The sequence below is a fragment of the Sinohyriopsis cumingii genome, chromosome 10 (assembly GCF_028554795.1).
Source record: "Sinohyriopsis cumingii isolate HCF-2022 chromosome 10, ASM2855479v2, whole genome shotgun sequence".
Lineage (NCBI taxonomy): Eukaryota > Metazoa > Mollusca > Bivalvia > Unionida > Unionidae > Sinohyriopsis > Sinohyriopsis cumingii.
This window is the reverse complement of record NC_142970.1, coordinates 84,958,603-85,030,691: the sequence shown is the minus strand read 5'-3', so window position 1 is coordinate 85,030,691 and position 72,089 is coordinate 84,958,603. Positions and strand designations below refer to the sequence as shown.

The following is a 72,089-nucleotide window of genomic DNA, read 5'->3' as shown; positions in this document are numbered from 1 at the left end:
ACCTTGGCAGGGACTGACATCTGTGCAGTGTTTATGCGAGGACGTCCTTTTGGTTTTGAGCGGTACATACATACACACATACATACATACACACACACATACATACATACATACATACATATATATATATACATACATATACATACATATATACATACATATACATACATACATACATATATGTGTATGTATGTATATATATATATACATACATATACACACATACACACATACATACATACACACACACATACATACATACATACATATATATATATACATACATACATACAAACATACATATACATATATACATACATATACATACATATACATACATACATACATACACATACATACATACATACATACATACATACATACATACATACATAAATGCATATACATACATACATATACATACACATACATACATACATATACATACATACATGCATGCATGCATGCATGCATACATACATACATACATACATACATACATACATACATACATACATACATACATACATACATACATGAGACTTTAAAGAATATAGTATAGTTTACACTGTGCAACTCTTTGTTTAGTCTACCTTCACGGTCACACCTATCCATAACATGGCAGTCTGTAAGGGGCCGTCCATTTAGAACCTACGCATGTAGGAGGAGGAGGGGGTAACCCAAATGCATACGCTTGCGTATGGGGGGGGGGTCTACTGATCATGTACGTACGCATAGGAAACGGGGGTGGGGGTGAGTAAAAATTCGATAATAGTTTGTCTAATACGTAGCCTGTTCGACTAGGTTCAGTCGGCGTTTGAATTTTAGCGGACACTAGACAAACTTTTGAAAGTTAGGCAGCTTATTTCTTTGCTGCAGCCAGACATTCAACGTCGATGGACTATTTGTGTTATTAAACACGTTGATATTATTAATCCTTTATCGTTTCTGCGTGGATTAAATATAGGCCGTTCTATGGCATTCGAGGGGAGGGGGGCGCGTCAAGCGTGCATACGCGGGGGGGGGGGGGTAAAAAGGTACGCATGTGTACAGGGAGAGGGGAGTGGTCAAGCTTTGCCAGATTTTTGCGTACATACTAAATGGATGACCCCTAAGCCCTCTTACGGACATATTGACAAAGCATACACAAAAGATGAATGGAATTGGTGATAGACAAATTTCAAACTTTCCAACACTCCCTTTGAATGATGATCATAGGCAACATCAACATCAAATGCACCGAATACTCATCTTGGCTGTTAGGATTCTAATGTTTAGTTCAAAAAGTACATTGTTTATGTGAGATATAAAACCTAAGTTCATCTTTTACTCGTTATAATTTAACGAACTTCCCACATATCAAGTTATGTTGCGTTATTGCTATTTGCTTTTTATTTGTTCCTATCCTATTCGAGTATTAAAGATAATTCAACCGTTCTTCTGATTAATATCAATAATGACTGATGTATACGCATGCAATATGAAATATTAATAATTTTGAACTCATTTATTGTAATTTCTTCCTGAATGAAAAATAATGTTTGTCACTTGGCACTAGCAAAATCTTCAGCGATGCTAAGAACACAAAGAATGTAACCTTTCTGTCTTCAGATCTGCATGTTGAAGGAACTCAAAGCATCTGATAGACATCACGAGTACATCATGATGTGTCAGAAAAAAGAGGTGATTCAAATCTATGTCTGTCCTATCTCTCTCAAATACGTGTATACACAGTCACACATCACATACACAAAATGATGCATACAAGCATATATATATATATATATATATATATATATATATATATATATATATATATATATATATATATCGCATACATTAAAAATAATACGGCATTTAAAGTGTTGGTATAAAGCAATTTGATATACCAATTCTAATAGTATATCAAATTCTGATCCGCCCATGGCGCAGTAATACAAATATATAAATATTCTTTCAACTGCAGGCCTATCGATCAGCGATGAATTTCAACTCAGTAATCATTAATGACGTATGAAAATAATGATAAAAAGTATTAATAGTCCACATTTTCTAAATTACTTTAACATGGCACACAATTTCATCGCAATCGTTTCTTTTTTTCCATTCACTTCTCCCATCTCATGCATAAGGGGCAACATACGCAGAAATACGGAGTAAGAGAGAAAAACAATTTGTGTTGGATGAAAACCTTAAAACTGATCTTACACGAAGTAACCTAAAATAATATGGTTAGTTGTAACATTATGTTCAGTGTTCATAATATCAATGATACATATTTGCAATAGCCTGTCGACACTATAAGTTAAATTTGTCGGTTACGAGGCACACATACTGTAACGTATTTAACGCATTATTGTTGTTGTTTCTTTCACCTATTATAATGCTCCAAAAATCGATTATTATTGTTATTATTATTATTATTAATTAAATATCAAAAGTTCATATGGCGGCTCATTTTAAAGCCTGTGTTCTATCATCAACTATCAGTCAGCAGTTACAGTTAATAACATTAACACTTTAAAACCTTAAAATTTTAAATCATCAAAGGATTGAGTTAACATGCAATTTGAGTCCAGGCTGTTATGATCTTTGAGCATTCGCAACTTGAACATTATGTTAGTTAGATAATGATATCCTGCGGACGTTTACCTGCTTCCTCTGAACCAGTAAAATATAGGCTATAAAGTGAAAGACTGAGAAAATTTATTTGATATGTTTCACTTGAATAAAGATGAGATTGATTGGAATAATGAGAAAGTGGCATTTTATTGTCATTTGCTTGACAATACAAGTATGTTGTGATTTTTTTTTTTTTTTGATCATTGATGTGGTTCTGCACTTTATTCACAATCACAATTAAGCGATGGTGGCACCTTTACCTGATGTATGTTCCTCAAACTGTCTTTCTAGATATTTCACGAAGTGTTACACATTTGAATAAGCCATACTTTGAACTGTTCGGTGCAACAGAGCTATAATTACACAAAAATCTTAATATCTAAAAGATATCATAACCCTATTATCTGGGCTCTCAACTTCCGGGAAACGTTTGCGAAACATATTATTCAAACATTATACAGTAATCATGTAGTCCCAAGGAACGTTTTTATTATGGTTTTCAATACAAATTGTAATACCACATGGAAGAATTTTAGAACCAAATAATTTTTATGTTTTGCCTTCTGCAAATAGTCCTAATTAATGCAAAATCTATTGAGATGGCACACAAATAAATCCTTAGCAAACAAGGAAGAATATCTAATCACGTTACAAACTCTGATACATTTCATAAATAGTCGGATGAACGGCACAATTAATGCAGACAAACGCAGATTTATATCAGGTTTGGATCAAACTCAGCACATTTTTTAAATTTTAGTTTATTTTAAATCAAAAGACTTTAATCATAGGAAGAACAGATGTATGTGCCTCTGTTGTCAAAGCACCGAACTGTAACTAACATTATAAAGAGTACAATGTGTGTGTGTTTGTGTGTGTGTGTTTGTGTGTGTGTGTGTTTGTGTGTGTGTGTGTGTGTGTGATACCTTCCTACGATCTCGTGGGTTATTAGGTATCATGGTAATCCACGTTTTGGTATTTTGTCTCCGGATTCCTGACGAGTGTATTATTTTTAAAATATTCCCATGAATATCACTATTTCTCAAATAGAATCTATATCTTCTTAAAATTGGTATCACTGTAACACGGTTAACCAATATGTCGTATGTTAATGTCCCATGATATTATGCAAGAGTTAGATCACATAATTACCATATTTGTCCAGAACCAAGACATCGAACCTATGGTAGCAAATAAGAGTCAAATTCAGAACTATTGCCAACACTTGATTTTTTGTGGCATTCGCAATTGACGGGTGTTGACTTTAAAGCTTTCTTGTGTATGATTTATTCGTTTTTATGATAACACTGGGAGTCGTTTAAACAGTCTGAGGTTGGCATGCACTTTCATTCTCATGTCGGTTGTCCATTCTCTGACAATCCCAGCGCGCTGCTCTCCAATCACAGGTGGTTACAGATGATTTCGCTGATTTTCTCTGATAAGTTTATCTTGGACGATACAGGTAGTAGAATTAGTGCCATTGAAGTAGCATCTATTTTTTGAGCTGATTTACAATTTGTGCAACACATTCATCAGTTTCCATCATTAGGTCAAGTGAATGTCATCGTAAAAATAGTTTTGTTCGGTCTTACAAAGATATCAGAGTAACTCTCCTTGCAAAAACTAGGACCTTCACGTCTGTTTATGGATCGTTTCCCGAAGTGATCTGATTTAAACAAGGATTTAAAAGCATTTGAAAGCAGAGCAAAGAACAAGAAATATACACAAATCATACCTTAAAGGTCAGAGTTGTATTTAGTTACAACCGATCGCAAATATATATATATAATTTTACGGCTTGCACTCGTCTTCATAGCAATCTAGTCCAGTAATAGAAAATATATTGCGCCAACTATATGCCATTCAATGGAAATCACATGGAATGTTAAATATAAAGGAAGTAATCCAACTGGAAATGCTGAAAGAGAAATAGTTCCTTTGCTACCACACTTTCGACCATTTCCTGTTACACGTATGACAGTCTTTCTTTAGAATGCAGCATGATAATATGGTAGATTTGTACTGAATTGAAAATACTTTTAAACACAACGACAAACCATTCATTTAGCAATACGTCTAGCATATTGTTTATCAATTTAAACGGTATAAAACGAAACTGCATTTAAACTGATGAAAAATATTTTTCTTTTAACCATTTAGTGGATCTTTGGAATAAACGCTCAACATTAACTATCAATCACAGTAGTTACGCATAATATTATTAACATTTTAAAGTCTACATTAAAACATCAACTATCAATCACAATAGTTACAGCTGATAACATTTACATTTCAAAGTCTACGTTAAAACATCAACTATCAGTTACAATAGTTACAGCTGATAACATTTACATTTTAAAGTCTACGTTAACATCAACTATCAGTTACAATAGTTACAGCTGATAACATTAACATTTTAAAAGTCTACGTTAAAACATCGACTATCAATCACAGTAGTTATAGCTGATAACATTTACATTTTAAAGTCTACGTTAACATCAACTATCAGTTACAATAGTTACAGCTGATAACATTTACATTTTAAAGTCTACGTTAAAACATCAACTATCAGTTACAATAGTTACAGCTGATAACATTTACATTTTAAAGTCTACGTTAACATCAACTATCAGTTACAATAGTTACAGCTGATAACATTAACATTTTAAAAGTCTACGTTAAAACATCGACTATCAATCACAGTAGTTATAGCTGAAAACATTAACATTTTAAAACCTTAAAATCATAGATCATCAAAGGATTGATTTACTGTGCAATTTGATTCCAGGCTGTTATGATCTTTGAATATTCGGAACTTGTTCATTACAATGGTTACATTAAAACGAACACAGATAAGGATATTCGGGTGAAGTTAACCAGCGTCCAGAGAATCAGTTGTATATTGGGTAGAAAGTGAAAACATGAACCGATAAGAAGAGGTCAGATATGTGACCTTTTGAATATTCACATGTCTATGATGAACTAGGAGGAAAAGATATAAACTCTAGGAATATGTACATGTCTAAATTATCTGTCTATGATGAAACAGGAGGAAAATCTTTGAGTGATGTGTCATTATTTATGCGTGGAGTTCTTGGACTATACGAAATGCGTTACTGTGCAAAATATTAAGCTGTATTTGGTATAAAAACACATAATACATTAAAATTTATTTATCTCTCAAGGTTTGCGACGGCTTAGGGTTCGGTTTTCCAGCGTTCGGCAAAAGGGATTCGGAAATATCGCTAGAGTCACGAGATATTTCTATCACGTGCTGTAAGACGGACCTGTGCAATATGCCAGTTGTGTCGACTACATCCCCAAGCACAATTACAACCACAGGTATGTACAGATAGACAAGCGAACGGTTCAAACTGAAACAGAAGAACGGACAGACAAGCGGACAAAGCGACAAACGAACAGAAAGATAGATTAGTAGACTGAGCGACGTACTGACGTATGGGTTGATGAATTGGTGGAGAGATGCATGCATATCTGATAGTGTGCATACATACATAAATACGAAAAAGAGGTAGTGAATGGGTACATATAATATAGGAAGGAAAATTGTGTGATAAATAAATATATACTTACTTGTTTTTGAATATATGCATGTATACAGTTCCATGTTAAATGGTCTCGTGCCAATAGTTTGGACTAATTAGCATTGAGCCAGGAGGAGATGTAAAAGATATCATTGTTATTTTCATAACCAATATTGAAAATGTAGCAATATGTCAGTCACATGATTAGGTGCCGCGATTCCTCTGTCCTGGATTACGTCTTGGAGGAATAGTTTTCATTTTTTCCTATCCAATACACTTTCATTGTTCGAAATATATTATCATAATCAGTGGATCGATAGAAACTTTTTTCTAATATAAAATGTTAGTGTCACTTCTGCATAGAGTTACAATAAACGTTTTGACCAGTGGAAACGATGAATGTAAGAGAACTCGTGCCGGAGTGGATATGTAAAACGTATGAGTGCAAATATCTCAAATGAAAGCTGCAGAAAATTACTGTTGCTAAAAACAGCAGAACCGTTTCAAGTACGGCAACGGTACTGAGTATTGGATTTATAGCACATATTGATGTAACGCAGTGTCATAGACATAAGTTTCTTAATGAATGTGTATAGCTTGCAAATGGAAACCAAAATGTTACGAATAAAAGTTAAAAGTCGACAAACAAACGAGATATTAATTTCTCATCATTATCGTTTTATATATTTCTTTGGAATATCTTTCATATCTCCCATAAAAATGAAGGTTGTCTGATTTTAAACCATGTCTTTGTTTGGAAATATTGATTCAAAGGCAATAAATACGTTAAATAGATTGTACTTTTAAATTATAAGATACAAATAATAAATATGAAAGAAGAGCTAGTTCGATGCATACTTATACGAACCCAAATCGTCGCACGGCATAAGTTTCATTACACTCAGATCGATGACGGATTCAAATCGTTGTACGTTGTAACTTCCAATGGCCGATTCCACTCAATTGTATACAAAAAGGCGAATTTTGGATGGTTTGAACAGCATACTTGTAAAATTAATCATTATTGAAAACTTAATTTCAAGGTCAGTTTGAATAAGACTATTATATATTCTATACGCGTTTGAGGCTGTGTTAAGTGTAAGTTTCATACCGAAGTGAAATGGATCCGCATTTCAAACTTTAGATTGCATGTCAGGGATTGGTCTTATCGCTTTGATGAATACTGTGTTTGACAGAGGAGATGTCTTATTGGCTTTTTATAATAAAACGATGAAATACAGTTTGCCACTTTTATTGGACCTTTTGAACATCACGTCCCTCTTGAACATCACGTCCCTCTCTGTGCGGTGAGCTGTTTAACATGAATACTGATGTATTACCCCTTAAGTACAGACCATTATCAATGATGTTACAAACATACAATTTTCGGTCTAGTATACTTGGGTTGCTAACATCTTGACACATATACCTATAAAAGGCTTCCAATATTTACCTTTAATTAGCAAGGCATAATGGGGCTTCCAACATTTACCTTTAATCAGCAAGGCATAATGGGGCTTCCAACATTTACCTTTAATCAGCAAGGCATAATGGGGCTTCCAACATTTACCTTTAATCAGCAAGGCATAATGGGGCTTCCAACATTTACCTTTAATCAGCAAGGCATAATGGGGCTTCCAACATTTATCTTTAATTAGCAAGGCATAATGGGGCTTCCAACATTTACCTTTAATCAGCAAGGCATAATGGGGCTTCCAACATTTACCTTTAATTAGCAAGGCATAATGGGGCTTCGAACATTTACCTTTAATCAGCAAGGCATAATGGGGCTTCCAACATTTACCTTTAATCAGCAAGGCATAATGAGGCAAGTTCAGTACATAACCTATTGATAGATGCTGAAAGCAAACCCGTTTCTGTACTATATATATATATTGACAATATTTTGTTAAGACTCAAAGAACATTTTTAACCTCCAGACACATTTACAATCAATAGCAAAATCCCTAACGTTTATTTAACCTGCACATTTCAATAGCCTTCTTATAAACATTGTATGTTGTTATGACGTTTAAATTTATTTGAGAGGGGTTATCTTCGTAAGGTTTCTGTGATTCCTCATTTTTAAAACTTTTAATTTTACCTTTAGTTGGCAGCATATAGCCACTATTGTGATGATGTGCTGGAAAATTCACCTTCGTACATACACACACTATAAATAGCTGAACAATATGGCTGCCAATCACGTTATGTGGGAAGGTCTATACCGTTTTGTGATTTTTGTTGCAGTGCATTCGGGACAGGGACTTTGTCGAAGAGATATCCTATTTATCGTGGACAGTTCTGGCAGTGTGGGGACATCGAACTTCAAGCAGATGTTGAATTTCATTGTGAGCGTGATTAGCGGGGTAAACATCGGTGTAACAGAAAACCATATAGCCATGATAACTTTCAGCACACAAACACGCTTGGATTGGAATCTTAGTAAGTACAGCGACAAACAGGCGCTTGTCAATGCTACGCTTCATATCCATTACGAATCCGGTTCGACCCATACGGCAGAGGCGCTACAGTATGCTCGCACCCAAGTCTTCACTCCATCCGCCGGAGATCGCCAAGAATTTCCAAATGTGGCGATTATTATGACAGACGGACAGTCAAATAATCCAAACCAAACCGCGATTGAGGCGGCTGCTCTGCAACACGTTGCCAAGGTGATCGCTATTGGCATTGGGTCAGGCTTTAACACCCATGAATTGAACATAATAGCCACTGATCCTGATCACCAAAACGTCTTCCTCTTGAGAGACTTTCATGAGCTCCAGACTTTGCTGACAAAGATTCGATCTGTTCTGTGCTAAGTTTGTGAGGGACTGGTAAACCTAAATGAAATGAAAATGCTAAAATCTACTATCTCCTACATTTTCTCTAACTTACCAATGTATAATTTCAAAGTAATTCACATGCCAACAAATGTGCACAAGTTATTAATTCACATAAGCTCTTGATGCGTTTCTCGTCACATCAAAACAGTCGGTGTAGTAACACGTTCATATAATAAAAATGTAACGCGCAATGGGTATATCTACCATGCGAATAAAATACATTCTGCTTGAGTCTGGCTTGAGATCCAACTTCACACTCTTTCCAAATACTTCAAGACAGTAGTGGTTGTCAGTGAAAGGGTTCTTAAATGCGGAACTATTGCAGATAATTACATATAATCACATACATGAAGGCACATCACGAAACTAATTTCACACTTGCATGGGTTTTCTTGCTTCACAATTGCATGACCGATCGGTAAACCATTCCAAGTCGAAGATTGCTACTTTACCCCAACAAGACCCAAACACTTACAACAAAGAGTTATTCCTATCTCAAATTAATAAACATTATAACATTAGAATATCACGAGAATTCATTTTGTTAAGAAATCAGAGGGTCCATTTTACGAGGCGAATCCATGCTACTGTACTGTTTTGTGAATACTGTATTTTATGGCGCTTACTCCTTGAAATTGGCTAATTACTCGATTTGAGAACTATCGTCCAATAGCAGACTTCATGTAGTCAACATTTAATCACTAAATCAATCAAAGCTATGAACGAAGACATCGATACAAATAGCATATATCCTGGATTTGTTAGAATAAGTGTTGAATTGAGAGAAAAAATTACAGTACAATAAAGGGAAGTAACACTGGTCTACAATTTTTTAGAAGTCGTCTGTTTCAGAGATAAATTTATTATTTGTTACGGATTTGGATGTGTTGAATTCAAATATAACAATTAAAACAACTGACTGGCTATAGATATTTAAGTTTTTACATATTACGTTTATGTATATTGTGTAGATAATAAAGTTTTAATCATAAATTGTAAAACCTATTTTCGTGGTTTTCTGGTTGCTTTATTTGATAAAATTTTACCTGTCCTGTTTATGTAACACTTTATAATAAAAAAAAAACATTATGTATGTATAAGTATATATTTTAGACCTTATTCAGTGTCTACTCAGCGCTTCCTGGCTTGTCTCTTGTATTCGTTAAACGGAGCATCAGTTTTCACTGTCCAGAAATAGCCTGAAAGCATTGATAGGCTCCATTTGCCCTGATAGCGTTTCTCCATTGTTGCAATTTCCTGGTGAAATCGCTGTCCGTGCTCGTCGCTCACTGCTCCGCAGTTCGGTGGAAAATAATCTAGATTGATGTGCAAACAATGTATCTTTAGTGACGTGTTGCAACCAAGGCTTATGTATGCCATGAGGAGGTTTTCCACCAACTCCCTGTAGTTGTCTGCCTTGTTGTTTCCGAGAAAATTTGTTGGCACTAACTGGAAGGCTTTCCATTCCATCTTGTCCTCGCCACGCAGTACACGGTCAAATGCATCATCTCGAAGAAGTTCACAAATCTGAAGACCAACAAGGACACCTTCCTTTATCTTAGCTTCACATAACCTTGGAAATTTTCCACGGAGGTACTTGAAAGCCGCTTGTGTTTTCTCCATGGCCTTGATAAAGTTCTTCTTCATAATCAGCTTGATGTGCAGGGTGGTAACAAAATCTGTCTTGATTCCAAAAGTGGTGAATGTTGAACACTTTTCTTCCCAGGCTCCAATGACTGTCGGAGTGGCCAATCTTTCTTGATGTAGTGGGAATCTCTCGCACGACTATCCCATTCCCACTACTATCCCATGTTTATCCAGTCTGCAGACCAAGGAAGAAAGCAAGAACCTTCAAATAGCCACAAAGCTGTCATTGATGTTGTTTATGCACCTCAAAATTTGTTTCATGTTTTCATAGCTTTCCTTCATATGGACTGCATGACCAATTGACATTGATGTCAAAACATTGCCATTATGCAGCAAAACAGATTTAAGACTCGTCTTCTATGAATCAATGAACAGTCTCCACTCATTTGGATCATGAATGTTATTGAGTGCTGCCATCACACCACTGATGTTGTTGCAGGCTACAAGATCACCTTGCATGAAGAATAATGGGACAAGATCCTTTTGTCGATCACGGAACGTAGAAACCCTAACATCACCCGCCAGGAGATTCCACTGCTGTAGTCTGGAGCCCAACAGTGCTGCCTTACTCTTTGATAGTTCCAAATCCCTGACAATGTCATTCAGTTCACCTTGTGTTATTAGGTGTGGTTCAGAGGAGGAGGATGGGAGAAAATATGGGTTTTATGACATTGATGGTTCAGGACTAGAAGTTTCATCCTCTTCCTCTTCCTCGTCTGACTCAAGTGAGACTGATAATGGTGCTTCAGGAACCTGTATTCCTTCTCTGTAGGGTACTGGGAGTTTAGTTGGAATGTTTGGATAATGCACAGTCCACTTTTTCTTTTTTGACACACTTTTCCCAATTCGAGGCATCATGCAGAAGTAACAGTTAATAACATAATCTGTTGGTTCTCTCCACATCATTGGCACTGCAAAAGGCATAGATTTTCTTTTCCTGTTCAACCACTAAACAGAAATGTGACCCTTTGCAAAATCAAGCACTGACAAATAAGAGAGCACGACACTGTGATTTCTAGAGCTTATATAGAGAATTTCTTCAGCAGAGTGATGAAAGCATAGCTATGATTGCATCCTCCATGACTTTTACGAATAACATGATGCAATTCATATCATGTATGAGGCAATACCAGCTTCAGATTGCATCATTTGTTGTTTTGCATAAAAAGCAAGTACTGTCCAAACCCAACCATATTTTTGTTCATAGATCAAGTCAAAGATGCATTTTAGTCATTTCTGGTTTAAATTGAGATCCATTCCCTTAATAACTCATTTATCCTCCGCCATTCCCAAGTCAAGGATCCTACATACTAACCCAGTATTATATCTTTAAAACTAGAGTGAATGAACAATTTTAAGCATCATTTTCGTTCCTAGTGACCCAGAATTAGTAAAGTTTGAATATATTTATTTCGGAAGCATTGTGGCTGTAGACCCGTGTAATCAGTGTCTATTGTTCTTTTTCAAACACAAATACAGAATAATTTAAATATATTAAATGAACGAAATTATTCCTATAAGCTTTGAATAAAGGCTCATTTTACTTAGAAAGGAAACATATTATGATGTCTTAACTCATGGCAAAAATTAAATTGTCCGGAGACGCATAATGTGGGTAATATGGTAAATTCTACGCAAAACTAGTACTTCAAAAGCCTTCTGTTGGACCTAAATTGCAATGCATACAAATTCTTGTTATTTCCATCGGTATTTTTAAACATGGAAGGGGTAGGTTTTATGTTCAGAATATTCACATTCAAATCTTGTCATTCCTTTGCACTCATAATCATCTGGATGGCCGTGTCATGACTGGTAGCGTGAGTTGTGAACATAGATCAAACACCAATTTTTCTAAGTATAGATACACCGCAACTACGAAAAAGACGTGATCTATCTGATATTTTTTTATTTTCAAATGCCATTGTTTGTTATATATTTAGGAAGCTTACCGTTTGCAAATACTGCTTTGTATTTTGAATTCTACCATCAACTGTTTCTACAGTTGTTAATGAAGAAGTTCTGTGGATGCCAGTTGTCAAATAATGGAATAGATTGATCCATATTCTTTATCTGTTCCAATTGGACTCGTGCTTTTTGATGTGTAGTGAATGTTGTTGTCAATAAGTCTGGTGAAATTTGAGCATCTTCTTGTTTTAGTTTGAATAAGACTTATACTAAAGCTTTCAGAAATATATGCTTTGTGTCCGAGCGAGTTGAAAAGCACGCGATATTTCCCTTTCTCGACAAATACTTGACATTCCTTTTGTAAAGCAGCAGCTGTGGTCGGGATGGATCTAACCAATAATTAGGACGTATCACGGCTCACAAAAAATCCAACTTCAATAAGTACATTTTTGTGTAAAAGGAAAACAACGCAAAAAGCAGTAACACTACTCAACGCCCTCCGCTGTTAGCGTCGATACCGGTTTTTTATTTTCTTGTGTTTTTGATCCTCTTTTCGTTTTTGGTTGATATTTATATAGAAAGTCGATAGCTGAAATTATGAAGATATATGATTGCTTTAAGCGATTAGAGAAAATCAGATTATGTGGGGATCGTTGCGTATCTTCTGGCCATCAAAATAATTGTCAAGCACGTTTAAGCTTTATATTTTAATTATCCAGTCATATACTTCGATTTTGATCAGCGATTCGAATTCGTCAGAAGTTGTCTTATCAGTTAACAACAGAAGCTATGAAACCATTGCTCTTGTTTGTGAGTGTCGCACATTTCTCGATTACAAATCCAACAATGTTGGGACGGAACTCTAGTTTTGTTTTTAAAGCAGTACGTACTTCTTTCAAGGGTGGGGGTGGGTGATGATCGTTGGTGCGTAGTTGTTGATTATCACAGGATCGTATAATTTGTAGGCCCTAAGACATGTTTGGGTTTTCGTATTGTGGCATCTTTCACTATCGCCCACTATTAGCCGAAATTCTTCACCGGAGCTCTGTCAATCCTGTAGAAGTCAACAGGACTGATTCAAGTTAGTATTTATCTGTCTGCGATAGAATGCCGATTTCGTAGTATTTTTGTTTACCTTTACCTGTAGGCACGTCCAATAAAATTCTTTGTCAACACACCATTTTCACAAGCCTGAGCCCAGCCATGATATCCACGACAACCTGGGTACCAGTAATAATAGAGATTAGATCTACACCATAGGCCCCAGTATCAAGGCCTGTTGTAGAAAAGGTGACGTCAAAGATGTTAACGACACTAACAACCTAATGCCGAGGTCTGTACAGTTTTGCCCTCAGATCACGTTCTTGATGAGGTCGGTGTTCAAGTTCGCTGATTTATTGGTGTGTCTAGTTTATATCTATGCTCGCCGTCACCGTTTGTACTTCAAACATCTTAAGGTTTGAATACATGCAGGACTTCAGAATTCAGCCTTACAGTCTGGACATCAACAGGAGCCACGACTGGGACGGCTGTAACGAGATAATCCAGTTACTTGATTTTTCTTTGCCCTCTGTACTATTGTGGCTAACGGTCTCGATAAATCTTGAGGAAGAATGTAAATTGCTGCTTGTTAGCCATCCACCGTAATTTTGTAAGAATTCTGAATTATGAATTAGCAAAACTAACTTTATAACAAGAGCTCTTCGCCTTTGTTTGAAATCATCTAAGGCGTTTCACGATGAAATGTTGTTATTTTCACCACCGATAGAGACCAACCGTGACTGAGTTACAGATATATTACGCGAGAGGATGTAGCAGTTTGATTCGTGCAGCAGTATCAGTCCAGATAATAGTGCTGAGTACTTTTGGTGTGATTCTACAATATTTGTTTGAGGACTGGACCGTTGTCCCCGTTCATCATAAACGCCATCATTTTTATGTCTGAAAGATTTCAGAGGCCTCCGTTACTGGGGACAGTATTCGTATTACTTTAAATGTTATTGAAGTTACGAAATCACTGCTTTGCGCCAGTGTTTTTATTCCAATGATACCAGTCTCTAGGCCGAAACTATTCCTTGGTTGTTCTTGTGTTCTGCACTATTTCGTGTTGTTCAGATTATTGCATGTTGGTAATATGTTAATTTGTGCATCAGTGACCAGAATCGTCAACTCTCTTATTGATTTGCCTTTCTTCGGAGGAATTATATTATCGTGGTATCGCCAAAGGTGCAGAACCACTTCTTACCTTAGCGGACGCGACACAGTTTACAACATTGTTTGTCGATGAAAGATGGTCCAAATTGATATAGAGGGCCATTTGCTTGGCAAAGACAACTGGTCTTTTCTCCAGTATAACTGGCAGCAGTGAGTATCACCCACCATCTAGTACCAGAGGGAATCGTAAGCGAGGCTCATGCCTCATTATTAACCGGGACCACCTTCATTACTAGTCCACTGGCATCGGAAATCTCGATCAAGTAATTTGAAAGTACCCTCGTTATTTTCTTCAAAAGTATGTCATGCATGTAGAGATATGTGCCAGTGAAACTAGTAGGTGTTGGATCGAAGGTCAACCATAAGATACTTTGGACGGTTGTCAATCTTTTTGTTGCAGAGGGATTGGCCTCCTTGTATTGATCGAATGTTAGTGCTATAAACGTGATGCGTGCATTTGTGCAGGGTGGTTGACCTTTAGCCTTAACAGAGCTGCTAAATGTTAAGCTTGTAATGTATGTGTGACGGTTCAGGATTGAAACAATTTTACAGCTCCGATTAGATTGGCATATTCGGTCAGAAGCTTCACCATCACCAGTAATGTGTTTCTGAACAACAGTTTAGGCATCTGAATTGGAATCCGCCTCTTACACGCACAGTCTTTTTCGTCACGTACATTATCTGGTAGAACCGACGACAAGCCCTAAAAGTCGTACCAACCATTACAGCGAACGAAAAGGCAGATTTAAGGAATCCCACTCCAACGAACGCACTGCCTTCATTGCTGATGGATTAAACTAGTGTCATAGCTGTCTTGCCGAGAACGTCCAGAAGCCAATGCCAAGTGACGATGCTTCGTGTTTAGAGTCCTTTTCTCTTCCAAACATGGAATATTATTCAATTAGATTCAATTTCAGCGAGGACCTTATCCACACGATTTACAGTTGCACTGCATTTCAGTTGCCTACAGATACTTTGATGTCGCACTTGTCAATGGAGGCCTTTGATTGTGTTTGTGTGCTGCTTCCGCAGCCACCGTCTACAGTCGTTGGACAGACATTCAGAACCAAAGTGCTAATGATAAAGCCTATTCACGAAAAGGAAGCCGCAGATACTTGAACAGAGTCGTGTACTCATTGTGGATCTGGTTGACAGTTCTCCCATATACATGTGATTTAGTGTCGAGTCTGAAAGAGCTTCTTTCTTCAAGATTTGGACAGTAGTTCAAATACTCTTTTCGCACTGAATCATCTCTCCTGACATTACGCGGTGCAGAACACGCAAAGAAAAGGCAAATACAAGGCGAAGACAAGTGAAGACGATGCTGAAACTTTACGTACTCACAATACTGGAAAGTATAAACTGTTGATGCAAAAATCATACAAATAAATACTTTAGATTGATAAATGTTTGCCATATATATGTGTGGATTGTTCTTTTCTGTAAGTAATTCAAATTTTTACACATGGATGGTTGGAATTTCGTCACCATTAATTGTTACTTCTACACCATGTTACTTTTTTTAATGATGCAAGATCCTGGCGTAAATTTGTACATTTTAAAATAAGGAGACGGACTTGCTATCATTGCTACTAAACAATAGAACCTTAAGGCGTCATCGCAACACATCCCATGTATGTAACTTTTTTACCAAATAACGTCGTGCACCTCACCTTATTAGCCTTAATTAGAACGATTCGACATATATGACTTAATCTTGGCATACACATTCCAAACCTTCTACACGCACGAAGTCACAACAGAACTTTTTTTTAATATATAAGTATTAAATTGCCATCCACATGACAAGGTATTTATTATTGCATATATCATCCAGACAACGCCTATTACGTCAAGGAATCGAATTACGGATTGCAGTTTGTTGAGATGATTATGCAGACATGACATATTTACATTATTAAGATGCCATATTGTTGAAACATGTCATTAAGGCAACAGCGATATGCCAATATATCATATCCACATACATCATGTCAACACATTGGAAAAAGGAACTGGTATTGTTGACATAAAGGATGTTTTATAATGGTTGATATAAACAATGTCTTGTCGGAATGGTTGACATAGAAGATATCTTGTCGGAATGGTTAATATCAAATAGGTCTTTCTGTAATGATTAACAAACATATGTTTTTGGAATGGTTTACATAAATTATGTCTTGTTGGAACAGTTGACATAAAGTATGTCTTATTGGAGTTGTTGATATAAAGGAATTCTTGTTGAAAGGATTGACATGAAGGACGACTTGTTTTGAGGGATGACATAAAAGATGTTGCGTGCTAGAAGCATCGCATGGCAGATTAATCTTTCCACACTTGATATTTTTAGGATAAAGATTAGGTAATTCGAAAGGAGACTGACAATGAAACAATTCTCAGTCGATGGTAAAAGATGCAGAATGCTGCTTAGCTCTCCGATACTAACATATTATCGTCTACTTTAGCCTTGCGCCTTTTCCTATGGTTTCTTATTAAAAGCAAGACATGCAAACAGGCTCTACAGGTATGAACTCATAACTACGTGTCTCAAGTACAATACGTTTACATTGGAATCAGTTGCATATTTAGAAATACAAAATTCTGTACATTATGAGAGATAGATAGTTATTGTTATTGTTATTGTTTCAGGTGTAATGCCATTTCTCAGCGCAAGATAGGCTATGCGTGGCGGTCAGAATATCTGATGGAGGAATAAACATATTGTTCTGCCGGTGATGCTATATCTTTCCAAACGATTTGCGAGAAACAAGGCTAGTTAGGTCAATTATTGACTTGTTTAAACAAGTTCCAATAGTTCAAGATGTGTCGATGTTGTGACGTCAATAAAGATACGTGACTTCGAGAGATCACGTTTGTGACCACATTATCGGTAAACATTTAGAAGGGAGAGTCGTGAAGCGCATACGGCTAGGTATTTTTGGATTTATAGATAACAATACTAAATGAGACGAAGCGTGGCTTTGTAGAACACGCAAGCAGCCATAATCATGAGAATAATGTTGATTCTCTTCCTGTTTGATAAGCTATGCTCTAGTTGTATATATGTGTGTCCGAAAAAGCATCCATTGTGGACCGAATTGCAACGCAGATCGCACCCAACTGCCCAGATTTGTAGATGTATAACAGACCCAGTGTGCTGTCCAGCATGTTGCAACAACCAGCTAATGGAGGCAGAGGCTGCCGGGGTTCAGTGGTTAGCGTGCTGGACTCTTCAACGAATGATGAGGGTTTGAATGCTACTCTTGCATCAAGAAGATTTGGCTACCTTGATGCATCCTGGGGCAAAATACTTTATTCCAATTGCCTCGGCATTAAACAACCTACATAGGTTGTTGTTCCGTCCAAACCCCAAAACCAAATAGAACCGGTTTTGTTTGAGACATTGCTGTCTCAAACTTGTTTAAGGTGGTGTCATTTTCAGGAAGCAGTTTACTATCTTATTTTTGTTGATTTTTATTTTGAGCTAATAAATACTTTTGAATAATTCTTTGTATTATTCTTTTAATGTTAGTGAGACTTGATCGTGCCGTAGGAGTTTTCAGCATAGCCCCAAACGTTTTGGCAATGACCCTCAGCGTGATTATATTTGCAAAAGTCTGTTGGACGTTTCTTGTGTTTGTCATTTAAAAATGGAGAAATACATTTTCCTAGGGAAAAAGATACACAATTATTGAATATGTTTATATGTACAAATCATCAACTCCATTTTAAGTCTGAAAGGTTTCGAAATATGGGAAGAAAATTGTATTCTCTTTTTTTAAAAAAAATCAAGTCGTCAAAGTCGATTTCTTTTCTCTACATTGTGGGGTTTTTTTCTGCTTGTATAATCATATCTTATCATACTCACATCTGATATTAGCATATCAGAAATTGTTACCAACGTATATTCAAAATAAATACTGTTCTGACAAAGAATGCATACAGAGTTTTGAAAGTAAATCTTCGTCTTCGTTCAGTAAATCGTAAACGTATGGTATCATGACATGCACGCAATTAGTAACTTTAATTTCTAGACGATAGGATGTTTTTTGGTACACAAAATGCATTTAATTGTGTCAACAATCAAATTTCTGTAAAGAGATAATATGCACGTATGCTATTACTGATACTTCTTTGACACGTTTCCTGAAATGCATGATTATTATTATTATTATTATTATTATTATTATTATTTCGAATGCTTATTTCGATTGCTCTTGCCAATATGAATATACAGAATACATGTACTAGTATTTGTTACGATCTTACAAAAAATTGATGAATGCTTCTGCCAATAATGAATTAGAACTTTAACTTTCTTATTGTATTATGTCCGATGAGAAGTACATTCGATGCGTCAGGAAGGTATCAAAATATATTTTATTATTATAATTACGTTGTCCCTTATAAACCAGGAATGCTTCCTGCGAAATTCACTCCCGGCCAGAAATGTAATGAACTAACTCAACCGCGTGTCCAAAACCTAGCTTGTGCACAGATCTGTCGGTTGCCCAGTCTACGTGTCCACGGCTTTGTGGAAAGTGCCGTAAGTATGATCCCTTATTGTAACGTTCACACCCATCATTTCCTTGTTTTCTTTTCCATGTGGCACTTTAGTTCTTAATTACAAAATGCAGTGTTACAGGGAATATAAGACGTGCATGTCTGATATAAAAAAAATTCGGGCTTCTCCATAATATTCAGTAATGACATTAATTGTCAAACTTTGCTGGTACACGATGTCAATTTGTTTTCAAGTCTATTAGAAATAACAATTGGAACAAATTTAGTTGTTTGCATAGTACAATTTCATTGAATACAAAATTTGATTGGTTGGTTTTTAAGCATATGCAGTATAATATAATGATGTAACAATCTATAAATCTACAGATTAGATTTAATTATGGTAACATTGAAATAATCCCCACCAGTCTAGATGAGAGGTTAGTTGTGAAAAGTGTAGTATGGTTTTATCTCTTCGTCTACATTAATTTTTAAAAGCATCCTGGTGACAAAAGTATTTCCATAACTTGAAAAGTTGTGAATGCTTTGTGGTATTTGTAACCTGCGTTAAAGTTCACAGTACATCTGTCATGTAATTGATTCCATTATTTACCCATTAAGTGTTGACTGTCTGGAACTTTGCATAAAGTATTTCAGCCATGCATTTTTGTGTCTAACACAGATTACACATTCTTAACGAAACTGTTACCGACTTCGTTTTTCAGTTTGTATTAAAAAGGTCATTTAGAGCTTATTTCATTATAAACATTGCATATATTGGATGCGTCTGTACAGTAGAGAACTATCTATTGCAATATTAAATATTCATTTCTATACATCATCGGTCTTGTACTTTCATTTATTACCCTTCGTTAAACTAGGTAAAATGTGAGATAAACATTCGACGGCATTATCCTTTCCACCCTCCATCCGGATTTAGCATATCGTACAAATTAAATATTTCTTTGTGGGTCTTTATATCATTTGCTTAAAACATGCCTAAGATACCTTTTTTGTAGCTGATTGTTTTGAATGCCACATTAGGCATCAGACAGGAAGTATAATTTGTATTTCCTGTTGTCTTGCAGGGTGAATACCTTCTTCATGATTAGTTAATTTATAATCACTATTATGCAATATGTCATCATGTTTCCTTCTCCAATCAAGCCAGATACAAGTTTTATCTGTGTTAACACTGTTTATACCATGTTACTAATTTAATTTTGCTTTGGTTGCTGTGACAAGCTATTGAGCTATTGCTGTCATTAAAAATATTGAAGACAGACCATATGAAGGATGTCTTTTATAGTCGCCGTGAGTTTGTATAGTGCTGTATTGCAAACTGTTTGTCGATCGCTTTTCTAATCCCTTTTTGCATAATCAAAATACCGTTTTAAATTATTCTTGGATAATAAGGTATCAGATTTGTTTCAGTTCTTATTTCTTTACGTCAGTAATTTTCTCTCCTGGAATGAAATAAATGTTATTTCCATATACGTATCATCTACCGACTATTCTTTTGATTCTTAAGCAATCTTATCATTCTGGAAGCAAGTGTTTCGTCTCTGCTAATGTATTAAATAATAAATAATGTGGAAGACCACAAGAATGCCATTTGAAATTATCTTATAGAATAGTATGGTAAGTTAAACCTTTTCATACAATGTATTATATACAGTCTCAGTGCAGCCTTTTTAGCATTGCTAAATCATAATAAGAACTATTTCTTTCATATGCGTTCATGTCCCAAATAATTGAGCAATTTTCCATAATCGGTCTTACTGAACGTTTGTATAGCAATTTCTCTGAGATTTTAAAATTTCAGTTTTTTTATTTCTTCTAGTGGCCAAAATTGCGCTTTATAAATTTTATCCGCATCGTCCCATTAGCGATTACTGGAAATGATTACGCTCAAAAACTGTGTGTTAGTGATAGAAGACGTATTGCATGCGTTTAGTGTTTTGCTGTTGTCAGTTGGAGAACTTGACGTTATCCTACATTAAAGCATATATTCCATTAATTTTCCCAAGACTGCTCCGGTTAGATCGTCGGCCTTGGATGCGAGTGGTCGCGGGTTCGAACCACAGCTGTCTCATACCAAAGACTTATAGAAATGGTGTTAACAGATGTCTTGCTATGAGCTCATCATTAAGAGGTACAGGTTGTGACATCATGCTACATGTCTACGGCATGATGTCCCATCGCTAGACATCACTATAAACTGCCACACTGCAGATATCGTAGCGATATGACTGCAAACTTGTTAAAGCTATGTTAAAAATCCAAATCACATACACACTTTTTCACATACCAGATACCTGTCTAAGTGAATATTTTGTTAAATATACTGCAGTTTTCTTCGACAAAGGATCCGACCTTTAAGTTTTAGTTTCAGGTAGGCCATATAGAGCACAGAGTGTGGACTCATATACATGTCTTTGGGAAACCCCAGACATTTCAGATGATTCTCTAAAGGAAAGAAAGCTTTTCCAGACTATCTGGAGAAGCATAATTTGGGAAATATGATAAGTTCGGACATAACCTGACAATAAAGAGGCATACTATTTGACGTAAATAGCATATAATTTCTTGTGATTTCTAGCCATATTTTTAAACTTTCGGGCGTTATTTTCAAGTTCAAAATGTTACTAGTTGTGCCTTGAATGTTCTCTTCACTCATAATCAGTCTATATCATACATTTAGGAACCTTTTGGAAGTTTACTGTTTTCAAGTATTGCTTTGTATTTTGAAATTATGTCTGTTTTCAACAGTTGTTAATTGAGAAGTTTAAAACCCACCAGCTGTCAAGTGATCTAATAGATTATTCCGTAGTTTTCATATATTCAATGTTCAACTAGACTGATGCTCCCTGATGTGTGGTCAGTATTTTTGTGTTAATCAGTCTAGACAAATGTGAACAATCGTCCGATTTTATCTTGTTTATAAAATACGTTCACATTATGGTCTTTAGGCTTCTGCTAAGCTTTCAGAAATATATGCTTTTTGTCAGAGTGAATTGAAACTTCCTATTTCGACAGTCTTCCCCTTCCTGTTGTTAAGCTGAAACTGCGTGGGGACGAGTGGATCTAATTAAAAAAAATTGAAGGTGTGTTACGGCTCTCAATCGACCTACTCAAGGTATGTATGTGTTAATCAGACACTGCAAATAACAATAGCACTAGCCAACACCCTCTGCCATCCATATCGATACAGTATTTGTTTTTTATAAACTGTCTTTTTTTCTTTTCTTTCTTAAGCTCCTCTTTTCGATTATGGCTTACTTTGACATAGAATAGCGATATCAGACATTGTGAAGATACCTGGTAGCCTTAAGAGAATCAGATTCTTTGGGTATCTTTTAAAAAATCTTTTGAACATGAATTTTAAAGGGAAGACAGATAAGATATTGTAATAATAAGTGGGGTTTTTTTGTTTGTTTTAAATATACCTTTTCCCATTGTGCATTAGTTTTGTTTAAAATAGGAGAGTATGGGAGGGTAGCAATATTAAAGATGCAGGTATAGATTATAACTCTAAGGGGGATCATAGGGTACCTTGATGGTAATTTATGAGTGCTGGTAGCAAATAAATGTGTTTTATATTAAATAAACTGAGCAAAGGATATTAAATCAGTGGCTGTTGATTGTAGATATTTGGTTGATGAATACTATATCATTGGATGTGGTAATATAGACATTTGGCTGCTGGATAGTTGATCGCTAGCCGCAGTATAGTAGATAACTAGGTACTGAGATTTAATAACTAATCTCTGGATAGTAGATTCATGTGTTGGATATTATATAACTGGTTTGTGGATTGTAAATAACTGAGTGTTGATATTAGATAATTGGCTAGTGGATAGTATATAAGTAGGTGCTGGAGAGTATGCATAAAGATCGTGGCTAGTGATAACTGGGTACTGATGTGTAAAGTTTTATGATAATGATAGTTTTGGTTTTAGCAAGGGAGGATACTGAGAATTGGGTGTATTTTGGAACTGTGTAGAGATTTTAACTTTACAATGGAGATTTTAAGGTGTTAAGGACAAATAAATACGTTTTGGTATCAAGCACAACAAAATACGTCATGTCACGCAGTGAAGACAAATTGATGTTTTCCGATTAACAAACTCAGATCAATAATATTGCCCCCACCCCAAGCCGAATCAACATGTTAAAAACAGATCCCTGATGTGAAACGTATATCCAAACACGGCTTTTCTTTGAGAGTGCAGACCGACTCACATTCCATTCCAAAATAAAACCAGCTTGTTACAAAAAGATCGATTCGGTGTTAGAATGAGTTCCCACTTAAATACCAACACTTCCTGAAAACCGGATAACGCAATACATTTTTCCTTTTTGCGTAAAGTCCGTCTCCTCAAGCCGCACTGTTATAAAAATACCTTTCAATATGTCAGTCTCATGCTAATTTCCAACTTGGGTGTATACTCATTTGACCCAATTTAACAAGAGACTCTTGTTTGGGTCGCAAAGTTCGCAATCTACTAGAACTCTTAATCGCTAAAAATGAGAAATCTAAAAACGAAAATTCTGTCTTTTACAACTACGTCACGTAAATGAGAGGGAGAGAGATGGTATCTACAAAGCAAACAGCAGTACATCCACAAATGTCACAATTACTGATCCAAGAATTTCTTTAAATATGTTTTGATCCTTGCAAAAAATGGAGAACAACGTGTTACAACTCAAAAACATTTAACTCAACGGCTGTAGTATATCTACTGATATATAGTTTACTCATTGGGTTTCCGATTGACACAACAGTGTTTTTAGACGTCACTAAGTATTTCTTTGATGAACAAGAAGAGTACATATAGAAAGGATCCCGATTGAAGCAAGCAATACAAAATGATAACACATCAAAAGAATGACATAAAATATACTACTACAGACATTATTTCGAACGCCAAAACTTTAAATTTTGTTATATATATATATATATATATATATATATATATATATATATATATATATATATATATATATATATATATATCTTTTCAAACTAAAGGTACATTAGAGAAATTAAAATTGAAACAGGTGATTTAGGTTTGAAAGTTAAACAAGTTAAAGGGAGAAAATATTATAATATTGATTGGATATTAAGAGGACTTTTGCACATTGAATTCGGAAAACGAAATCCGGCTTGAACCTAAAGTCATTTTCACTTAATCGTTATATCCGCACAGATTCTACTGTAATAACCGGAAACATTTATCATCAGACCGGATTTTTTTAAAGGGCACTTACAAGGAAATCTTTCTAGGAATTATGACAAATAATATATCATTATCATCGTTTTAAAAGGTTACTGAATAATCGTCCAAAGGATGCCAATGTGTTTTTCGGTGTTACTATGAAATTAATGTCTGCGGCTATTTAATACTGGACAAAAGCTTGTTGACAAAATTTATTAAAGGCAAAACAAATCACTACATACCAAAGAAGACACGACCTTCAGACCAAAATCGTCCACATGTACAAAATATGAAATGTATTTTCCAAAAATGTCCCAAAAGGCAAAGAAACCAAAGCTAAAGGCGGTAGATGGTTATGTGATTAAAATACAAGGTCAAAATATTTCTATACAGATGTCATTTTTGAAAAGTGAAATAACGTCTTAGCCGGGACATCATCAAAACACGAAAACCGATGTTGACAGTTTGGCTATTGGTTGCCACTGACGGCATACAGTGGGATGCATCAGGTCTGTTCATTTACGATCGTACGGAGAGACATAACTATTTGTAAAATGAACTGCAAGTATATAACTTGGACTATGCTTTCGTTCAATGATGGGAAAGAGCGCAAGGAAACGAAGGCAAAAATCATCCTTTGTTCTTCATATAATGAAATTTAAGTGGAATTCCTACCGCCTGAAAATATTTATATCGTCTATATTTTCATAAGTAGAAATGAAAAGTATTAAGATGAATACATTAGCTTTCTAAGAAATCGCATGGCATCGCGTTATTCGAAGTTTTCTGTATTTGTTTTGCATAGTGCCAAATGGGATTGCTGACATGTACATTGTTTTAAAAAATGTTTACATGAATATCACTGTTTCCAAATCATGGCCGTACCCCAAGTTCTCATACAGAATCTATACAATCTTAAATTCGATATCATTGTAACAAAATATGTTAGCCAGTTTATCATCTGATAATGGCCAGTGATGCTGTGCAAGAGTCAGGGCACATGATTGCCATATTTGTCAAGAAACAAGAGATCGAATCAGTGGTAGCAAATAAGAATCAAAATGTGAAGCATGGACTGTTGTTGTTTTATTTTGTCCTTTGCAATTGACAGGTGGTACCTTTAAACCTTTTTGTACACGAATCATTACTACTCATTAGAACACTGACAGTTGTTTAGACAGTTCAGAGGTCAACATGTACTTTCATACTTATTCTCAGCAACAATACCGAGACTACTCACCCGTTACAGGTAGTTACAGATGCATTTTTTAATTCTCTCCGATACATTTCTGATGGACGGCATATGTGTCCGAATGAGTGTAATGGAAATGTTTCAAGCTGGTTTACACTTTGCTCAAGTTCCAAAACATTAGGACAACTATATGCCTTCGTAAACATATTTGTTCGCTATTAGCGTGATATCAGAGTAATTCCCCTTGTATAATCTGGAATATAAATATAATATCTTGACGATCAGTATTATTATTTACTTATTCGTCGATTGAAAAATTAAAGACCTGCCATGTTCTATCCTTAAGGTATATTATTATTATTATTATTATTATTATTATTATTATTATTAATGTTGTTTTTGCAATATTATTTCATAGGCAGACACAAATAATGGTGGATATGGCAGGAAGAAATACTTACTTCTGTTAACATGCATTTTGCATGATGTTCCGGTCATTATTATTGCCGATTTCTTTCGTTATTGTTCTTATTCATGATATTGCATGATAAAATATTGTATTCAATCCTTCTTTGAAAGAGGGTACATCAATATATCTCACTGTTCAGTGTACTCTCTGGGTCGCATTATGTGAATACCTTCGGCACTGTGCGTGGTTGTATCATTAGGAATATATGGTCTTAAAATAAGTAATAGAAAAGAGTGAGAACAAAATGCTTTGCAAAATTCAACGAATAACTTAATTTTCCTAAAATGCTTAGTGTAAAATATATAAAAGGATCTTACGATATACGGACACGGAATTGTGGAATACTAAATACGATTATCAGAATATTAGTAAAGTTGATATGGTTGCATGTTATCTTGGAATGGGATAGTGTTCCGAATAATTTAAGCAATTTAGACATCCAACACAAGATTTGATCAGAGTTGCGATAAATGGACCCTTACCAGATTTTGACTTAACTGAATTTCAGTGTATTGAATCGTTTTCGTTCACGGAAGTGAAGCCATAATAAAGTATCGTCCACAAAAACAAATTTCGCTGCCTGTCGTTGAAAGATATATTCTTGACGAGATCGCTGAGCGTAATCCCGTTGAAACTGAATATGAAAATAAACTTGCAAAAGATATCAGCAGAAAAATAATTGGTACATTTACTCAGGGTGATTCATGTCATCATAAACGACATTGCACAAGATTATTTATCGACGATGTCGAACTTGATTTCATAATTACTGATACAAGAGAGAAAGGCACATTTATATGCCGGAATAATGCTTACTTGTCAGACGGAACTAAATTAGGTACAGTTGTGAGCTATACTGATGGTAACTCACCACTGTTTACTCATTTAAGATGTTAGATCTTAGCATATGTTTCGATAAATACAAATTATGGATGAAAAACAGATTTCCGGATACCTTGTTTCGAGTTGCCACATTTTCATTTTATATCCCCAAAAATATGCATCATGGGACGAATGGAGAATAAAGCGAGAAAAGATACTTAGTTGTTATGAATCAGCCGACGTTGAATCTAAGGATATATACCACAAGAATGTCATTATTATCATCAGTACCATCGTTATATGATCCCGTTGCTTGGCATACAGCTGTTTAACTTAACGGGTGTGGTGCTTCTGGTAAAACAACGCGTGCGATTGACGTATTCCTGAACAGTTGTTAAGGGAATATTGACACGATTGTTTTGACACCTACACAAAGACTCGCCAAAGAGGTGAGCGAATGACGAGTAAAATCTCAAACTTATCACCGTTTCTTTAGATGGAATGGAGACGCATGGACACCTGAACAAATAGGTGAAAAATACATTCCTAAAATTATTATTTGGGACGAAATAGGCTCGGTGTCGCTAAATATGTTTAAAACGTTTCTTGATTGGTTATTTACTTGAAACACTGCTGTTATTATGTGTGGCGATCATGGTCAACCACCACCTTTTCTTGGATCATCTCTGTATGAATGGCTAAAATCGTTTGTAGATTATTAGGAGGACATAGCTAATGATTATCGATTGATGATTCATTAAAAGAGCTGAAGAAATTAAATAGACCGCAACCAGACAAGATTCGGTGTGAAATAATGCGTGAGATAGTTCCGGAAATACATGCAAATGATTTCTGGAATTTATGGAGTCCTGCTGATTTGATAGTTACAAGACGGAAGATAGTACGCGATTCACTTCAGCAGCAGTTATTTCTGTTGCATAAAGAAATATTTTCAGATCTACTTGTACCATTGTGTTATCGCCCAGCATATACGCGACGGCAAGATATTGATGTTGAAAGTCCTGGAAGTAACGATATACAAAATAGTGTGTTAAATGATATTGTTTTGGTTCATGTAGGTGCTGTTTAGAGCGCGTTAATTATGGGCAAAACTACATGGATGCAAGGATTTGCTATAGCGATTCATTCATCACAAGGATTAACTATTTCCGATACACGTATTCAGTTTGTTGATGATCAAATCAAATGGTCAGATTTAGTTTATCTTGTAGTGTCTCGAGTCGGACGAATGTCTCAGCTGCGGACGGTTCACACTAAATCATAATCAAACTGCTGAGAATGGCGACGATGTAGTACAGACAAAATTAGCTGGCTATAAGCAATGTGACAAAAAATAAAACGCGACTTTGATCTCCATGCTGAATTTATCATGACACTGAAACATCATCAGAATAATCATTGCGTAAGTTGTGTCACAGTAATGGTATGGCAGTATTTAAATAATAATCCAAGACCATAGACCGTTGATAGAATTAATAGTAGTCTTGGTCACACACGAAAATGTAATGCTGACCTGTTTTGAATGTAATCGACGTCGGGGGCTCTGGTACACTTTTTTCACAAAAGTGAAGGCGGTGGTAATTGTGTATCTTCAGGAATTACTTGTAATTGCTTAAGTACAAATCCACGTTGAAGAACAGTAAAGTGCAGGTCTACACGTGGATCTTACCACGCGGAAATGTTATATGTTGTCACAATCAAGGCCGGGTCAGTAGCTCTTTTTTACCACCTTCAAGTTCACCAGGTTCACATAAATATCTTACTGTCACATTACCTAGTCCTTATTGTTTTGAGAAGGAGTCATGTCGTTGTGCTGGTATATGCTTTTGTGATCGCATTGATGGGTTTCATAAACATTGCACGAATAATTTTATTATTTAACGCAGCTATCACACTTGGAAGTCTCGCAATCCATTCACGAGATCTCATGTCTGTTTTAACTTTATTCAGAGATATTTCCTGCATATATGGTATCATAATAACCACTCAGCAAGTGTTCGATTAAATCGTTCATCGATTGCCTGATCGCGATGAACGGCGGTGTGCCCTAGACTGATTTTTTTGTTGTGCAGTTTCATCAGAGATGATAATGCATCAAGACAATTTTGCCAGAATCAACCTTTAGCACCTGTGTCCATCGTATACCATGTTGTGGCCCTCGTTGGTAAATTCGTTCAAACGCAGATGCAACTTCAGCTGCCGTCTTTGTTGATTGCGGCTCTGCTTCTGGATGTTTACTTTCAACGTCAACGAGAGTCAGCGCTTATTTGTATGTGCGCGATTGGCGTCGACGTGTTGTAATAGTATCATGTGATAAAATCCAAATATTTGCGTGAGGAACCTCATTGGGAGTGCTATTATTAAAATATGCGTACTGAAAATGAGAGATGCTACAATGTGCTTAAAGACTTTAATGAAGAGGATAAGTCGTCGGATGAAGACAGTACAAATATTATTGATTTTATCACCGACATCAACGATGCGCTATCGGTTGATGATCTTGATAGTAGTAGGAACAATATGGTAGTGTATAAAGATGTGATGCCAGAAACACAATTAAATCAAGCGCGGATATTTCCCCGAGGCAGATGTAAAAACACCGATATTATATTATGTTACTAAGCGATTTACTCAAATCCCCAAAGTGATTAGAGATAACTGCAATCTTCTGATTGTTTTAATGGTGTTAATACACACGGACTACGAAATATTAATCAGACTTCGTGTTCAGTAGACATGGATACGATTAAATGTGAAAACTTCTCGCACACGCAAGCGATTCTTCATAGATTTATCACAATCAATTTGCATGATCTACGGTCGCGATATCAAATAGGTTTAGATACAGTTTTTTTGTTGAGAGACCTGTCCTGTCAATTTTGTACACCCTTGATCTGTAGGTCACACACACATATCTGACACACAAAATAATCCGGTTAGAGGTCTCGATGACGCTTGTATTTTTTCACCCGTCGTAGGAAACTTTATTTCATTCTGAAATTTAGGTCTATTTACCCTCCCTACTTTAGTGTTATTGGCGCTTGTAATATTTTTACATTTCATAGAAAGCTTTACTTCAGTCTGAAATTCTGCTCTGTTCAACACCAACCCCCATCCCCCCACTGCATATTATGCTCCAATCTCATAAGTGAGAGCGCATATTTATCTCCGTATAACTGAACATTTGTTTACATAAACGTCTTTCAATAATTTTAGTGTTTATTTAATGGTACATATCATTTTAAAATTATTATAATTTATAATATGCAGGATTTCAAAAAATATCGATAGACAATAGTGAGACCATCATTGAGTGAATCAGTCACTTCGAATTTGAAAACCATAAAACAGTTATATATACTGAACGTGTAATTCAATACTGGTTTGATGCATCTTTTAATTTTTTCAAATCCATTTCTCAAAAATAATTTGGATCAGTATACGATTCCTCCTCCCTAAGGTAGATTCTGATTCGATAGTCAGAGGATAAGATAATTGATAGGTAATACGATTTCGAAGGTGAGGCAACCCTGTCAAGCATAGAAAATTCCCTAACGGACACAACTAAATCAGACTGTAACGTTTTCATTAAAAAGAGAGAGAAAATATAAATTAATTTGATAATGATCGTTGAATAGCTTATTTAACAATAACTATGCGCACAGTACATATATACAAAAATATATAGTGACGTACATTACACTGAATAATTTAAGTTTAAGTTTCATGATGTAGCTTAGCAAAGTAATTGTGTAGTTTCATATTCATGCTATAATAATAAAATATGACTATCAATTCAGAAGGAGTAGTGACAATAAGTTTCAAAATGGCAGGTTATCAGCCATATTGGATAGTGGCAGCGTTTTCATTTAAGACCAACTAGACGTCACACAGAGACATGTGTTGAAAACTCCTTGTTGTGGTGGTCATTTAGGATGTTGAGAAATGCTCTACTTCTTAATTAGATTTGGAGGACCAGCCTTTTCACTTAGGTTAGTGAAAAGTACGTGGCAATATTAGATTTCTTTCTGGGGAAGTAACTATATCAAGATTTCAAGAAGTTGTTACTATAAGACATCATGTTATATGTAGTCGGCCCCATGTGAACGGCTGGCTCTTTCTCATCTAATATGGCCCACAGATTGGACATCAGGAAGGAACCTCTTTCATTTAGGACGAACTAGACGGCTTATAAGTATTCTGGTAAAAATGTAATGTCAATATGTTTTTACTTCAGGCAAAGCAGTTATAAAAACAAAATTCAATATGGCTGCAATGGCGGTCATATTGGACGTCGGATCCGTACCAATTTCAACTGGAAACAGCAAGACGTCGTAAGAAGACTTTAATTGGAAATTACATATTGATTTGACCATCCATTGAGAAGGATCAGACACAACATGCTTGTCAAGACAACATTTTGGAATGAACTCGATATCAAAAGAAGTCCTCCGGTCATACTCGATCTTGCAATGTGTTATATATGTTCAGCAAATAGATTCAAGCTTTGCTTTCCAAATAAGTAAACGAAGTTCCGGATCAAACACAGGGTGATGGTGGTAGCTGATGCGATTGCATGTCGATCCCCTCTCAGCTCTTCTCTCATCAGACTGGGAGCTATACACACAGCTAGGTTTTCTGCTGTCATTTGATTCTCATCAGACTTTTTGTCAATGTAGAACAACACACATACAAGGTGCTGAAGGAGGGCAAAGTAGCAGGGTGGAAGTTTTTCAAGGATACTGAAGAAAAGAAAAGGAAATAAACAGCAAATATAGGAACCAGAATTTCTGAGAAACGGAAGGTATTCACATTCTGGAGCCACTCGAGTATATTTTTCTTCCTAGGTATGACAATGTACGGTATATAATAAATTTGCATAATATATATTAAATATTGTGGCATCTATTTAATATATATTATATGAGTTTATAATATACAGTTCATACTTTTGCTACTACAAGGGAAAATACCAATTTACATGGATTATATTGTTTTTTAATACACAGCGCTCATTCGTTATAACGCTGCTTCTTCGAACTATAACGGACACTTGCTGTAAGTAAAATTGCCTTTATAATGACGTACATGATACATATAATTTGCACCTGAATAATCAAAAGAGACACACACATAAATATGCATGCCTTATTACCAAACAACATAAAATATATAATGCAGTCAATTTGGTCAAAAAACACATTTATAACAACAACTGCCTTATCAGAAGACATTAAATGTACAAATAATTATCTCGGACAGGTTGGAGATTTTTGTATGTTGTACTTATCGGAGATTCGAACTTAGGTCCGTAGATAAAGTACACCCATTGCCTTGACTGCACGCAACAGTAGTAGTGAAGTGGGGCACCCTAGCGTCAATGGGACTTACCATTAAAAACAGGGTCCCGGCACTCTGGCGTCTATGTAAATTTAACATGGGAAAAAATCATGGGCAACTCTGGCGTCAAGGGGAATTTAACATGGGAATAGATTGTGGGCCTGTCTAGCGTCAAGGGGAATTGAACATGGGAATAGAGTGTGGGCCTGTCTAGCGTCAAGGGGAATTGAACATGGGGAAATAGAGTGGTGGTCTGTTGAGCGTCATGGGGTAATGGAACAGGGTCGGGACCCTATTTTAATACGGTCCCGACCTGATGGGTCTATGGAAATGGAACATACGAAAATTGAAACAGGGAGTGGTCTCTATTTGTTTTTAAACAAAAAAAAAAAATGGGATAGGCAATTGAAAGTCTATCTCTTTTCGAGAAATGTGGGTGGCCCTTAAAAGGGCCTTTGGATTTATGCTAATATGCCCTTAGCATAAAGGGCATCTGCGGCATCTTCTTCTCCTCAAGATGCGTCTTACTGCAGGGCCATAAATCAGAGTCCTCTTGAGGCATCCTTGTCTCTCCACATACACTCTTCGTATCCACAGACTGGTGTCTGACCTGTGGACAACTGTCCACTTGGATCGAACCTACATTAGTATGTCCGTCCTGAACATCACCGAAGAAACAAGGGTTGATGATTCGACTGTGGTCCACATCTCGAGGCGATGAGAACAGGTGAATCAATGCAGTGAACTGCGCTTATTTATAGGTAGAGGAAGGATTGAAACGGATTGAGTTCATTGACCAATCCAAACACGCGTTACAAAATTCAGTCAGCCCGCATCCGATCCGAAGAGAACAGTCTGTGACGTCACGTGGTCTATATAGATTCGCTAGCGCCTGTGCGCAGTCAATCCATGTGACAGTTATTTCAACATGACGGAAACTCAGAAAACGATAAATTGGGGTGCACCGACGGTAGAGACTACTCAAGGGAACATGGACTTACTTTCATAAGAGGCGAATTGGGATTTTGTGGATTTTCTTACCTCGCAAGAATTTGTTCCGGAACCTTCGTCACCTTCTTCATTACCGCACGTGGAGAATTTTAGACAGAGACAGAAAGAAGAATTGGAGAAATTTATACAACAGCAAAAGGAAGCGGAACAAGCTTTTATCCTACAGCAAGAAGAAGAGGTAAAAAAAAACAAGAAGAAGAAGAAGTAGCAGCAAAGAAACAAGGGTGTGAAAATCAAACGGTCATGGTACTTTTAGACATTTTAGCGAAGTTAAGAAGTCTGAAACAAATGTATCAGACTTCTTTATCACGACCGAAGAGAATACGACCTTCCCGAGCTAAACACTCCAACCCTGTGACTAAGCCTACCGTACCACCCTTAGTGATTTCAACCAAATCATCATCATCAACAGTACGCAGTCCAGAAGTAGGCCTCGGCCGTGGCAAAGGCTTAAGACAGATAAAGTTGATTGCTTAAACTCACCCCTACACCAAAAAAGGCCCTTTTCAGGGCCACCGACGTCTCTCGAAAAGAGATAGACTTTCAATTGCCAATAACTCAAAAAAAAACCATTTTACCCCTATAGTACGTGTCTGTGTATGAGTGTGTGAGTGTACGTTCTTATTTTAAAATCAAAACACAAAGATACTTACCTTTATATCTAATTTATTCTTTTATAAATATTTACAATCCAATTCACAATTCACAACAAATCACTTTAAAAAGTTCATAGACTTCTTCTGTCTCATTGTTCACTCTCTCTGTTTTTTGAATTTCTTCACGGTCACACTTTTTCTCCTCTTCCTCCTCACTTTCTTCCCTTCTTCTTTTCTTCTCCTGTTTCTTTTTCTTTGCCTCTTGTAAATAGAATTGTCTTCTTTCTTCCTCTTCTTCCTCTGAAGAATCCCTCTCTTCTTCTGACTCCTTTTGTTTCTTTTTTGGGCAATCTGGAGACCAATGTCCTTTTTCTTGACAATAATAACAGGTATCTTGACTTTTGTCTCTTTTAGCCCCTTTTTTCTTTTTTGACGGTCTGGACACTCTGAAGACCAATGCCCTTTCTTCTGACAGATATAGCAAGTATCTTGACTTTTATCTCGCAAGGAAGGAGAGTAGTCCGTCGGCTGGTCTGAAGAAAATTTTCTAATGACCCCTCGCAAAGCTCTGATGAAATGTTCGATTTGGGTAGTCTCTTCCATCGTTGTGCTCGGTTTGAGAGTGAAATGAATAGTGAAAGGACAAGACACACACCCTTTATATACGCTGGTCTCCTAGGACTATAAATTAGTCCATGGTGTTTAAACTTTAGTCATTTGACGTTTTTCCATCAAGATGAAACGATCCAATTCATTTGAGAAGAAAGAAGAAGAAAGTAAGAGGCAGAAACGTGATCTATCGCCTCGTACCAGGGCTGAAGTCTTGGCACAAATTCATGCCAGTGATTTTGAAGAGGACATGAGTGAACCAGAATCCAAACCCTCTAAACAAAGTTCACCACCCTTAGTTAACCCTGAAAAGTACTATGACATTCGAGAGACAGAAAAGCGTTCCTCTAGAAAATTTAGAACCACGGCTTACAAATACACGGTGAAGTTTAAAGATTTCAAGTCCGAAGTACCGTTGGAGAAAGCAGAAGGGTTCATCACTGGGGTGTAGGATTCTTTACTTACCACACTCAAGCGACAATGTCAACCCAAAGAAGACGATCCCTTGAGACTTTCCATACAACACGACGATTTGAAATCCCCTGTTTGGATCGAGTTTAGCAGCCCTGCAGAATTGACCACTTCCAAAGTCATGGACAAAATTCAACACGTACAACAATCCAATGACCAGTTTGACATCACCGATGGAAAAGCCACACTGGACATGACCCACGTCTCTCCTCCTCAAGGGACTGGACGCAAAAAGAACTTATTGGTGGACGAGCTTCGCAGCACCAAAACAAGTCTCGTCCGAATTAACAACCCTGAAGACCAGATGTGTTTAGCCAGGGCCATTGTGGTGGGACGAACCTATGTCAACAAGAACGACACGGCAGAGTGCAAAAGAGCCTGGAAAACTATTCAACATTCGGACCGAGCCAAACAACGAAACGAAGCAGAACTCCTGTTACAACAAGCTGGCTTGCTCAAAGACAAACCCTGTGGCATTCCTGAAATGCAAAAATTGAAAGCTGCCCTAGCTCCACGCTACACCTTGAAAGTGCACCCTCAACAAATGCGTGGGCCTCTGTTGTTTCGAGGGAAAGACCTTAAGGATGGAAAATACATTCACGTCTATCATCACGATGACCATTTCGATACCATTACCACCATCACTGGATTCCTGGGATACAGTTATTACTGTGAGAAATGTGACTATGGCTATAACAATCGAGAGCAACACAAGCATTGTGGATCGAAATGCTCAGCATGTTTGGCCTCTCCACCCTGTCAGAGCGAAGGACAAGAACCAGTGCATTGTTCAACTTGTCTGCGCACGTTTTTCAGCCCTGCCTGTTACCAACAGCATTTGAAGACGCAAGGTTCACAGAAGAAATGTGCTTGTCAACTGCTGAGATTGTGCCCCACGTGTGGACAAGGCATATGTACCAATAATGCCAAGGGACACGTATGTTCAGGAAAGAAAAAATGTCACATTTGTCACCACATCGTGGACTTGGAACACCAATGCTACATGCAAAAATACCAATCCCAACCAGAGAAAGTGGATGGACACAAGAAGAAAGGCAATTTCATCTTTTCGATTTCGAATGCATGCAAGAGACAGGTATTCACATTCCTAATTTCTGCGTGGCTTATCGAGCGTGCGAAAAGTGCATTCAAGAACCTATCGTAAGTCATTGCCCTTACTGCAGTAAGATTCCTGGAGGGGGTGAAAAAATCTTTCGGGGACTGAACACGCTAGCTGATTTCGTACAATGGGTCTTAGACCCCATCGACAAGACGTGGAGCAAAGAGGACATCGAACGTTACGGAGATTGTCATCGTCGTGCCACGGTGATGGCTCACACTTTCTCCGGATACGATGGACAGTTTCTTCTCAGATACTATACGGAACAAGGCACCGAGCGTCCTAAAGTCACTTTGAACGGAGACAAAATCATTTTCATGCAAGTGGGACAAGTACAGTTTAAAGATTCGATGAGCTATTTGGCCATGCCTTTGAGTCGAATGCCTAAAACGTTTGGAATGACAGAAATGGCTAAAGGGCACTTTCCACACTTTTTCAATACGGAAGCTAATCAACATGCCGTTCTACCCCATTTGCCTGAGGCTCACTATTACGACCCTGACAACATGCGTACCGAACAACGAGACGCTTTCTACGCTTGGTACCAGGCTCACGCCTCAGACCCTTTCGACTTTCAGGAAGAAATGCTAAAGTATTGTCGTTCCGACGTGGACATTTTAAGGCGTTGCTGTGGAAAATTTCGAGAACTGTTCATGGAACACGGGAGGTCGATCCTTTGAAAGAAGCTTGCACCATTGCCAAAGCGTGTTCCTTAGTGTACCGGCAACGATTCATGCCTGAAAACACCGTGGCTGTCATCAGTCCTCAAACGACCAACTATGTCAAACGTCAATACTCGGTCAAAGCCCTACGCTGGTTACATTACTTGTGCGACAAGGAAGACAAGTGGTTTCAGTATGCTCGCAACGGAGGGGGCGAAAAGACCATCGGAACACATTCGGTCGATGGCTGGGACTTAGAAAACCCAAAGATCGTGTACGAGTTTAACGGTTGCTTATTTCACGGATGTCCCGTCTGTTACCCTGACCGTGGCACTAAAAATCAGTTTTTACAACGAACCATGGAAGACTTGTACCAGGCCACTTGTCAGCGACGCCTAAAGTTAGAACAGCAAGGATACCAAGTGGTGGCAATGTGGGAACACGAATACGATCACCGTTTGAAAACTGATCCCGAATTTAAACGCCTCGTGGAAAGTTACCAGTTCATGGACCCCCTGAACCCGAGGGATAATTTGTACGGAGGAAGGACCAATGCCACCTGTTTGCTGTACCAAGCCGACGAAGAGAAAGGAGAAGAAATCAAATACTTGGACGTGTGTTCGCTGTATCCCTACGTGTGCAGATATTGTCGCTTTCCTGCAGGGCACCCACAGTTGTTGACGGAACACATCGACCTGAAAAACATTCAACAATACGAAGGTTTGATCAAGTGCAAAGTTTTGCCTCCCACGGACTTGTAACATCCCGTCTTACCTCACCATTGCCAAGGCAAACTGATATTTCCTTTGTGCCGTACTTGTGCCGAAACGTGCAACCAAGATCAGCCTTGTCAGCACACCCAGGAAGAACGGGCTTTGACGGGAACATGGGTCAGCGTAGAATTGTTCAAAGCTCTGGACATGGGATATCAACTGTTAGAAGTGTACGAAATTTGTCACTTTCCCAAGACACAACAATATCACAAGGGTGACCCCACGCAGAAAGGCATTTTCGCAGACTACGTGGATGCCTTTTTGAAACTGAAACAAGACGCCAGCGGCTATCCTTCCTGGTGTCACACTCCCGAAGACCAAAAGATATTCAAAGAGAAATACTGGGCACAAGAAGGCATTACTTTAGACCACATCGAGAAAAACGAAGGCAGGCGATCGTTTGCCAAAGTGATGTTAAATTCCTTGTGTGGTAAAATGGCACAACGTCCGTGTTTACCCAAGACGGAGTATTTGACAGAACCTTCCCGCTACTTTCAGATGATTCACGACAAAACCAAATTCATGAAACACGTGAACGTCGTTCGCGAGGATTTGATCTTGGTCAATTACGAAGAAGATCTGGACTTTGTACAAGACGACCCTTTTGGAAATGCGGCTTACGTGACAGCTCATGCTCGCTTAAAATTGTACGAAACTTTAGAACTGTTAGGGGAACGTGTCCTGTACTTTGACAGTTGCATTTACATCCATCACCCGAGTCAACAGCACCCTGACATCGAAAGAGACCCTTTAGGAACCTGGACAGACGAGCATCCTGACGACAAGATTCTAAGTTTCGTCAGTGGCGTTCCCAAAAATTACGGCTACGAATACCGGGACCAACAAGGAGAAGTGCACACGAAGTGTAAAGTGAAAGGACTGACTCTGAATTATCGTACCAGTCGTGTGGTCAACTTTGGGGTATTGAAAGAAGCCTTGCAATCTGGAGAGGATGAACACTTTAAAGTGACCACTCACCAACCCAACAAGACTGTACGTTTACCCACTCACCACAACGTCAGTCGATCACTGGAAAAAGTCTATCAAATCGTGTACCAGAAGCGAGTGCGACTTCCCAATCATTTCACCTTACCGTATGGACACGTCGGTATTGGTCTGTATATAAAAAGGAACCCTAGGCAAGATCGATAGTTCATTGTGACTACCAAGACCAAGCGAATAAGATGAATACTTTCAGAGAAACACAAAACAAGTTCAGAAGGGTACAATTCAAGTTTGGGGACTCTAAAGTAGAATGCGATTGTGAGCCTTGCGATGGGAACGATGCTGTACGTTGTGACCTTAGCGATGCCGGAAAGCATCATGGGAACTTTGTTCTCACTACCCCATCATGGAAAGTGATGCTGTGCGTGCCAAACCTGAGGGATGCGAAAGCGATGCCACTCGTCCTCTTGGACACTTTACTGGGTTTCGTTTTAAAGGTGGATGTCCACCTTCACGTCTACCCCCCCTACGGATGTCATACAGCCCTGAGCAAACTCCTGTCCATGTCACCCAACCCTCATCGAAACGAACCTGTGAAAGACGAATATTCGTTCCCTGTACGTTTGTCGGAATACTGCGACTTTGAAAATCGTCTTCAATCGTTCAAAGGAAAATGAACTAAGTATTTGGGAGGTCCGACCCCCGAAGAATTAGCCAGAGCCGGATTTTTCTACATGGGCGAAGGAGATAAAGTCAGGTGCCTCAGTTGCGGTGTGTCACTTCACCACTGGGAACCACAAGGTTCTGCCTACCTAGAACATGCTCGTTGGTCACCGAATTGTCATTACTTACCTTTAGTGGGACCGAGACATTGAAGTAACTTACCATGTCGTTGAAGAAGAAGAAACCAGATTGGTTAGGAATCAAATGTTGGACATCACCGATACCAATATTTAAACTTCATTTCAAAAACGATATTGAGTCATTACCTAAAGAACTGCAAGAGAAGATTTACAAGGAAGTTTGGCAGGGGTTTGCCAGAGTGAAATCTCAATAGGTAACTGTAGAAGTTTTGTGCCGAGAAATTCACAAGAGGAAAGTGAAAAAAGTCAACCAGTGTGTTAGATGTCTCTGGGTCAAGTGTGCATTCGTCCTATTATATCACTCTAGACTGTTTACATCAAAAGAGTTCAGTGAGATTCTTGGACGTTACCCTGAATGGCAGTGGTCAGAAATTACTTCCTATGTGGATTACGTTTGCTCTAGGAGAAGATTGTGAATTGTACGGACTGACCTATTCATGGATACTTTACAAGAGAATATTCGTGCTTTGTCTGTGGAGTTGAGAGAACGCATTTACCGAGAGCTGGTCAAAATATACAAGTCAAACGTAAAGAACTGTTGCATCCGTTACGTCACCAGATGTTTAACCACTTGTACCTGAATGGAATAAGAGGACTGATTCGTCAGAAATTGTTTCAGTGGTCAGACCTTGTTCAACACTTTCAGTTAGTGAATGAACTAAATGTTCATAATTTTGGTTACTTCGAGATTCACCTAGAGCAACGTATTGAGGAAGACGAGTTAAAGGATTACCAAAATATTTTACGTGGAATCTGATTAGCGGAAGACGAAACATCTAAACAAACTCTGAAGTGTAGGCTACAGTACGCAAGATTTAGATTCCCGACTGGAGAACGAAGATGTCTAGTTAGAAAGTACCTTTATTGCTTCCGAAATAAAGAGACTATAAAATCAGGAATCCATGCCACGGCTTATGTCACAAGTGACTGAACAGATTCCGTGGAAGGAACTCAATGACCATATTCAAACCGTGGATCATTACCATCAATTATTACAAGAACTGTATCCATTCAATTTGGGTCGACAAGTGGTGTGTGTCTTAGTGACTTGTTTTCTGGGATTTCGTTTACCAGCCGATTCCTTGTGGGCTCTTTACGAACAGTATTTACCATCCATTCAACATGAAAGTGGTGCCTTTAAATGTTCACGAGAGACTCATTTTGCTCAAAACCGTATGTTTTCATCTGGATACTTCTCGACCTCTACGGGAAAAAAAGATTCGTCAACTTTTAGCTACCCAAGACGTGTATGACGATGTGTGTGTAGTTTGTGACTTACACCCCCATTGGACAGATGTCCGTGCCTGGAAAAAATGGGGTTTTGAAGCTTGGACCCAAGAAGTGGCCCAGTAAGCTCGAGAGTTGTGATCCTTTCTTTCAATGTCCAAAGAAAAAAGTTACTTTTCAACCTGTGTTGGTGACGGTACCAGAAGAAGAAGAACCCGTCACCCAGAACAGGACTGTCGTGAACATGCCTGAAAGACCCTTTCGGGAGGACACTTGTGTGACCTTACCCTCTATAGAACTGGCCAGAACATTACCCAAAACATGTTGTACAGACACTTGTGTTTAGTCCACGTTGATGATTTTGATGTGCCTTTTATCGTTGTACTTAAGCATTAGGCTTTTATGTATTTCTGTCTTTCGTGTTCATGTTTAAAACATTCAGTAAGCGTGTTCTGAAAAAAGTATATAAACTCTTGTCTTGTCTGTTTTCGTGTCACAAGTGACATTCCTAACACTATGGCTACCTCTGCTGTCTCTGCTCCCTCTTCCTCCATTGTCAAAGTCATCGACGAACACTTAGATCGTGCCAGTTGGGAGGCTTTGTATCTTCGCCATCCCTTTAACATGCTCATTGCTGGACCTAGCGGTTCAGGCAAAACCGAATTCGTCAAACGTTTGATCGAACACAAACATCATTTGATCGATCGTCCACCTCAACGCATCGTGTGGTGTTACAAAGAGTGGCAATCGGCGTACAGCCTCTTGCGAGAAAGTCAAGGCGATTCCATCGTGTTTGTGGAAGGCATTCCTAAAGAAGACGACGGCATCGTCTCTGACTCCCGTCAAACCCATTTGGTCATTTTCGACGACATGTTAGGAGAAGACGAAGAAGAAATTAAACTGTGGTTTACACGCAAAGGGCATCATCGTAATGCCAGTGTCGTTTACATCACCCAAAATTTGTTTCAACAAAGTAAAGCCCATCGCACCATCAGTCTCAATGCGCATTACGTGGTCTTGTTTAAAAGCCCTCGAGATAAATCGCAAGTGCAAGTCTTAGCCAAACAGTTAGGGACGCCTTGGCTGACTCAGGCGTACGACGATGCCACTCAAACGCCACACGCCTATTTACTCGTCGATTTGAAACCTACGACCCCCGATGATTTGCGATTTCGTACCCACTTTTTTCACCACTGGGGCCAAGACGGAGGGCCTGTCCTGTACACGTCTCCGTCCTCGACTTAATTTCACTCAACAAAAACATCTATAAAAACCCCTGACACTTTTCGTCTGTGTCACACAGTTTGAACATGACGTCCGTTCAGTCGCATCTTCCCGTCAAATTGATTCGTGCCTTGTATGGCATCAGTCGAGAAAAAAATCCACAAATACGAGCTCGTGTCTTAGAAGCTTGTCTCAAAGAAGTCTTACGATGGTTCACGGTGACAGCACGTCACTTACTACAAGGGATCATTCAGATTCCTCATCAAACCAAACGCTTTTTTGATCGAAACAAAGTCGCTTTGACCCAACTGGCCGATCCTCGCATCGACACTCAAACCAAAAAACAAATCATTTTGAAACCTGGAGGGAGCGGTACTCTAGGAGGGGTCATCATTCTCTCTCTCTTAAGATGGGATCCTAATGCCCCCAAAGTTCTCCCCAAGAAAAAAGTCAAACGAAGCTCCAAGAAGAAGAAGAAAAAGACCAGGTCCCCAAGGAGACCTGTGTCTGCAAGAACTTCTCCAGTGGCGGGACCCTCCTCTTACCAGACACCACCCCGGAAAAAGAAAAGAAGCCCCCAGAAAAAGAAGCAGAGAAAAAGTCCCCAGAGAAAGAAAAGTCCACAAAAAACCAGTCGCAAGAGAGGCACTTCGGCCAGGACGCAACCTTACACTCGCAAACCACGACCTGCAACGGCGGTAACCGCGTCTCCGGTAGCCTCAGGTTCATTCACTTCTCCGTTGATGTCACCAAGAACTGAAGAGTACTTGGAGACGTTGATCACACCAAGAACTTCTCCGTTGATAACCCCAAGAACTTCTCCAGTGGCAGGGCCCTCCAATTTAGTGGTAGTGGCTGCTGCTCACAAAGTACCTTCTCCCAAAATCAAAGTCCAAGAAAGATCGGGTATGTTACAAAGTTTGCTGGATTTGTCCAAGCAAGAACTGGCTCGATTTACTCCGTTGCGTACCCCTGCACGACGTGTCATGCCTCTCATGAAGTTGATACGACGTAAAGACAATCAGTGGCGACGCGTTCCAGTATAAAATGGTGTGTGTGACCAAGTCGGGGTATCAGTGGTTTTGGTGCTCCTGAAGACTCAAAGATGTCACCCTCCAGAAAACATCCCTCTTCTGAAACCCAAGGAAAGAAAAGGAAAGGACTGCCACCACATTTAGTCAAACATGGGGACATGTTATCTGTCCTGTCCAAAGCTTCTCCACCCCTCCGAAAAAAACTCATTCAATCAGCCTCCAAAGAGATCATTGATACCGTGTGCGAATGTTGTTTGAACGTCTTGAAAGGTACGATCCCCTTGTCCAAACACCAGAAACAATGCTTAGGCAAACATCGTCACGTTCTTCGCCAAATGGTTCAAAAGAAAATTCCGATTCATCAAAAGAAGAAGATGTTGGTCCAACGTGGAGGAATTTTATCCCTTTTGCTAGGCCCCTTGCTGAAAGGAGTCTTGGGAACCATGTTGGGAGGACTGGTGGGAGCAAGATAAAAAGGCCCTCTGAAGTCCCAAGATCTCAGAATCGACCCCTGACATCCCATGGAAGGACGAAAACTAGCTTTAGTGCCTTACAAACGATGGATGGAATACCACAGTTGGCAAGAACAACGCACCCCGCATTTACCTCCCAATCCCAATTTGAGCGAGATGTCCCAGTTACAACACGAACTGCAGTCCTTGATGGATCGCCAAGATTTGTCCGAAACAGAAAAATCGCAAAAGTGCGGTCAACTCTTGCAACGACTGCAACTCTTTCACCAGAAAGCCTCAGACGAAACAGCTCTACCAACTCTGAAAGATTTTAAGACCTTGATGAAAAGTCCAGCACCATCACCACTACCAGTGACCAAGAAAGAAAAAGGAGGAGAAGAAGAAGAAGGGTTTCAAACTCCTCCAGAAAAAGTACGCAAGTTAACAACACCACCTACCTCCAGAATTGGATGGATTAAAAAGATGATGACCACTCCTTCTTCATCAGAAGAGAAAAAGAAAGTGGAGACAGAAGTGAAGACAGAAGTGAAACAAGAACCGATATCCCCCGCTCAGACATCCTCCTCCTGGACACCTATTGCTGGTCGCACACACAAAGCATTCCAATCCAAGAAAATGACCCAAGAGAAAAAGAGTAGCATCTTGCAAGAGTGGGTGCCTTATTAACACACAAACAAAACATGGAAAAAGTGTTAGCCAGCATTTACTACGATCCCTCCCATCCTGCAGGTTACGCAGGAGTTCACAAATTGTATCGTGCTGCCAAAACGCAACTGAAAAGTCTCCGTTTACCTCAACGATGGTTACAAGAACAAGCTACCTACACTTGACACAAACCCATTCGACGAAACTTTTCAAGAAGTCGCACCCGAGTGGAAGGCATCGATCATCAATGGCAAGCCGATTTAGCCGATGTCTCTCATTTGGCCAGCAACAATCGCATTTACAAATATTTGTTTTGTGTCATCGACGTCTTTTCCAAATTTGTCTGGGTCGTGCCCTTGACTTCCAAATCGAGCAGCGAGTTCGTGCGAGCCCCGCAACGAGTGTTGAAACAAAGCGGTCGTCACCCTCTTCGATGGCAAACGGACAAAGGTACCAAATTTCTGAACCAAGCGTTCCAAAAAGAATTAAAGAAACGTGACATTCATTTTTTTACCACCGAGAATCCCGAAACCAAAGCCAGCATCGTGGAACGTTTTCAACGCACTTTGAAAGAACGCATGTGGAAATATTTTACACATCACCACACTCTGAAGTACATCGACATCTTACCGCACCTGGTGCAAGAGTACAACCAACCTTACCATTGAAGCATTGGACGTGCCCCGCAAGAAGTGTCTCCCGAGAACGAAGTGTTGGTGTTTGAGCGCCTGTTTGGTACGTCCCCGACGAGGGCTGCCCCCAAGAAAAGTGGAGTATTGACCGTAGGAGATTGGGTGCGCATTGGCAAAACCAAACGCACTTTCGACAAAGGTTACTTACCTAACTGGACGACCGAATTGTTTCGTGTCACTGGACGAGTGCATGGCCGTGATCCTGCCGTCTATAAATTAGAAGACATGAACGGAGAATTGCTCAAAAGAACGTTTTACTTACCCGAGTTACAATGTGTCACCAAAAAAGAAGAGGACGTGTACGACATCGAAAGCATTCTCGAACGCAGAACCCGTAAAGTGGGCAAACGACGTGTCAAAGAAGTCAAAGTACGTTGGAAAGGATATCCACCCAGTTTTGATTCTTGGATCGACGCTTCGCATGTCATCGACTATATAAAGAAGTGACCATCATGCCCTTTCACACAGACGCAGCTACGTCGACCACTCCTTCACCTAGTTCTTCTCTGCAAGATTTACAAAAACAACCTTTGTGGGTGTGGTGTGGAGAACGTGTGCCTAAAACGCAAATCGTCTTTTTCTGCCAAATCTTCGTGGTGTATTGTGTCATCGGGGCAGCCATCGCCAATTTAAGTTTGCAACAAGGAGACAAACAATTGTGGACCATTTTATTGAGCAGCTGCATCGGTTACTTGCTTCCCAATCCCTCCCTGAAATTCTCCTCGAACGGGAACAACGGGAAACTTGTGTCCAGTGCCAGTGTCAGTCACCACTCCAATAACAACAACAACCCTATTTTGGGCGGAGACACTCCTCTGACGTCCAGTAACCCCTCAGACAGCCACAGAACTCTGGAATTATGAGACACCAAAACCAATTTTCTTAACCTTACCCAGTGACAGTTCCATGGAGGTGTTTTCCAAGAACACGTTGTGCTGTTACACGGACAAATTACCTCAGACCATCCCATTAGATCAAGAAGCCCATTGGGAAGTGGCTTTAGTAGAAATCATTCACCCGACCCAAGTCCTCAATGTTCTTCCCAATCAAAACTTTTTTGATGTGGAGGTTCATGACGAGCAAATGCAACAGTACTTGGATACCCATGGCAAATATAACATAAAAACCCCTGGCACACAAAATCAAAAGTACACCACCTATCACTTGTTCATTCCCCCAGGCTATTATTTTAGTGGTCAACATTTGGTGAGCACCATAGCCTCCAGGTTTAATGGCGTGTTTCTGAAAGCTTTGGAAAGTGTCAAAAAAAAGTGTCACCATAGAATACCACAAATCAGTTCGTCGCTTCTTGATGAAATTTGACGGGAGTAAAATCCTGTCCATTTTATTTTGTCCTGAATTGTTTGACATGTTGGGCGGAGACATGGACATGAGAATGGCCATGCTCAAGAAATAAGAATTACCAATCATTTACGACAACGATTCTTTTAGCAAGTTATTTCGTGCCCCGGTAGAACTGAACCAACGACTGAATTTGATGTTTGTGTACTCCGATGTGGTGGAGTACAACGTGGTGGGACACACCTCTGTGCCGTTATTGCGTGTCATTCCTTTCAAAGTGGATTCTGCCACGAACGCTGACGAGGAAGGTGGAAACACTTACCACGTTCACCGCGAAATTGTACATCCTCACTATTTGCCTGTCAGTAAGTCTTATTTGGACACGGTCAACATTGCTATAAAAGGAGATCTGGGACAAAATATTCCATTCAGCAAAGGAAAAGTTACGGTGAAACTCCATTTTCGAAAACGGTTCTCTCACGACTCGTAAGTCATGTATCCAGTGTACCGAGGGGTTGCTCGACAGCGAGGACACGGCTTAGGAGATCTGCTGAAATCGGCCTTTCGTTCGGTGGCCCCGGTGTTGAAACCGATGGTGACACGCGGATTGCACGCCTTGAAAGATGCAGCACTGACACAAGGCAAAGAATTTCTCCAAAATGTCATCATCGACAAACAAAATCCCAAAGAAGCCTTCATGAGGGCAGGCAAAAATGTCTTGCTGCAAACGGGCAAAGACCTTTTGGTCCGACGAGAAACACCTATAAATGCCCTGCACGCTACCGAGTCAGGCATTCAGCAAGGACAAGGCAGAACGAGACGACGAAGAAAACACCCTTTCACCAGACTTCACACTTCTAAAGCCAGAAAGGCAAAGAAAAGAAGAACCGTCCGAGACTTAGACGTTTTCGATTATTGAGACACAGAGAAAAATGATGCACCGAGAGTCTTGCGCTTGTTCCAAGTCGGAACTGGATCTGTTTGCCATGCCCCCCACCATGATGACGATGCAAGAATCCCAATGGGTGGAATTTCACCCCGTCTCCTCTTTGACGGATTCCGCTCCCATCGAGTTTCAAATCAAAGGACAGCCCGAAGATTACATCGATCTGAATAGCAGTTACCTGTACTTGAAAGTGAAAGTGATCAAAACGGACAACACCAATCCAGGAGGCGATGCTAGAGTAGCTCCTGTCAACAATTTCATGCATTCCTTGTTCAGCGAAGTGGACTTGTACTTGAATAACAAACTGGTCAGCAGCGGCATGGATACTTACCCATATCGTGCGTACCTGGAAAATCTCTTGACGTACGGAAAAGAAGCCAAGAATACTCATCTGGATGCTTGCGTGGTATGGAAACCTGACACGGCAGGTGTAGCCACGTTTAGCGACACAGTCCTGACAGAAGATGACAATCCTCACAATGTGGGGTTTAACGATCGTCGTAAGAAAATTCTGCAAGGGCGAAGTTTAGAACTGATGGATCGTTTGCATTTGGACATGTGGTTACAAGAAAAGTATTTGCTGAACGGGGTGGATATCCGTCTGAGACTGAATCGTAGCAGTGCCGCTTTCCATTTGATGGCCCATGCCAATGAATACAAAACTATCATTCAAGAAGCCCGACTTTACGTGCGTCGTGTGGAAGTGTTACCTAAAGTGGAAACGACGTCAGTCAGACGTTGAGCAGAACGACCGCCAAGTATCCGATACGACGCGTAGAAGTGAAAACGTTCACCATTCCCGCTGGACAGCGATCTATGATCGAAGATCATCTGTTCCAAGGACAGTTACCCAAGCGTTTGATTGTTGGTATCGTCAGGAATTCAGCCTTCAACGGAACCCACGATCAAAATCCTTTTGAGTTTCAACATTACAATGTGTCCAAGATCGAAGTCAGTCGCGACGGCAAGAGCTTGTGTACCCGACCCTTTGAGCCTAACTTTGGTGTCGCGAAGAATTATTTGAGATCGTACTTGTCCCTGTACGAAGCCACGGGACAGTTAGGAACCAACACTAGTCACGGTATTTAGTACGACGATTATGCAGGAGGCTATGCTTTGTGGGGTTTTGATTTCACTCCAGACCAAGGCAGCGACGAGGGACATTTCCACCCTATAAAATCGGGTCAGATTCGTGTGGAACTTCAGTTTGCAAATCCACCTCCAGATCACACAGTGAACGTCATCCTGTATGCAGAATTTGACAATACCATAGAAATCAACAGTTTGAGAAAAGTCATTCTAGATTATTAGAAGCTATGGAAGACTGTTATCCCTCTTTACCTAGTGGAGAAACTTTGAAGATGGAATGTAAGGAGACCGTGGAAGAAGAAGAAGAATCCCAAGACGAAGAAGTTATCATGATGAAGTCAAGATGGCCAGAACAAGAAGCCCATTTAGTCTCCTGTTTTGCTACAGTCCTGGCAGATATAATGAAAGAATTGATCAAGGAAGAGTGCTATGGATGTCACAACGATTATCCCAGTCAAATTCAACACGACAAATGTCTGATGTTAAGTCAAGAAGAAAATTTGGACGAATATCTGGACAAAGCTTGGGATCACATCGAAATAAAATTCGTGTTGAACGAGTGGTATAAAGGCTTGGATAAACATTCTTCTCCTCCATTAACGTCTCTGAAGTGCCGTCGCATCGAATCTCTCTTTGACCAGAGTAAGAAGTCGGATCTAAACGCCTTTTACTTGTCAGACATTTTCAAGCAAAAAGTCAGGATCGAATTGATCACTTATCATTACCTGTGAAGAAGAAGAAAAAAAACACACAAAACATGGATACCTGGGAACTTTATTACCTTTTGAACCACAGCTCGTACACGGCTTCTTGGAATCCTGTCGTCTGTGCTAAAGATGAACTCCTTCATCGTAAACCTCAAGACCATCTAGCTTATGTCATCAACACGGACGATAGTCATCTCCCAGGAACCCACTGGGTAGCCGTCTACTTTCCTCAAGAAGGATGTGTGGAATATTTCGATTCGTATGGATTGCCTCCTTTGGAAGACGATATCATTGACTTTATGAGAAGAAATGCTCAGACCACCCGATTCAATAATGTGAAATTACAAGTCACAGATTCCTTGGTTTGTGGACAATATTGTGTGTATTTTCTGCATCATCGCAGCCTGGATTATTCCTTAGAACATTTAGTGACTCGTGTTGATCCTCGTTCTTCTTCTAGAAACGATGTGAAAGTAGATCGATGGTTTTGTGACCATTATGCTTATCTTTTGTCTCAAGCTAGGAAACGTAGTGTCCATCAATGGCCTAATGACTTCCAACAGTGGAAATCACAATTTCATTCACAACCTTGTCAGCCTTGTCCAAAATAATGTGTTAGTTGGAAAAAAGATGTTTGTGTTTTGAAAAAAATGTTTGATGTTATATTGTTAAAAATGTTATAGTTGTTTGTTAGTGTTAAGTGATTTTGAATTAAAAAAAATGTTGTTTTGAAAAAAATGCCTTTGTCTTTTGTTTGGCTATAAGAATTTTGATTCATGCTCTTTGACTTCTTACTATCCCTCTCATGGCACTCATTCAACGTTCCGGCTCGAAAACCGTGGAGGGATCTTTTCCTTCACGTCCGCGCTTTGACTTTAAAGCCGTGGGTAGCCTCCAGTCTAACCATCCATTGTCGACTCATCCTCCTACGAAGATGTGCTCCAAACTAGCTAAGCTAAACGAAGCCTACGTGAATTTTCACAGGGTCAGACACAGTCTGATACCGAAGCCAGAAGAGATAGAGAATGTGAGAATGTTAAAACTCACTGAAGACCTGATAGAAGAGCTCTTCAGAGAAGAAATGAACAGGGAGAAAGAGGAATGGACAGAGAAGTACAGACTTCAGAAACAACAGAGAGAGCAGCAACAGCAACAACAGCAGCAACCTGACAGAGGCTTTGTCGATTGTCGTATCGACACCAAAGAGTTCTTCTTCTCTTTCCGAAGAAGCAGACCTATCGTCAGAAAGTCTATCGTCAGAGGACGTCGCATTCTTAGAAACTAAAAGATTGCCATAGCAAACAAAAAAACAGCCCTTTTCAGGGCTACCCAATACTCTAGAAAAGAAATAACAATCGATTTGCCAATGTAGAGTAGTGTGAATATAAACAATGACTCTTTTGTGGTGTGAGTGTATGTGTTTGTGTGGATAGTAGATTATGATCATGTTTTTTTGCTGTTTGACGTGCGTGGAGAGTAGATTTGGGGTTTGATTGCTTTGCGTATGTGGATGGTATATTATTGGTTTAATGAATTTTTTTAGAATAGTGATGGGTAGTATAAAAAAAGTCAGTGAGTGTTTCTTTTAGGTCCGCGCGTTGTTTGGTCATGATCTAGGTAATATAAATTTTGTTTTAGGGGGATGTTTTCCTTCACGTCCGCGCTTTCACTATAAATTAAAAATCGCTCGGCAGTCTAGCTACCCTTGCTGATTGATCAACAATAAAAATGAGTAGCAGACTTGAAAAACGTTTTGAACTCCAGATGCACTTGGAATATGCCAGATGCCTCCTGAACGAGCTGGCTGCGGAGGCCCTTGTGGAAGAAGCCAGGATAGAACAGGAGGAGGAAGAGAGAAAAATGAAAGAAGAGGAGGAAAGAAAGAGAGAGATCAGGTGTCACCCTATGATGAACTCTGTGTGCAAGGTGACACCTGAGGCAAGGACATCTCCCCAACCTGTAGAAGCACCACAGTTACAACAGGAGGTAAGGATGCCGATTCATCCTAGAATTAGAAATAGAAGAAGAGAAAGGGAAGTCTTCACTATTCCAGAGACAGAAGATTGGAATAGTGAAGCCACTCAACCCGCCTCTGCGCTTACAGCAACAAGGGTGAATTGGCAAGGAGAATGGAGTCGAAGATGTGTGTGCGGTGCCAGACCAGGAAGGTGCCAGCATTAGATAGGTGCATCTGGAGTTAAAAAAAACAGCCCTTTTCAGGGCTACCCCAATCTCTAGAAAAGATATAGTAATACATTTGCCAATGTGTGTATGTAGAGTAATGTGAATATAAACACTGACTCTTTTTTCCTAGTGTGAGTGCATGTGTTTGTGATTGTAAGAGCTCGCGTACGTTTGTGTGGATAGTAGATTATTGGGCTTTGTAAGTGATCACGTATGTTTGTGTGGATAGTAGATTTGGGTTTCATTTTAATGCTTTGCGTGTGTAAATACTAGATTTTGGGTTTGTTTATTGCTGCTTCACGTATGTGGATAGTAGATCATATGAAATGAGAAAAGTAGGGGATGTTTTCCTTCACGTACGCACGTTGTTTGGTCAATATCTAGGTAATGTAACTTTTGTCTTAGGGGATGTTTTCCATTACGTCCGCGCTTTTCGTATAAGAGCCCACAAAGTTCATCGTTCGCACCATTCTAAGGAATAAAAAAGAAGATGGAAGTGTCCCAACTGTTTAATGATTTAAGGCATGTTTATTTTTGGATGGTGGATGGTGAATATGGAGTTGAAAGGATTGAAAGAGATTGGAGGTTAAGAACAAGTCTGCACTACGTGAAAGAACTAAAATTAGCCAGGGAGATGATAGAGGGATTAATTGAAGAAGAAGTGAAGAGATTGAGAGGGCTGATAAATCCCCCTTATGTCAGAGTGGGGACAATAAAAGAGGCCATGGAGAAGGTAAAAGAAGTAAGAAGGTTCTTGGAAGAGATAGAAAAAAGGTCAGAGTGGCCCTTTGTCAAAAGGAGTGTTGAACAATTGAAAAAAGGGGAAGAAAAGATGAGAAAGGTGATAGATGAAGAAGTGGAGAAAATAAAGGACAGGTGGGCAAAAGATAGAAAAGAAGAAGAAAATAGAAAGAAAAAGGAAGAAACTAAACGCTAACTGGATAAAAATCCAACAGAAGTTCCGAGCCATGGGTCACCCGGACTGGATACCGGAAACAGAAAAGAAGAAGAAGAAAGGAATGATGGAAAAAATAAGGGGATGGATAAAGAAGTTAAGGAGTTAGAAGAAGAACAACAAATCCAAAGGCCCTTTTCAGGGCCACCCACGTCTCTCGAAAAGAGATAGACTTTCAATTGCCTACCCCTTTTTACATTTTTTTTATTTAAAACAAAATAGAGACCCCTCCCTGTTTCAATTTTCGTATGTTCCATTTCCATAGACCCATCAGGTCGGGACCTTATTAAAATAGGGTCCCGACCCTGTTCCATTACCCCATGACGCTCAACAGACCACCACTCTATTTCCCCATGTTCAATTCCCCTTGACGCTAGACAGACCCACACTCTATTCCCATGTTAAATTCCCCTTGACGCCAGAGTTGCCCATGATTTTTTCCCATGTTAAATTTACATAGACGCCAGAGTGCCGGGACCCTGTTTTTAATGGTAAGTCCCATTGACGCTAGGGTGCCCACTTCACTACTAACAGTCCATATTCCATCACGACTACGTACAGATCGTCAAACAATGATGTTACAGAGTCGGTGTCATATGCACTCGTGCGTAGGAGATACACTCTTATGTCGACTTAGTAATTAATTCTCATTTATCTACACTCATTCCGGATTCTTATGAGCAAATAAATCAAGTTATATCTGATTATTTATAGAGAATTACAAAAATACATTAAACAGTATATATATATATATATATATATATATATATATATATATATATATATATATATATATCAATGGCAGCCTATTTTCAAAATCTCTTGTATATTATCGTTTTCATTTGATATAATATCCAAGTGTATCCTTAATAATGCCTGTGAGATTTCATAGCCGTTCACCTCCCATAACTGGTAATGAAAGCACTAAACTTAGATTGAATGTCTAAATTTACCTGATAAAGGCTTAGTTACAAGACAATGTGTGTTAGTTGTACTTTGCTTTGAATATGTTGACCTACGCTAATGTATCAAAGAAGTCGCTTGCATGAAAAAAGCAATAAACACAAATTGGAAAGAAAATCAATTAATTTCTGTTACACACCGTATTATCTTTTCAAGTTTCTCTTGTTCATCTTGCAGGTCACGAACTGCCTCCCAATCAGCCAATAAATCATCATACATCAGGTTATCTGGTATGGATTTCAAAAATCTCTAGAATGAAAAGTCAAGAAATGAAAGATACTTTCCTTTGAAGAAAATCTGCATATATCCACTGCATGATAGATTAGTCATTATTTTCACAACTTTCTCAAATGCTGGCACTAACAATTAAAGAGGACGCATATGTCTCTGTCCAGTGAACGAGTTATTTTGCTTTCTATTCTATCACGAGCATAATGTGCATTAAATCTTTTTGTGTTTGCCAAATTTAAAAACTATTCAGCTCAATGTCATCATTCCCTGGACTCTCGTCTGAATACATACAATGCAATTTCATCATACACTTGTGTATACTGTGAAAAAATTACAGAACCACTGACAGACTTATGCTTCAACTATTGTACTGTTACACAGCCATGGATAAGGACATCGTTACATACTAATAAATATTTAGAAAAACGCAGGATGGTATTGTTTGATGCATTAAATGTAAGCATAACAATGTAATTGTAATTAAACCAAGTTGAATGTTATTAGAATACTTCTGTTGAGGCACAGCAAATGTTTATTAAAACGCATTCATTCAGTATAAATTATGTAATAAGGACCAGTTTAGGATCATCAGAGTCTTATCAAAGTTCAGAAAGTTTATTTTAGGAAGACATATTTTGATAAATTCTCAAAGGCATTATACATGCCTTGATGGTCATAATTACTCTTCCTATTGTAGGTTTGTGTTGTTTATTTAAGGTTCTGGTGTTACGTGTGTATAGTTCAAATACGTCACTATAACAATGCCTCATTAAACTGTATGCAAAGAACATAAAACGCTCTAAAAACAAAGCAGCAACATACATGAATAAAATACTGAATACAAAGGTTGACAAGTAAGGATCAGTACAACACTCCCTGTACATGAACACAAATTTCCTGTTAAAAGTCAGGTATGGACATAGATCCAGTTCGATAAAGTAGCATGAAACGTATTCATACAATGTTCGTCATAATAATTTAGTCTATCTATAAAGCGGTATCGTCTCTCTGTCAAGGATTGCATTATGACGAGGTAGTGCTGTTTCAAATCTGTACAACAATAAGGCGGTAAACGCTGGCCGTCCTGGAGAGAGTATCTAATGAGTTAATGCTGTATCAAGGCCGTGTAAATATAAGGCGGAATACTATATGGCTCACATGGATAGATTTATAATGAGGTAGTGTTGTATCTGATATTCAAGACAAATATCAAGAAACAAGAATTGCATTATGGTCTTTTGTCGTCCAAGACGAGTGCAAATGTGAACGTTGCAAAGACCTGCAACATTAGATGGATTCTACGACTTAAGAGCTGAACATTACCTTGAGAAGTCCTGCAGCGTCTATAGGACTTAGTTCATTTAAGCACTCGTCTCCATTGTCCATTTTGCTACAAAGCTCTTTCAGAAAATTCTCATTTGGAGATATTCTCAGAATCCCACGTGTGTGTGGTCCTTCTCTAAACAAAATTGTCAGCAGATGCTAACAAGATAAATGTAAAGTAGAACATGAGTACATCTCATCCGCTCATTACGAATATCAATATGTAACACGATTCGACATGTTCATATAATAAATCGAAGGAGTATATCTGATGAAATGTATTCTTTTTTTCTAACGTTTAGGTACTCATCCAACCCAAATAACGTACTTAACATTGCTAAATCAGAACATTTGTCAATCTGTTTCATAAAGTCATTTGGTTAACTAATGGATAAGTTCTTACCCCTACTGGACATGGATTTGGAGTTTCTGCTATTTAAGATACACATCCAACCCACGCAGCCCAAACTTTTTTTAGATATTGTTTTTCAGGCTCTTAGGTGCATCTAAGTTTCATAACTGTGACCATAGTGGAACATGTTTTAATTTTCTGTTATCTTCACCTAACTGAATTGGACAAGTTGTCAATATAGTTCACTAAGTGAATGGGTAAAGTAATCGCTAAATTCTTACCATAACTGGTTTTGGAATAGGATTTTCTGTTGTTGTCATATCCTGCAACTGTCGGCTAAACAATTTTCTCTGCGGCTTTTTCTTCTCGCTGGAACCTTTTTCTCCATACTCTGCAATTAAGATTACGTGTACAAAAGAAGATTGTCTTACATTTTAGTGATGACAATGGATCTTTTTATTTTTTAAACAAACTCTTCGACACAAAGAAGCGTGGAACAAACTGAAAAAGCGTATGATGGAACAGGTAATAACAGAACTGTAAGCTGAGTACTAAATGTTTTTGGGCCACATTCATTTAGCAAAACTAGTATTTTTTCTCTCTCGTTTGAAGTTTTGTTATTACCCCAATAGGGCATATTTATTTAAAGCCCTTATCCATATTAGTAAACAAAATAGTTTAAACAAAGAAAATATTATAAACGGGGGAAAAATAAAATGCACTAAAAAATGCAAAAAATAAAAATAAAGGAAACATCTGTTATCAAGGTAAATACAAAATGTGGGTAAAACTCCTTATTTATTTTTTGGGTTACAAAGTGGATGTGGCTGATAATCAGGAAATATAAATATGCTAAACGATTATTTTAATATGACACTAAGTCCGTACATAATCCGTTTTATGACAAGAGTGCTGCATATCCGATATGATTTACATACACACATCTGATCATTACTGGAAATGAACCAAATTTGGCATGGAGTTTGATTATTAATAAGGCCTTAACTGGCATTTATGTAATTACCAATTCACAGCAGCAAATTCTCTTAATCCCGTCTGATATTGAAGACGGTGAACACAAGACGATGGGTTTGAAAATCAGGGACTACACGTGTGCTAAATAACGATACAATACTAGCAAATGAACTCATCAATACTAAGCAGCATATCAAATTTGGTTTCAAGCGAAACTACTTAAAAGTTAAACCACCTCATTCTTGCGAAAAATAAATATAATTATTTTATTGAAATCTCAGGTTAAAGCAAATATTTTTTATACAGCCAAAGTGATGACTACATTGAATCCCTACAAGGAACTATTTTCATTTAAGACCATCAGTCTATTATGAAAATCATCACTGTGATTTTCTGTTTAGGAGTAAACAAGCGATTTGCAAAAAGCTGCCACGATACCATCTTAATGATATTGTGGTATTGATATGCTAAAGATCCTGCCTAATAGATCAGATTTAATAATAGTACCTTTGTCTGCTGCCTCATCCATCACAACTAAGTAAGCGTCAAATGCTTTATTTTGTCCTTTGATGACAGGCTGGAGAATGTCTAATGCAGCACATTTAATACGTGCAAAAATGTGTACATCACTTGTACAAAGATACACTTTCCTTGCGCTGGTCTCCTGACTTTGGCGGAAGAAAACATTGATTGCATTTAAGAAGACTTTCACAAGCGATTCAATGTCCCATCCACCAGTTGGAGTTATATCAAAACCAACTGTTCCTTGCTTCTTCTCCTCACATTGGCGAAGTATAGCACAAATATTTTTCATTAATGATGTCTCTGCCACTTGATTTCCTCCAGAGCTCAAAGGAACATATGGAACACTCATCGCCATCCTCATAGCTGATTGTGCATTAATGAATTCTGACTCCTGAGGGCCTACATGCAAGAAACAAACTTTAAAATGAAAATGGAATAAACATTGACGCAGATGTAAAGAAAGTGAACGCTTGCGTTAAAATGGACCAATTGTATTCCTATGCAAAAGGTGTCATACGTCATAAGCGTTAAATGTTTCAGGTGCTGATACGAAAAATCAATATTGGGTAGAAAGAAAATTATTATTGGACTGGACTTCATGCTATATTCGTTGGGATTATCTGACATTTTAGACTGAAATCCTTGATATAATATAACAAAGAATGTAAAATACATGTAACTATTTCAGAAACACAAAAGTTTTCATATCAATTCAATTATGATGTCTGATCGTTGAAGCACTAGAAAAAGTAAATAAAAAGAGGTCCATAAAACATAAACTCTCTGGACAAGGGTCAAAACATGCAACCTAAAAGTCTGGAAAACCCTGCAACTTATATCATTGATCAGATTTTTGTTCAAGTTAGTATTGATATACCACTCTTCTTGAAATATTCCAAATGACTAATCCAAATGCAAAACATTACGAACTTTAAAATTGTTTAATTGATGGTTTTAAATATATGTGAGGAATATATTCCTTAAGTCTTATATGAGTAAGTTGATAAGTAGGTTTTCATGTACTGTATACACATATAGAAACAAAAATGGCGTTACTAGATGACTGCACCCAAGGATATGTATGGCTGTATACTTGTTTGCATTCAACTTGTATAATGGTGTTTATATTTAAACAGAGAAACATTCAGCAATTGAGGAGCCCAAAGTTACCACAGAAAATAAGATTTTAATTTATTAATCATCGCTTCAACAATTGGTTGTTCCATGTCTTTGAGGATTGAGGATCACCAGCTATCCCCTATGATTATCATTTACTGTCTTGCAATGCATCTGAAATCTGCAATAAAACAATCGATTTATACCGAATTAAGCCGCTGTATAAATCGTTTTATTAAATCTTATATTTTTATAAACGCAAATCAAACTGACTGATAGTCTCTCAAATTTGTTTTGGTTGTTTGTAATATATTTCTTTCCTTCTTTCTTTCTTTCTTAGATCAGGTTACATAAATATTTATTATAACACGTTCCTGCAATGTCTTTAAACCTTTCATATATCAACTGTAATATATATATATATATATATATATATATATATATATATATATATATATATAAGCAAACTAAAACATGTACCTGATGATGAGGCAGGTGTCTCGACTGTTGTTATTATTACATCAGGCTGACAATTCCCGGCCAGCCTTTTGATGACGCTCACACATTGGTTGTATGGATAAATGAAAGTGGTATGGATGAATGAAAGTGGTATGGATCCTATTGTTCCTCCTGAAATAAAATGTATTTCAAGTGAGGGAATTAACTTCTGATATAAAAAGAGAAATTAATTATTTTTTTAAACAATCATGTTATCTGCAAGGATAATCAAAATGCAATTTGTTTATTCACTCGTGAATTTTTATAGCAACCTAAAATATATACAGTAAGAAGAGGCAGACTTGAGTCAGAGGAAAGTATACAAGATGACGCAGGATATTTGCAGCCTAATAGGACACTGCTGTCAATTGATTATTCTGCCAACAGTATGGATGATTCCAGACTCTTAAATTTCCCCACTTATTGTTTTCAAAGTTAATCACAAGCCCGTTAAAGTAGTTATCTGGAAACACTACGAGTCAACAACAATATTTTATATCGCAATTCTGAAACGCAGATTTGTCCTCAAATACTAGACATATATTGATAATGTGAAATCAATAAAGCAGCCAAGAGGTTTTTCCATGCAATGATATCAAACAGTATTTTAAACTCCATATGATACAGAATCCATCGTCATACAACAAGTAGTACGTCTATGCAAAATATAAGCATATCTAGAAATATATGAGAATACACTGATCATAAGCAAAGTAAAATTAAAAACTACAATTTTCAAATTATGTTTTAGCCCATTACATTACATCTTCTTTGAACTATTTGCCATATATTATATACTATAATTGATCGTTTATAACATGCATCGTATGCTGGCTTATTGCTTGATGCGCGTTATATAGAAGCGTTTGGTATTGCTTGTGTCATCTTACGTTTTGCTGAATATTTCCTTCTAGGTTTCATGCATTACAAACGTATGACACACCCTCTAACTCTTAAATTCTTTTTTTCTTTCTTCCCTTCATCATTTTTCGATCGTTTAATATATATAAATGGATCTAGAAATAGCGATTTTAGCCAGCAGAATAGAGTATTGATTTTCATTCATACAGGCCCTTATATATGTGTGTCTGTGTGTGTGTGTGTGTGTGTGTGTGTGTGTGTGTGTGGGTCGGTGGGTGGGTGGGTGGGTGTGGGTGAAAACGCTATAAATTCCTTGTACAGTATTATCAAAGCTGAGTAATTTTCCTATCGGAATATAAGGTCAAAACGCCATGTCTGCAGTCAAGTATCACACTCTTGTACAGCGGTATCTGGTTTCAATACTGGTGTAGACAACTAACGGGATTAGCAGACCTGTGCAGACTATTTCACAAGGTGAAGATATCAGAACCTGTCGAAGCCTGTTCTGTTTCAATCGACTGAACTACAAGTCATAGGACTTAATGGTATCGGTGAAGTGAATAACGCTTTGGCGCACTAATCTTAATGAAGGGCAAACGGAATATGTCTTTTGAAACCAAATTGTGTTTCAATAAAGGATACAAATGGCATGTAGAATTAAAATGAAATCAGTGGAGGAGTTAACACTAGTGCTCAGTTCAACTTAGATCGACCGCACTGGTGCCCTAGTGGTTAGAGCGTCCACCTCGGATACGGGAGGTCGCGGGTTCGAACCTCGGCCGAGTCATACCAAAGACTTATAAGAATGGTACTAGCAAATGAAACGCTAGGCGCTCAGCATTAAGAGGCTAGTGTTAGGACTGGTTAGCCTATTGTCAGGATAATGTGACTGGGTGGGACATAATACACGATGTCCCAGGGGCAGGGGACAGGGAATAGTTTTTATTTACAAGTGTAATGCCGCATTCTCCGGCTTAGTAAAAAAAAATCCAAAAAAAAAGTATACAGGTGTGAGGTCAGAAAGGATCAATCTATCTGCATAGCTATATTAAAACAAAGCGTGAGAATATTATCCACTTGAACAGAGAAGTTAATCCCTTCACATACCTGATAATTCTGCGAAACAGTGTGTGTGTGTGTGTGTGTGTTAAACAGGCTCCTTTTTTCTACATGAAGTGTTTACTTACGTTCTGTTTATGTAGGACCATTTTTACCGGCCAGCGCACGCGTCCACTCTCTGCGCATGTCGGATAGCCCGGTTGTAGCGAGTGCATACATTTCATTTTATATATGCTTTTTGACCGGTCCATCGTTGGGTCGGGCGGAATCGCTGTCTGCTGTTGCCAATGCTGATTCAGAACAGTCGCCATTGTTTGGCGTTAAATCAGACTTCTTTGACTGAAGAGTTACTCTAACGAGACGGTATAATTTTCTGTTTGGTGTAAAAGACAACAAGGAATTCAGTGTGAATCCATTAATTGCATCATTTATCAAATTATTTTATACTTTCTATTTTCCCTCGGAAGTTTTGTCTCCATCCATCAAAAACAGAATCTTCATTGCGGTTGCTAATTTAACTTAATTATTTACTTTAAATAAAGCCTTATTAATTTAAATGGAATTTGATCTTTCCCTTTTATGTTTAGTAAGTAATAACTTTACTTTGAGGAAATGAACTTCCTTTCTTTTCCTTCTCTCTATCGTTCAGTTTGTAGACCTTGCTGTCTTACTTCCCACCCACCCCTCTCTCTCTCTCTCTCTCTCTCTCTCTCTCTCCAGTATCTAAATAATATCACTGAATCCGCGTTTTAATAGAAAAGAACCTGGGTTGGAATGAATTAAATACGTGGGGACTGTCTGAATGTCTGTCTCCGTCCTTTCGTCCACTAGCTTCGCTGATGTGCATCAGCCCCACCCGCATCCCCACTCCTCTATCAATCAAGTCTACTAATTGCTGAGGTCTAAAAACTGCGGAAAGCCCTAAATACGTTTTGTGAATAATTGACTCCGTTACTTGTCCTTATTTTTCCCCATCATAATAATCGTTTCTGCCGTCACCACATCGACTCGCTGACACATTATAACGAATAGCACCATAAAGAAAAAAGACGAATATATTCACTATCATTTAATGAATATAAATATGAAAAAGAACACATTTTTTCAATGTTTAATAGCAACTAAATGTTTTTCTGTCTCATACCTTAGCCGACATAGTCATGATGCTATAGAAATTCAGTAATAATTCAGAATTAAGACAGTGTGTTGACAAATGACAAAACATGTTTTTTAACAATTGTATTAGCGGAGGCAGCATATGTTTAATTCCTGCAGAATGATTACGCCACAAAATGCAATTTTGTTTCGACTTCAAGAAGAGAACCTTGCCATTTTATTGCCCAGACATATTGAAAGTTAAATTGCATCGAATGCTTAAATATTCTGGATAATATGTTTTTGCCATTTGTAAACATGTCAGTCACCATAAGTTTATAGTTCTTTTTATGTTGCAAATAAATAACAAAACCAAATATGAACCACAGTATACAAACCTTCGTCGGGTTGGATGCCAATATCTTCCGGTCTCTTCCCTGTATTATTGGCTATAATCCCATTCTTCATAATGAGAAGCAGCTTTGAAAGCTTGGCGACCTGCACGGTTGCCTCTGATAGTCTGTAATATAGCCTATGGACACGAATGTTGTGACCCTTGAACTGCGCTAGCAGCTCCATCTCTTGTTCTTGAAGGTTCAATATCCGGGACATTGTTGCCACATGTTTGCGCTGTTTTATGTCCCGGATCTGCTCTGAATGGAGAGCGCCACATTGAGATGAAAATTTTCGTAAGCAATCGGACCCTCTAAGATGTACTATAGATCCAAAGTTTGGCATTGCAAATAGATATTTTAAAAAATGTTGGGACCCACACCTGCAATAGCTCTGTTTTGAATCAGCATCGATTCCTGAACCGAGCTTGTTAACAGTACAGGAACGGTGCTGCCCCTTTTTACGTTAATTTCAAGAGGTGTAAGCAGCTTACACAAACCTTGTTCTTGTGGAAAACGTTTCTCCGATTTCACCTTGTGCTGTTTCGTGTTTATATTTTTTATATACCGTACTGGCTTACTTCAAGTCCTAATACTTCTTGTCTTCGCAGCTTGAACAAGATGATCTGGACTAGTGTTATTTCATTTAATGTTGACCGATCTGCTTTCCCTTCTTCCATGGATACAGTTTGATCTTGAAGGTGCTTTGTTAAGACGTTCATGTCGTTCGCAAGGGGTAGAATCATAGCTGAGTTTCGTTTCTTAACTTGTAATGTTCGTTGTGCATGAGTTGAGACTTCGTCGGTCCATTTCAGCTCAAAGAATGTGTTAAAGGGCATCAGCGCGAGTCGTAGTCTCCACATCACCACATTGTAAAGCATTTCCTTTCATGCTCTTTGATCATTTCTTTAATGTGTGTCCTAATTGTAAAGCTAGAAATGGCATGGCATACTCATGTGTCACTTCTTTGAACTGTGACACCCCCGAGCTGTTCAACGACATCTTTGAATTTAGTTGTTTTGATAAAGTCTTTAAAACAACTATTGTACAGGCCAGTTCTTGTCCTCAGGCAAACAAGAAGCCTTTCCAATTCTCTCATTTTGGATCTAATATAATTGTGGGCATCTTTCTCATGTCTTATTCTACATGTTTCCTTTCTCGCTAGCTGAAAGATTAACGTGTCACATTTGCACACTCTGGATACGCCATCAACCCTCATGGTTGCAGTATATTCTCTTAGAGCTGCATTGGTTTATGGTGGGTGGGGCTGGTAACATCATTCGGCTTTTTGAAAGCACGATTTGACGCGACTTTCCATCAGTGCTTGACTCCGGTTTTAAGGGACATTTATGTCGCCACAGCTCATAATTGTCATAGTAACCATAACACTACTCACATGGTGTATATGAATGAATTGAAGCATGCGTTGATGGTTGGTGTAAAACCAAAAGACTGCCGTTTCCTCTTGTTAGAAATGAGCAGTTATGGACAAGGTTGCCACGATTTCATAGTTTGCAAAGCATAGCTTGCCATCTGTCTCACCAATATATATCGCTACATCAGATTCATTTGTGTGCATAGTTGTAAGATGCCTCGTTAATTTGGAATAAGCTTTCTCGCAGCACAAGCAGTAAGCTTATTTGTCCCATTTCTGAGCACCAACTTTATTTGAAGTTGTCATCACATGAATGGACGAGACACGTTTCCAGCCCGCAACTTCAGCATGCTTTGTTTGGCCTGTAAATCTGACATTCAATTACAGTGCTCTGTTTTTGTGAATCGCATTCGTTTTGGGCAATGTACCATCTGAATACTGCAGACTATTGTCACATTTTGCATCTCTTTCCTTATTATTGAATTTGTCTTTCATTGAACCCTCAAAATGTGATTCATTTAATTCTAAATCAGACTCATCGGATGCTTCGCTTTCTTTCGATGGCTTCACTCACTTTCAGAGTTATAATACAGATCTAAGTCTTCTTTATCAGAGGATGATACAGTGATCTCCCCTGTGGAACCTACATAGTTATTGTCTTTACCGTTCGCGTTCTCCGTGTCGTTTATAGCCATAGTAAGCATTGTGGTATTTTCTTCAAGGTGTCGAAAATCCGTGTCAATACTGGTTACATCAACTGGGTCGTCGTTTTCAGTATCAGTGTTCATAGCTTCGTTTTGTTCCATAGTATTACAGATACGGTCGGTCTCTACTGTTATATCCACATTCTCTTTTATGATACCAATTTTAGTAATTTCGTTAGTAAGGATATCCTTGTTTTGGTTGTTACTGTTCTTCTTGTGGCCACATGCATCACTGATGTTATAGGGTTTGGGGACATCAGTTTTTTTCCTCACGTCGACTTTCTGTTTAACACTATCTAATGCCCCTGGAAGCTTTCTTGAGCCTGAAAGAAAAATGAACACTGGATTATTACTTTTTTGTATATTTTTATTTTATTTGGATAATCTATTTCAAGTTGCGATGGTGCGGTAGTTAGCGTGTTGAACTCATAATCAGAAGGAGTTCTAATTGGACATAGGACACAATTAATTTTACTATATGTTCTCTACATTTATTTCTCCGTACTGACCTTTCCACTGTGTGACAATCAATACAAATCATATGTTAATCTAAAATACCTTCAAAGATGACTTCACGGTGAAGTTCTCGTCAAAGGTTGACCTGCTCTTTTTTCAGATGCTGAACTGTCAACACAGCAGCATGTAAACAGAACACAGATTTCACTTCCGGATCATCACCAAGGCCTTATTACTCACTGTGCACTGTCGCCGAAATACACACATACAACAACACCCTGAGCTCAAATTATCAAGAATAAACAGTTACCTTTAAATCCCTACCAAAAATGTATAAATAAAACTCTTCTATCACCACCAAAATGAGAGAGGAAAAAATGTTCTAAAAATAGACTAGAACTACATTCGTGGGTACTGAACTGGAAGTATTAATTGTGAAACGATTCCAATTGTGCAACCGGAACAGCTAAAGTCAGTAGAAGTGGCTTGTCCTTAGCAAGACAGCTCAGAGTATTTGTCTTGGCCATATCCAGCCTTCATGTGTTCTTATGTTACAGTCGTGACAATCTGCGCGAGAAGACGTGGCAGCAGGTTGTAACAAGCACGTGCATCGCTGATTCAAACACAAAAGGAAATTTGCAAACGTGCCGAGGATATTATGAAGGACACAAGTGCAACCGTGGAATTGGTGGATGCGCTAACTCGACCAGAAGTTAAACCAGCTCCAGTTCGTAAGAAAGATTAACGTACCATGGTTATCAAGAAAACAGCAATTGCAAGTGGAAAGACAATTACAAACTTCCAGCGGCGATGAGTGAAGTCAAAGAAGACGTTGAAATTGAAGAAGCTGTTTGCATGCTTGCACATACCAACCGTATTCTTGATGAAGACTCAGCCGGTGTTCCAATCCGCAACCTCCGGCATCCGAGGTGGATGTTCAACCACTTAGGCCACTGGAGAGGTCTAGCTAGTGAGGCGATTTTAAGAAACTCCTTATACGTGCCGTTCTTTTCAGACCTCCGAACTGGAAAGATAACATTATCAAATTACCATCAAAGACACATTATAAATACATGAACACAGAATCACCTAAAATGGTATTTAGGGAGTTTAGTGGGCAGAAACAAGCTACCGGTGAAAGGTGGAAGCATTTTATAAGAATGTACAATGTCTCTGCGATTAGAACTTAGGGTGAACATTTATCGAGAGCATATATGACACTTTTTTGTACATCAGCCAGTAATGCGATTACAACAAGAATCGGCAAGACAACAAGAACAGCAACAACAAATCTACGACGCGCAGCATGTGCACGCGAGGAACTGGCCGAGGCTCTAGAGGAACAGCTCCATACATATCTGGAACAACAAATCGAGAAGCACATTTACCCCAAAGCGAATAGCAGCAAATAGAAGAAACAAGTTCAGTTTTAAACCAGCCATAAACGTGTACCACCAACTGCGAAAACCCCAGAAGAACGACAATTTGGTACAGATTAACAGTTTAAAATGTCCTTAATGAACTCACAGCGATCTGTCAGCGATTGCTCAACAATGACATCATGGACAAAAAAAACATATCGCGTGTTGATGCATAAAATTGTTGAAGATATCACCGATTTATATTTACAACACCTGTGATAAGTTCTAAGGTGACTTTGCGCAAAGTCAACGATACGATACAACATTTTGTCGTACGTACAACCCAAAGCGTTACCTCGATGCTCACAATCTCATCAACGAGACCAAAATTCAGTGGGAAGTTTTCTACACCGGTTAGCGCTGAGAAATCACGCACATTCGAGATCGCACTTGCGTCTCAGCTAGTATGTTACAGTTGGTCTAATATCCGATCAAGTAGTGGTCTGTCTGCGTACAACCCATTTCTGTTTGCACAAGAACGTGAAAAATATTTGGGTATGGTAAAACTTCCTACAGGAGAGTAAGATATTACTGCAATCAATGATTAGGTCCTACGAAGTATTTTTGTGTTGACCGGTACTGACTCTTCAATTTCTATAGTGAACATGAGCTCACTTAACTCCATCATCACAACTGATTATCCACAAACCGTTCTTGGTTGGCCTAAAGATCTTCCCAAACCGTTCTTGGTTGGCCTAAAGATCTTCCCGAGCATGAACTTTTATACTCACAGAATCGAAGGGACATAATCAGGAATACTCGACGACGCAGATCAATATTACTTGTGACGCCATCGGAGGTAGCTATGAAAGCCTGTCAGGGTTCGAGATCGACTGCGGTCATAAGTGACTCCAGCACCACCAAAAGCGGTTACGGTACCATCAACAGTAACAATGCCGGCTGCGACTGGTAAAACCATGAATGAAGTCGCTCAATAACTATTGTCAGAGTCAGCGATAGAAAATCAATTTTAAAATACGTAGACATTTCGGACTAAAAGATTCTAAAGGTGTGCTCCAGTACAATCCTGATTGAATGTCGCGCACTGTGATGTCACAATGAAAGCTACGCATATTAATAAACAAATTCGTAGTACCCTTGATGGTGACGATTCCACTCGATGCGCTTGTACTTTAGTACATGGCTACCGTTGTAAAAGTCCGTATGTGGAGCTCTACAGTTTAATATTTTGCATAGGGTTTAAGAAAAAGAATTTCTCTACGTTTCCTTACTGGTTATACTGGCTAATTAAAAAGCCCTTCTGTATCTTATATATTGTTTAAAGAACCTTTATTTCCCTTTATATTGTTGTATGATTGATGGGTGTAATATGGGTTATAGAGTATACAACTTGGCCTTACTCCAGATGTGCACCTTTTAAACAAATGCTAGCTCCACTTGGTCATTTTCACTTCCTGAACTTCAAATGTAAATTGTAAAAACGAGCCGATAACCTTTTCTTTTACATTTTATACATTTGGTAATTCATTCATTGCATTTTCAGAAACTGGTATTGTCTAGTCTGGCAACAACAACAAAAATCCATATTTTGATAGCTGCTAAGGATAGTTTATTTTAGACAGGCTATGTCTTGGAGCACAAGGGAGCAGTCATTTTAGTTAGCAGTGTGCTTTGAATATTTACAACTTCCAAAAGTACAATATCCAAAGAAATGTCAGCCACATTACATTAAAGTAGCATGATTCGGTCTAATTTTCACGTCATACTGTAATCTTTATCTTTTCATTTGTCATTCATCGATGTAAAGTTTTTGCGTGCAGTTTTCAAAATATTAAACGGTCTGTATCCGATAAATTGAGTTTCAGTGAAGAAAGTTTGTATCGTGAAATATTTGCAAATTAACATGGTTCACTGCAGTATGAAACGGTCATGGCAAGGTGTGAGGGTTGTTATGGTTGAGGTGGGGTGCTCCAAATAGTTTATTTAAATTATTATAGACGTCCCACCCAGTCTCTGTTTTGGTTGGAAGGTAACTTAGTGAAAGATAGCTGTAAAATCTCCGACCCCCACCCCCAATTAGCAATGCGGACGGTTAAATGATAGAATCAACCAAAAAGGTGAAATTCAACGAATACCAATTTTATGATAATTAAATAGTCAAGTGCTTCGAATTTCCCAAGTACTCTCCTTCAGCTCGACCCTGTAATAGCCTATTGCATCCATTGATTAGTAGTGTGAGATAGAGTTCAACCTGTCCTTGTATTCCACTCATCTATGTATTCCTCTCTCCTATTCCTCCAGTTCCTTCTCCTGTTACTCCCGACTTCCTCCAAATTCCTTCTTCTCCTCGATTTCTCTATACTCCATCCCTTCTCCACTTTCTCCTCCTCGACTCCTTTTTCTCCTCGTTCACTTTCTATACACATTCTTTCCACCGACTAGACTTTGATCTGCTAGTCTCACATCCGTCTACACCTCTTGGAGACTCAGGATTCAACTGAAGCGGACGTTCTGTCCCCTAAAAGCTTCCTTTTCGAAGCTTTGTCTTTCCTTAGAATTTGTTTCTTCTAAGTTTTACGGCCAAATTCTTATGTTTGTGTGGATCTTTTTATAAGAAGAATTTTGATCAAAATTTATTTAGAATTAACATTTTGATGGGGTATTTATTTCCCTAGTGTGTTCCATGGAGTTGTTCATCCGATACTCTGTTTCAATTACCAAGTTCGGAATCGGTCCCCTTTATTTGATAAAGTGACCTTTGCTAGAGGTCTTCTATGTCCTGTGAGTGCTATACGTATTATTTGCTGTAGTGTGTGTATGTTATAGATATATATGTAAGGACAGCGTTTATATCAAATTTTTCTTATTCCCCTCAGTTTTTCTCTACTGTTCTCTCTTTCTGTCGTTAAAAAAATGAATTAAACAATTTTGGTTTTAAATTTCTCATTTTTGGGGGTGCATTTATCAGGATGGAACAATAATCGGTTTTGAGTCAACGATAAAGAAAAACCTAGTATTTTAAGCGTTTGCCCATGGTGTGTCGATTCTCGTTTCTTCTTGGATTGATTTGTAGGGGACAATCCCGTGTCCAAAGAAAGGAGCCGCATTTTCCTTTATTTATATTCACATGGCATCTCTTAGTATGTGGACATAGCCTTGTACGCTATCTAGAGCGGTTTTGATTGGAGGTATACTGAGCAGCATATAATAATGGATCCGAAAGGGCCTAAAATGCTATTCCCTAGGGTTAGATTGGATTCTTTTGTTATGTATTAATTTAAATTTTGTATCCCCCGTTTTTGTGTACTATATGTCCATTTCCTGGTTACTGATTTTTCTAACGCTCTGCTGCAGGCCTGCTCACTTCGCGTAGCATCATGTGATATATCCCTGCAGAGTCTGTGTCTCATACTGCGTCAGCATGCAGATTCCCTGTCCCTTTAAAAGTTTAAAAACTCTAATTAATCAACTCAAATTAAAAACCGTTGTTTTTTTAGTATGTTAGTGTGTCTATTGAGAATCCAAATTGTCTGATTGTTCATTAGCTTTGTTAGGTTTCCAAAGCTTTTTCCTTTGTGTTTAATATTTTTCCAATGGGGTGAGAGGTGAAAAGGAGGTTCCCGCCCGTGCTTGACAGTACACACCCCATTTGGGCGGTAAACCAAAAATCTCTTCCCCGTCTCCCATCCCCGGAGTATTGCTTCGTGTGGTCAATTTTGTGTTTACAAAATGTTATGACATAATTAAGCTTATTTGCCTAGGTATCAAAGACACAGCGTATTATGTTTATCAAAAGAAATTAAAAGAAACCTTTTTATTTAGGATTTATGTTTAAATAGTTTCCATGAGGTGAGAGATGAAGAAGAGGCTCTGGCCATTGCTTGATGGTACACACCCCTGCTTGGGCGGTAAACCGAAAATATCTTCCCCGTCTCCCCTCCCCCTGGAGTGTTATACTGTTTAGTCAAATTTGTATTAAAAAAAATATTGTGAAAGGAATCAGAATTCAGCGAATTATGTTTATTGAGAGAAATTATTTTATCCTTTTAATCACTTGACCACATCCTGGCATAGTTTTAGTTATATAATAAGTTATTTTCTGTCTAGATATAGAATATTATCTTTGCGATATTTATTGTTCTTCTTCTTACATATTTCAACTATCAATTTGATCATGTCAATTTTTGGGGGTTTTCACATTTTATGATAGTATGTATCTTAGTCAAATTTGCCGCCTTACTTAAGTTGCATTTTGGAATTAACTTAATCATGTGTCTTTTAATCGCTTCTTCGCCTTTGAGCCAGGCGTTATGTCGAAATTTGAAAATTAGTCTTTGTATATTTAGGGACTTTTTTCTCCCCAGTTTGACCACGTTTTCGCCCAATATATCCCCAGTTGTCCTGCTTTACCCTACATTTTAGTTTCTTTTCTAACCCATTTGTAAGTTTCTTTTGATCCTAAGGTCCATAGTTCGTCAAAGTCTCTATATTTTAATAAAGTATCTTTGAAATATCTTAAGATATGGGTATTTCTAATTTTTTAAAGTATAGGACTGGTCAAGCCTAAACTTTCATATTTTTAATTTAGATGCCTCCAATTGCTTGGTCATTGCGTATTTTATGACTAAGAATTTCAATAGCTATTACGTATTATAGCATTGGATAATGGACATCCTTGTCTCACTGATCTTTGTATTTCAAACGTTTTCGTATTATTTCCATTTACCTGTACCCGTGAAGTGATTTCGGTGTTTAAGATGTCGGTCCATTTTCGAAAATTTTCTCAAAAACCGAATTTTTCTAGAACTTTTTAATATACTTATGTTCCAATCTGTCAAAAGCTTTATCTTGATCGAAAAGCACCATAGCACCTTTCGTCCCTCTTTCGTTTATATAATCAATTATTGTTTTTATATTTAATATATAATTTTGCACATCCCTCCCTTTATCCCCACATGTTTGATTTATGTTAATTATTTTATCTAACCCATTTTTTAAACTCTATTCGTTAAAATTCTACTTCGTATATTATACTCGTTATTTAGGAGAGAGATAGGTCTCCAGTTGTTTTATGTCCTATCTCTCTCTCTCTATCTCTCTCTCTCTCTCCTTTGTATATAATTGTGATTAAGCCTTCCCTCATGGATTTGGACATGTGTTTTTTGCTTAGAAAAATATTGTTGTACAGAAAGTTAAGGATCAGCGTTATTTCACCGTGGAAGTGTTGATATAATTCGCCAGATTACGAGTGGCTTTCTCAGAGTAATCATATTTGCTCAGCAATCTTTCCAGAAGAACTACTAAATTTTGCCTCAGAGTTATGAAAGTTATAATTCGGATCTAAATTGTTTTCACACTCTCTATCTCAATTCCGACTGGATATCGCTGTGAACTGATCCAACCGAACTTAGCGGACAATGTCCTTCTCGCTGTCTGTCAACGTGGGGACGGATGAGAACACGCCTCGCTCACCCCGCGGGCTCCCTTTGATCGTAAACTAAACATTAACATGTAGGTGTTAGTCGTGCGGTATATCGCATTGCCGATCCAAACTTCCACTCTCTGTCGGGTCACGGTAACTTTGCATAAGAGATTAACTATAGCCTGCGACAATGTTAAAACATCAAACACATGGCAGCGGCAATTATACATGTCAATACCTGGTCTTAGCAAACGTGACATAAAGTTTTGTGCTGATAAGGTTTTCTTGAACTTAAGTCCATTATTTGATAAGCGTGATTATTTTTTATCCATCCTGATTTCTGTATTTCGTTTTTCCATTTCATCCACCAACTTTGTAAAATTTGTGGCATGTTGCAACTATAGGTGGATCTTATTTATTCCATCTGTTTTGTTTGGTGTGCGTGATCGTCAGCCAAAAGGATCCAAGTCTTTTTGACTTGTTGTTTCAGCTATCTCACATCGTATCTTCTGTCGTTTATTTAAAATTACACCCCATTGTATATTTTTCAGGAAAATAAATTTGTTTTGGTAATTAGCACACTTCAAAAGCGAGAATTATCTACTGTCAAAATTTGGGATTGATCTCTTATGAAAAATTTTTAAGTTCAAAACGAGCAAAAGCCTAAAGTTTGTTTAATGGACTAAAAGAACTTATATAGGCCCTTACATTAACTGAGTTTTCAGGTCATGAAGGTTCTACGATCGAAATTTGATCAGTCTTTGATCACATGTACTTTTTCTTTGTTTCGTTTCATGACCAACTGGAATTGATGGCAAAAGAGTGCCATTATGCAGCAAAACAGTTTTAAGACTCGTCTTCAATGAATCAATGAACAGTCTTCACTCATCTGGATCATGAACGATGTTGAGGGCTGCCATCACACCATCGGTGTTGTTGCAGGCTACACGGTCACCTTCCATGAAGAAGAATGGGACAAGATCCTTTTGATAGTCACGGGACATTGAAACCCTAACATCACCTGCATCATTCATTGTTTTGGCTTAAAAGCAAGTACTGTCCAAACCCAGTCATAGATTTATTTATATATCACGTCAAAGATGTATTTTAGTCATTTCTGGTTTAAAATGAGACCCTTTCACTTTATAAATTACTTATCCTTCGCCACTCCCAAGGCAAGGGTTGTATATATACTGATCCAGTATCATAGTGTTAAAATTAGAGCCAACCAACAATTTTAAGCATCGTTTGCGTTTTCAGTGACACATAATTAGTAAAGTTTGACTACGTTTATTTCGGAAGCATTTTGGCTGTAGACCAGTGTAATCAGTTAACCAAAGGTAGTCCAGATAGACTTGAGACGTACCAGGATTTCTGTAAATAGTCCACTAATGAATTAACCAATACGAAGCCAAGATATATATGATACTTTTGTAAAAAATCAGATAAATAATTAGCCAAAATAATGTCGAGACATAGCTGAA

The 72,089-nt window shown here is 38.2% G+C and overlaps 2 protein-coding genes across 2 annotated transcripts in view; one reads left to right on the top strand and one right to left on the bottom strand.

Moving 5' to 3' along the window:
• The window catches only part of LOC149790500 (matrilin-3-like), an 18,861-nt gene extending 9,617 nt beyond the window's left edge, over positions 1–9,244 (top strand). The window contains exons 4-6 of the mRNA XM_089971394.1: positions 1,612–1,683; positions 5,808–5,964; positions 8,418–9,244. Coding sequence (XP_089827520.1) covers positions 1,612–1,683; positions 5,808–5,964; positions 8,418–8,989 — 801 coding nt within the window. The 3' untranslated portion in view covers positions 8,990–9,244. The remainder of the gene's footprint in view (positions 1–1,611; positions 1,684–5,807; positions 5,965–8,417) is intronic.
• A 21,143-nt stretch (positions 9,245–30,387) lies between these two features.
• LOC149790499 (uncharacterized) lies at positions 30,388–67,609 on the bottom strand. The gene is made up of 9 exons (XM_089973230.1): positions 67,501–67,609; positions 63,216–63,668; positions 61,273–61,527; positions 57,842–57,991; positions 56,228–56,644; positions 55,027–55,136; positions 54,394–54,552; positions 52,979–53,088; positions 30,388–31,750 (listed from the first exon to the last, which is right to left on the bottom strand). The coding sequence occupies exons 1-9, from the start codon at positions 67,607–67,609 to the stop codon at positions 31,486–31,488; spliced, it is 2,028 nt and encodes a 675-aa protein (XP_089829356.1). The 3' UTR covers positions 30,388–31,485.
• Between the last annotated feature and the right edge of the window lie 4,480 nt (positions 67,610–72,089).

Coding starts and splice junctions, on each gene's coding strand:
- LOC149790499 (XM_089973230.1), bottom strand. CDS start 67,609: ATGTGTATAGAAAGTGAACGAGGAGAAAAAGGAGTCGAGGAGGAGAAA. Junction 57,992..61,272: donor TGGCATCCAACCCGACGAAG/GTTTGTATACTG, acceptor ATTTTATTTCAG/GAGGAACAATAGGATCCATA. Junction 54,553..55,026: donor CTATTCCAAAACCAGTTATG/GTAAGAATTTAG, acceptor TTATCTTGTTAG/CATCTGCTGACAATTTTGTT.